The sequence below is a fragment of the Brachionichthys hirsutus genome, unplaced genomic scaffold (assembly GCF_040956055.1).
Source record: "Brachionichthys hirsutus isolate HB-005 unplaced genomic scaffold, CSIRO-AGI_Bhir_v1 contig_761, whole genome shotgun sequence".
NCBI classification, from domain to species: domain Eukaryota; kingdom Metazoa; phylum Chordata; class Actinopteri; order Lophiiformes; family Brachionichthyidae; genus Brachionichthys; species Brachionichthys hirsutus.
In genome coordinates, this window is record NW_027180361.1 from 258,496 (window position 1) to 328,447 (window position 69,952).

The 69,952-nt window shown below is 42.3% G+C and overlaps 6 protein-coding genes and 1 long non-coding RNA gene across 7 annotated transcripts in view; 6 read left to right on the forward strand and 1 right to left on the reverse strand.

Annotated features, from left to right (window-relative positions):
* Positions 1–2,144: 2,144 nt before the first annotated feature.
* Positions 2,145–8,260, forward strand: LOC137914050 (granulocyte colony-stimulating factor receptor-like). The gene is made up of 15 exons (XM_068757670.1): positions 2,145–2,208; positions 2,310–2,609; positions 3,138–3,270; positions 3,401–3,567; positions 4,000–4,169; positions 4,310–4,445; positions 4,731–4,813; positions 4,942–5,149; positions 5,247–5,435; positions 5,857–5,958; positions 6,193–6,339; positions 6,420–6,560; positions 6,664–6,760; positions 6,845–6,923; positions 7,574–8,260. Exons 1-15 carry the CDS (start codon positions 2,145–2,147, stop codon positions 8,039–8,041), a joined length of 2,484 nt encoding a protein of 827 aa, XP_068613771.1. The 3' UTR covers positions 8,042–8,260.
* Positions 8,261–8,650: 390 nt separating this feature from the next.
* LOC137914056 (small ribosomal subunit protein uS15m-like) lies at positions 8,651–11,247 on the forward strand. Its single transcript, XM_068757675.1, has 8 exons — positions 8,651–8,887; positions 9,416–9,487; positions 9,570–9,645; positions 9,765–9,813; positions 10,037–10,121; positions 10,215–10,273; positions 10,669–10,860; positions 11,040–11,247. The coding sequence occupies exons 1-8, from the start codon at positions 8,749–8,751 to the stop codon at positions 11,136–11,138; spliced, it is 771 nt and encodes a 256-aa protein (XP_068613776.1). The 5' UTR covers positions 8,651–8,748; the 3' UTR covers positions 11,139–11,247.
* A 1,837-nt stretch (positions 11,248–13,084) lies between these two features.
* On the forward strand, positions 13,085–13,682 carry LOC137914057 (uncharacterized). Its single transcript, XR_011106405.1, has 2 exons — positions 13,085–13,213; positions 13,335–13,682. It is a non-coding gene; the product is annotated as an uncharacterized lncRNA (long non-coding RNA).
* Positions 13,683–14,010: 328 nt separating this feature from the next.
* Positions 14,011–18,551, forward strand: LOC137914051 (protein OSCP1-like). The gene is made up of 11 exons (XM_068757671.1): positions 14,011–14,122; positions 14,435–14,464; positions 14,702–14,856; positions 15,370–15,537; positions 16,170–16,250; positions 16,343–16,446; positions 16,807–16,935; positions 17,304–17,373; positions 17,703–17,842; positions 17,954–18,017; positions 18,264–18,551. Exons 1-11 carry the CDS (start codon positions 14,011–14,013, stop codon positions 18,381–18,383), a joined length of 1,173 nt encoding a protein of 390 aa, XP_068613772.1. The 3' UTR covers positions 18,384–18,551.
* Positions 18,552–21,244: 2,693 nt separating this feature from the next.
* On the forward strand, positions 21,245–33,215 carry LOC137914055 (serine/threonine-protein kinase 40). Its single transcript, XM_068757674.1, has 11 exons — positions 21,245–21,379; positions 24,453–24,577; positions 25,080–25,165; positions 25,842–25,985; positions 27,335–27,559; positions 27,796–27,848; positions 30,618–30,733; positions 32,003–32,147; positions 32,530–32,649; positions 32,746–32,830; positions 32,997–33,215. The coding sequence occupies exons 2-11, from the start codon at positions 24,460–24,462 to the stop codon at positions 33,213–33,215; spliced, it is 1,311 nt and encodes a 436-aa protein (XP_068613775.1). The 5' UTR covers positions 21,245–21,379; positions 24,453–24,459.
* A 29,515-nt stretch (positions 33,216–62,730) lies between these two features.
* On the forward strand, positions 62,731–64,192 carry LOC137914053 (protein eva-1 homolog B-like). The gene is made up of 2 exons (XM_068757673.1): positions 62,731–62,800; positions 62,907–64,192. Exons 1-2 carry the CDS (start codon positions 62,734–62,736, stop codon positions 63,329–63,331), a joined length of 492 nt encoding a protein of 163 aa, XP_068613774.1. The 5' UTR covers positions 62,731–62,733; the 3' UTR covers positions 63,332–64,192.
* Positions 64,193–66,787: 2,595 nt separating this feature from the next.
* The window catches only part of LOC137914052 (SH3 domain-containing kinase-binding protein 1-like), a gene marked incomplete at its 5' end in the record, with an annotated part of 8,596 nt that continues 5,431 nt past the window's right edge, over positions 66,788–69,952 (reverse strand). The window contains 4 exons of the mRNA XM_068757672.1: positions 66,788–67,836; positions 67,935–67,998; positions 69,289–69,482; positions 69,574–69,654. Of these exons, the coding sequence (XP_068613773.1) occupies positions 67,804–67,836; positions 67,935–67,998; positions 69,289–69,482; positions 69,574–69,654 (372 nt within the window). The remainder of the gene's footprint in view (positions 67,837–67,934; positions 67,999–69,288; positions 69,483–69,573; positions 69,655–69,952) is intronic.

Here is a 69,952-nt window from a genome sequence, read left to right on the forward strand (position 1 = left end):
CACCGTGGGAGTAGCGTTAGCATCACCCATTTAAATAGAGGATGTGAAACAGATTGCTTTTCTCCTTTTTTTGCTTTATGGAGTTTTACAACTGCTGACACAGACAGTCGCTATGTCTGCCCCTTAAGGACTTGTTGACTTGAAAACACGACGACAGTTAAACACTTAGCGTGAGACATAGGATCAAAAAGGGGAAACGGTGGCAAGTTTACCATTGTACCCTGTGTTGAGGATATTGCCAAATCCTGAAAGTGGGCTTTCATAACCCACAACAGCAATGGACAAGGAAACACACGGCGGTAAAAGCTCACCCAGACACACAAATGACAGCAAATAACGTGTTTTCGCTGAAACATTCGGAACGTAATTGTCAGAACATACAGAACACAGTAGGTCTTATTTCCTTCGTAAATGAAATTCACATTTTAAGTTTAACAAATGTGTTCTTCGAACATATATATATATAAAAGAAAAACATTAATAGCATCAATCCTTCTCTTTCTGCTTTTGGCCAGATTCGTAGGCTTTTCAGTAGCGAGCAGACATTTTTGTAAAGAAAGCTGGAGGTAAAATTAAAGCCTTTATGTACACAGCTGATAAGAAATGGAGCAATTCCTCACACATAGCTTTAACAGAGACTTCGACATAAATTAGCTCATTGTCAGCAACCCGGCTGTGAGTCTGAGTGATAGTCACAAATTATTAACATTCCTCCTGTTATGAAGTTGCTTGAAAACAGTCCAGACATAAGATTCTTGTATTTAATTAAATTCATTTTTATTTCTATAGTGCCAGATCATAACAGAAAGTCATCTCAAGGCACTTTACAGGTGTAGCAGGGAAAGACCTGCAGGGAAAGATAGAACCCAACTTGACCCACAAGACCAAGCACTTTGGCGACAAGGGAAAAAACGTCCTATTAGCAGGCAGAAACCTTGGACAGAACCTAGGCGCTGATTATAAAAACATAGACAATTGCATCATGTTTTATATCCTTCAGTTTCTCAGCAAGCAGACCAAGACAGTGTTACAAGATGGATAATGTCTCAATGCTGTGGTCTCAGATACTGGTTCCATGTACGTATGTTGTACTTGTGCATATACGTCTTGGTGTCTTCACACGCACGTGTCCAAGGGAACTTGTCTGTGAAATTCCCTTCTTTTAACCAATAAGACAAACTAAAAGGGAACTGGTTAATGATCTTAAAAACAGAATGTCTGTAGACTGCATGTAATTCTAAAGGTGATACGAGCAGGACAGCTATTTAATGTCCATTATTAATGGAGCTAATGTTTCAGTAATGGATTTACAGTAGCAAATGCTTCATCTTTTCTTCCGTGCAGCACAGAGTGACAGAAATGCTATGAGAGCACACCTGAGCCTTCTTCCTGTTGCTTTGTGAGCCAGAAGATCCCTGGTTGAGTAACGGTGCGTATTTGCAAGCAATCATTAAAAATCATTTGCATAACAACTATGTTTGCTATTTGAGCCCCTAACTGAATTTAGGAATCAGTTTGTTGACTCAGTGTTAGAAGCCCAATATGCTGGAGAAGTGCTCCCATCTGCCCAGTTTACAAGCTCTTCTGCTCAATATACATGATCGATCAGCAGTGGAGTGCATGCCCGTCGACCTCCTAACAGCTGGCAATTACAGCCTTTCTGTCTGTTCGGAGAAGTTTCATCTTCCTAGTAGAAAAGGAGATTGAGCAGAGGATGTGTGCCGTCAGCATATACCTATTAATTTATACTATGGCGAACCCAGATTTCATTCTCCAGCAGCGTGCGAACCTTTAAGCGCCACATCACTTGTGTATTTACGCTGCACAAATGTTGACCCGACTGTCATGGATTTTGAAATTCTGCAGTGTGTCATGGTGTCAGGATGTTTGTCATGTGCTCTGCAAACACCTCACACAGACAGCAAGGAAGATCTTTCTCTCAGTGGATACACTCACACGCAATCAGTTGAAATTAAAATGTTGTGCATTGTAGAGATCACATCAGATCCGCCGCACCGCAACAGCGCTTGAAACGCGTGGTTCAGGAGGAAGAACGACCCACATGCTCTCTTGATGGACTGTGATTGCAATTGCAATTTAAGAACAATGTATTTCATTTTCCCATCTGACAGGTTTTTTGCATCATGAAGTCAACGTGGCTGTCAGTGATTGTTATGCTGGTGCCATTTTTGAATGGAGCCAGAAATGGTGAGTTCTGCCCTCCGGATGAAATTGCAAATCTAAATGTAAATGCGTTAACAGCATAGTAAGCCTTAGTAAGCCTTTATTACATTATCACTCATTTTCAGATAATTACATGCCGCCGTGCGCCAACATCCAAACGGCCAGATTGGTGGTGCCCATGGGATCGCCTGTGACAGCCACTTGTGTCATCAGCGACGACTGTCCCCTGGTCATTGAAGAGATTGTTCGTATCGAGTGGCATCTGGACAATAATTTGCTCCCCATCAGCAGCTACGTGGCCGGAGCGAGCAGCAGGGTTTCGGAGGTTGTTATACCCAGCTTCAATCACACCAGAGCATTCCTCGCCTGCTGCGTCCAGACCTCTCCTGCTCAAGTGGTCAAAGGAGTAGAGATCAGAGCTGGATGTGAGAAACATTTCAAACATTTCTTGCTTAATCAGCAAGTCAAAGTTATTCCAGACTGCAGTGGTTCGTCACCAAATCGTATTGACCTAACTGTAACCGGGGCCTTCTGTGTGGAGTTTAACTGTTCTCCTGACTGAATGAGTTTTAAATTTGAATGTGAAATTATTTAATAAAACTTACAGAGAAAACCAACAAGACAAATAAAACGGTTCATTTTTATTACATGTCCAGAATTGCTATTGTCCACCCATCTAAGAAATGTGCACGAATTAATGGATAAATGACTTTTAAAGCAGAAGCAGCAAAGATTTTATTAGAAGATGAAAAAAAAAATGCAAGGTTTTATTTTGGCACCCTCTCAAAAGGCCTTTGTCCAAATGTCATGTCACTATCGAGGATGCCACAATTCAAATGCAGATTTCAGCTATATGCCTATTCCTTAGTAAGACAGATCCCATTAAATGTGTGGATAAAGAGAGCTATCTTTAACTCAATAATAAAATGCCTTTTCACTTTTACGTCTGTTAGATCTGCCAGAAGCGCCACAAAACCTCAGCTGTCAGACAAACCTCACAAACCCCAACACCATGGCCTGTGTCTGGGACCCTGGGGAGCAGGAGACCTATCTGCTCACAAAGTACACGCTCCATACCAAGATATGGTAATCTTCTACTGTTAAATACCGTCATCCAGTGAAGCAGTCATTTGAAAGCAAATGTCATGTGTGGTGCCAGAAGTATCAATTCCAGTATATGCAACTGTTTTCAAATAGTACAATGACCTCATTTCAGGGAACTCCGTAAGAACCACACGTACGCAGTGCTACCAGGAGTCCACCGCTACACCATCCCACGCCCGGACTTTGTACTATTCTCCAAAATGGACATATATGTAAGGGCAGTGAATGAACTTGGAGAAGCAACTTCGGTTCCAATCATTGTGGAGCCCATCAGTAAAGGTTTGAAACAAACAAAACATGCATTTGTTGATGCTCTTTTCGATTTTAAGTTTGATAGATGAGCCTTGATGTCATCTTTACTTACAATTCAAATGATAATAATGAGTTAATGAAGATTATATTGACATACTTTGTTTGCCAGTTTGCAAGATGCAACTGTGATTTCTCGCTTTTGTGTGTTTTAGTATAACATGAATATGTACAAATACAGTATAACATATAATTAGTTATAAGCCATCATATTTGTTTGGATTAGACAATGGTGTTCCAACTTGAGAAAGTGGTTCACTATATTATTATTTTTTATTTTCTTTGTGAAATCCACCAGTAAACATTAGCGGCACAAACTGATATTAAATCTGATGCAGTTCTTTCAGTTTTCAAAAGCAAGTACCGGCATGTCAAATTAACGTCAGGGTCGTCTTTCCTCAGCTAAGTTTGACCCACCAATGATTCTGAAGGTCGAAGCCGCGCCTCGCCGGTTTGGCTGCCTGGAACTGAGCTGGAGCTTGCCTCAGCACCTGTTCTGGGTCAGTAACAGGTACCTGAATGCGGAAGCCCGCCAGAAAACACCCAACAGCAGCCAGTGGACGAAGCAACCAGTGAGTACAATTTATTGCAGTGTGAATTTTGTCTGAGTTGATTGGCTTTTGATTAGGCTAAAAAACCATCAAGAAATGTTGTGTGACAGGAGTCGTGTGTGTGTGTGTGTAATGTGTCTTTCCTCTGTTATGTATATTAGATCCTGCCAACCAAACCCGCGAACCTGTGTAACCTCCTCAATGGAACCCAATATGTCACCCAGATTAGAGTCAGATACAAGCAGAGCCCTTGGAGTGAATGGAGCAGCATCCAGTCTGGAGTCACCTTGGAGAGCGGTGGGACTTTGACCAATTCAGAGTGACGCAATCAGTCACCCTAACATTTTCCAGTCTATTGCCTTTTCTTCAATTTTCTGGTCTTTTCAATAAATACTGTCATGTTCTACGTCTCCCACTGCTTTGCACCAACAGCACAAGCTGAGTTGATGTATTGAGTTCTGCTGCACACTCTGGCAGCGAATCTAGAGACTTGTCTTGTGTGGAACATTTTTAGTATTTAAAGAGTGAGAAATGCAGAGTTTTGATGAGCTGCTAACCTGACAGCCATCACTTTCTTTTTAGCTCCCACTGGACGCCTAGACTGGTGGATGAAGGTATCGAGGGATCAAATGCACAAACAACACAGCATAAAATTGTTTTGGAAGGTACAAACATTACACACACACGACACACACGACACACCCATCAAAAACCCATGTATTTCCTGTCATGCTCCGGATGACTGTGTGAGGTTTGCTTTTAAATATTTTTTCTGCTTTTTTTTTCTTTGTAGCCATCAAAACGATTTTGTGCCAACGGCCAAAATGTGTCATACGTTGTATCGGATCAAAAAATGCTGGGTGGAAAGGCAAATTTGTGCTCTACAAAGGGGAATTGCTGTACTTTCCAGCTTCCCAGGAGCGTAAAGAAAGTGCATCTGAGGGCTGTAAATGCAGCGGGAAAATCCGCCCCCACTGAATGCCACATTTACCCACCAAAAGGTAAAATTGACAACCTTAGATCTGCTTAAACTGCCTCCAGAATAACTATGTTTAATGTGTGTGTGTGTGTGTGTGTGTGTGTGTGTTGTGTCTGTAGGCCGTTTAGTGCTTTCAGATGTCTCTGTCGATCCACAAGAGGACAGATCCCTACTGGTGCAGTGGAGAACGGTGCTTTCTTCTAGTCCCGTTGATTTTGTCGTGGACTGGAGACCCGTGTTGAATAAAGAACTGTCTCTTTCCCAGTTTGAAATAGTCAACAGGAACCAGACAAGTCTTGTTATAAAAGGTGCATATTATGTTTTTTGTCTTGCAGCTCAATTTCCTCATTTCGCTCATCTTATATTCTGGATGTCTTGTGAAGATTCTCAATCGTCCAGGTCACGGTAGATCTCTGTGTTGAATAAAGTCAAACTGGACTTGTGGGAAAAGGGATTCCATCTCTCATCCAAGAGGTTCTTCAGTTCTACTAAGGTTCTCCTGAAAAAGCTCTCGGATGAGAGGGGAAAGTCGCCAAGCTTTTCCTACAAGTGCAGTAGACTTTATTTGACATAGAGATCCACCTTTTATGCAGTTTTCCTCATCCGACTCTCATCCTCTACCTCCTATCTTATGCAAGTTCTTCTTTTTCTTACGGATGGCACGCCTCTCAACACCATTAAGAGCTTGGGGGTGCTGATACATTCTAACCTCTTCACTCTCATCAATAGGCAGCTTTGAGCCCTACGAGCCCTATGACATCTCTGTGTATCCGAGGTTTAAGGATGGGCTAGGCCATCATCAGACTGTTACTTCTTACTGGAGACAAAAGGGTAAGTCACCAAACGCACGGAGGGGATTACACAAAGAGCAGACATAAGTGTGGGAGTTGGGTTGCACAAATGGAAAAAGAGTTTGCCTTGAGTAATAAGGGAAATATTCTGCACAGATTGTCAGAAACAACTCATATATAGTGAAACAATGCCCTCTTGAGGATAAAAATGTGCAATTATTTTGATTGATTGACTTCAAATCATAACACGTAAATTGATATTTGCTTTTTAAAGCTCCATCCATTGTTCCAAAAATACAAATTAAGAAGACTTGGCAGTCACGTATTGAGCTTACCTGGGATGAAATCCCATTGAACCAAAGGAATGGAATCATCCAGGGCTATAAGATTTTCTACTGGAACCAGACTGGACCCGTTAAAGGTAGGGTAAAGACCATACTTTCACTACTTTTAAAGATGTGTCTGTTCTTGATCTAATCTGGTTTATGAATTCTCCCTCAGTTGAGAATGTTGACCCAGAAAACAGGAGGGTGGTACTCAAAGACCTCAAAAATGAGCCTCTGTATGAAGCTTTCATGATGGTTAGCACGTCTGGTGGAAGCCTGAATGGGTCGAGAATTCATTTTGAAATCCAGGCCTTTGGTTGGTATCATCGCTTGATTTTCTAAAGACGTGACAGGGATCACAAAGTTGGGTGAATGCACTGTAAATCTTTCATTCAAATTTGTGTTTCTCTCTCTCTCAGATGCTGTTACTGTTGTCATCATTGTGATTTCGTTTGGGGTTGGGCTGGCATTCTTACTCATCCTCATGGTCTTGATTTGTTTTTCCAACCACAGAAGGTGAGATCATTGCCACACCTTATTTTGTGAAGCTGTGATGATGTTTATCCTTAAACCTTTCTTTGCTGTGTTTTTTCTTTTCAGGTTTAAAGGCAACTTCTGGCCAGTTGTTCCAGATCCGGCGAATAGTAGCATCAAGAGTTGGACAACCGATTCAACACAGGTGCGAGAAATGTACCTGTGCAAATGGTTTTATATGATAATCTCCATTAGGTTAAAGCAGAAAAATCAACTGGCTATGTACAAAGAGATGTGAAACACAATCATTCACAATTATCAGCTCAAGTAGAATTTAAGCAAATGCTGCAGTTTATCTGGCACATTTTGTCGTTTTTCAGATTATTGTTTTGGCATCACTTTGGCTTTTCTCATGTGGCCTCTGTTCTCACCTCAAAATAACTGCAGTAGGCAGCTGTTTCCAGCAAAAGGGCTTTGGTAACGACCTTCCCTACCAAACAACAAAGATTGTTAAACACACAATGTACATTATTGTCTCTCTAAGTGTTCCTTTGTCATATATCGTATGTTTTTGGTCACCAGGTAGCTGCTTTTTTATATTTAACTCACCTTGGGAAACATGCAAAACTTTTTAAATTATGTATAATGTTATTCTATGTTTACAAGACTCATACAGGAGGAACATTTTAATATTACAAATGCTTATTTGAGATATCAGTGCCTTGTTTAGAGTTTGTTCTACTGCCCCCACATGGTCATAATATATATATATATTAATGGTGCTTTAACTGCCATACACTTTACAATAAATGTAAAAGCTTAAAAATGTAAAATGTATTTCTTTTTCTGTTGCAGGATAACTACCTTGCCTCAGACAGTAAGGAACCCAATCCTATTTACCTGTCTCACCTCAGCTTCTTGGATCTCCCTGTGAAAGCAAGTAAAAAGGAGGATGACTCATGGTTAAGCAGTGGGGAGGAAATGAATGACCTCGGAGAGTCCATTTGTGGCTCGCCATTCATCCCTGAATACTCTGGTTCAAACAGCGGCTCTGTTCCATACGCTACTGTGATCTTCTCTGATCCGCGCCACATAGTTAAAGCGCCTTGTGTCTACCTGCGCTCTGAGTCCAAACAGCCCCTCCTGGAGACCGAGGAATCTTTCAGTCCAAGGAGCTACCAAAATATGGAAACAGATAGGATGCCGGTGGAGCAATGTTTTTTTGGACCGTGCCACGATTGTGTATCTGAAGAGGCAGAAGACCCAGATATTCTGTGGAATGACTTTCCTTTTCTAAGAGCATTAGCCATGAATGATTTGTAAAATGAGTAAAATTTAACTGGTGATTACAAGCGTGATCACTTTATAAGGTGTTTATGTATCTGAGTTTGTATAATGAGTTGATGGACAAAAACTGATCCATCATATCACATAGCTGTAAATGTATGCTACATTAAATCCTAAAATCTCTTTGATATCTAATGATTATGATGTTCATATTTTGTTTGAATTACATTGTAAGTTTGTTACCTTAATCACAAAATAAACGTTTTGTTATTGAAAGAAACGTAAATGTCATTGATATGATGTTGTAAGTGAACTTCTCAAAAATAACGAAAAATTAAAAATAATGACAAGGGAACAAACCGTTTAAACAGTATTTTAATGAAAAAGAAACATTGCATTAATAACTATCAATTACCAACTCATTATTTATCCTATGCTTGACCTCGTGGTCAATTTTTATTTTTTTTTACAAATTCTTTAAAAATTATGATTCATCTATGATCTATGTAATAAATACGTTTTGTTTAAAAAGCAGCAATGGAAGGAATACTTTCTTTTTGCCCTTATCGATGTGTTCAGGGATCGTTAATACGAACTAGAAATTGTTTCTACCCATCTGCGCTCAGCTAGTGTGGTCTAGTCAAAATGGCGACCTTCGCCTAAGGGTCGTGTGTGGATTACCTGTCCACATTTCGTGATTTTGAAGTAATTTATGTTCTGCGTTGTTAGCTATTCTGACTACCATGTTCTCAAGAGTAGCTCTAGAAACGATTCTGAAATCGTCGGCCGGTGTTTTCCGAGAAAGCGGGACCCTGTGCTCGTTTCCGTTAGCGAAACCGTGGACATGCAGCTCTTTATTGTCAGCACCGACAGTCCGCTGTGGTGAGTGTTAGCGACTGGAACGACACGCGGATGTCTGGCAGACGAATGCTAAGAACATTTATGTATATTCTAATGCTACATAAACACAGCCATGTCACGTTGTCTTGGATGTTTATAGCACCGAGGCCTTGCCTGGCTGTTAGCATCTACCCATAACATTAGCCGTTCGCTAACACCAACGCCAGTGGGCACTGTTGATGTTCACGTTCTTCAACGCGCTGCAAGATTGATTATCCAGATCTGGGTCACGCAATTATTTATTTCGAGAGGGAAAATATAAGCCTAAATGCAAATTATAAAATCAGGAATATTTTTGGTGAAATTCACAACCCCTTCGGATTTTATTGACATATACTCATTCTGGTTGTAGCCTCATCCTCTCAGTCCCAATACTCTCCAACCTGAAGGGCTGGTACACCAGTGTGCTAGACAGATTATATGATTAGAGCTTTTTTTTGGCCCTTTGTTCTCGCCATCATTTAGTGCAATTGCTACACATTTATAAATGCTCTTTTTCTTTCTCCTCAGTTGCAGGGCGCTTCGCTCTTCCACCACCTGTGAGATATTATGCTCGGTCTGCAACCATCAAAAAGACAACGGGTATACTGTCAGACTAATCTGTCACCTAATCATGAGTTGTCATATTTTAAATTCAGCTTTTCATTGAAATACTTTCTTTCAGATCATGTGAGCCAGCTCAGTGACATTACTCCAACAATGCTGAAGTTTGATTACGCAGCTGTACCCCTTGCTGAAACGTAATTATGCACTATACACTGTATCTTGTATGACATGAGAGAAAAATGCTATTTATTTTCACAATTTATGACAAGTCTGGAACCAACTACTCGTATAATCGTCAGTTTTGTGTTCAAAGGACTGAGGATGTTGTCAGAAGACTTCTTTCTATGGAACTAGCGAATAATGTGAGTTCTTATAGTCCACCCAGAGATCGCCTTGCCACTTTTTACACTGCTTTTCCTCCTACACTATTTTTAATATACCCCTACCAAAGGGGCAATTTAAAGAGCTTTTTCACAATTCAGTGTTATTTCACAGATGCTTTGTGAGGACTTCTAATTGTATTTTTTGAAAGGAAGATGGATGTTCATATTCCTGCATCTTAATAATCTGCGTTCACATCTCCAGAGTGAAAAGCTACATCTGAAAAGGGAACAGCTGATTGCAAAAGTCCAGAAGACCAAAAATGACCGCAGCTCATTGGAAGTCCGGGGTAAGTCGCTTCAGCTATGCACATAGTGTTTTCACTCAAATTCAGTACAAGATAGGTGCTAACCTGCTTTAACTTTGTCTTTTTTTTTTACAGTGGCTATTTTGACGACAAAAATCCGAAACTACCAAGAGCACTTGCAAAAACATCACACGGTGAGCGAAGGGTGTGGAAATCTTTGATGGCTTGTTCTCTTGGTCATATAAAAAAAAAAGGTTCGCTATCTTGTTGAGGGTAGCTCCTTGCACTACTAGAAGCTTCACTCGTGAATGCATCTCTCCACATTTCCTCTTTGCCTTCCTCTGATGTGTAGCATGCCTTTGCTGCAGGATATCCTGTGTGCTCCCCCGCATGAAATAAGAACATGTGTAGTAACAGTTAATATAGGAAATTTCCATAATGCAAACTGCATTAAACATGTCTGTGAAAAACCGACACAGAACTGACCTGATCAGCGTGCACACTGGGTTTTAATTGTCCCAATTTATTTTTATTGGTGCCTGTTTGACTTTAATTTACAGTCCAGTTCTGTTATGCTATTCCATTCCAGGATAAATCAAACAAGAGGGGGATGCTCATGGCCATTGACCGAAGGAAAAAGCTTTTAAAGAGCCTTAGGTTGGTCGACTATGACGCCTTCGAGAAGGTGTGCGAGCAGCTGGGCATCACCTACACCTTCCCTCCTGAGTACCACAGAAGGGCAACTCGCCGGTGGCTGGCCAAGAAGGCTTTGTGCATTAAGGTATTAAAATGCATTCTGCATTTTTATTTTTTGATTTGTATGTTGATGTGCTAGAGATTTGTAACTAAGTATCTTAAAACATATATGACATTTTCAGTATGCGCTTGTAAACAAACTTTGCATGACCAATGCATAATAAGATGATGACTAATAATTTGACATGTGATGTCTCATTCCAGATATTCAAAGAAGTTCAGAAACAGAAAGCTGAGCAGAGGATGAAAGAAAGCTTAACCTTGAAAGATAAGGCAGCCTGTGCAGAAACTGAAAGTCAATAAACTACCGTACTCTATATAAGAAATATGGATATCTCAAGGGTTTTGTTTTCCCTCTTTCATGTGTTGCCATTATATAATTGGTGACAGAATAAAAATGATGGCAATAAAATATCTCAGAACGTTGTGATTTATTGTACTTTGTAAATTATTTGTACTGAGAGTACTGTAAAAAAGAAAAGCTAATTGCTTTAACTCCTGCAAAGTATTAACAGCAGTAGGGAACGTTTTGTAAAGTTTGGAGTTAGTGATTGTACTCATTTAAGTCTTGGGTGAATCTCTCAGTTCAAACTGCACTGATGATGCATTTTGGCTGATTAAATTGTTTTATCCGGATATGACATGATAAGGGACATCATGCATTTGCGTATGTTCTATAAAGGCACTGTAAGATTCTAACAACTTTGAATTCTCTAAATTAAGGTGATCGATGTAGAATTGGAAATGAATCATTTAAAACAAATCCACATTTCAGTAAATACAAAGTTGGTAAGGAAATGCAGCGCTGGACTCTTCAACAGATGCAGAAGAGGGATTCTGAAGAAGAGTCCCGAATGTTGTGCATGCGTGAATATTTCTACTCGGCATCGTTTGACGCTTTCTCATCTAGCACAGCTACAGAGTGACGTTGGTGACGGTTAGTTAATTGTGGGTTTGTTACAATGGTGACGACATCATTGACCTCAGAAACAGCAGTGTTGACAAACCAGACTTGTGCAGCACAAACTTGTCACAACTTCCTGTGTGGTGAGCGCTTGCGAGATTGATGTATTTTCACATTGACATTCTCTTTTGGTGAGTGTTGCACCTTTTTTTTAGCCATTACAGTCTAGCAAATAATCTCACTTTTAATTATATTTGCAGTCCCCTCCAGTTCATAATGACGTGATTGGAACACAGCGTGGTGCGTTCATGCACTGCCCACTATTCCCTGAGAAAGAATGTTTAGGGAAATTCAAACAGTTTATTTAAAATATGTGTCCATATCAATATCATTTCTCCTCCAATGGCTTTCTTTTTGGTTATTATACTTAATCACCAGAAAAACACAATTCATTTTCAATTGGTCTGTCAAATTTAAATGAAAAGACAAAAGCTTGACTGAAATTTGCCAAATTATGTTTTACTGTGCATGAGTCCATGCTGTATGCTTATTTAGGATTATTTTGGAATTTGTTGAGGTCAATGTTTGAACCAATCTGTCGTGCAAAACCATACAATGTGCGTAAAATATGCTTCAACACTAGGGGGCATGTACTTTCGAGCATCTCTTGCTGGTGATGTGAAAGTAGATACGCCTCCCTCATTTCCTGAAACGAGTCACACTGGTTGTGCTATATATATAACGTAAAGATTATCGGAACCCATCATACAGGGAGCGGTGGAGGACTGGCACGGGTAAGCTTTTAATGATTGAACACAAATATTGTGTGTGTGTGTGTTTCCAATTGTAAGTATTTCACATTTCACCTGGTAGATGAAGTCTACTAATACTAATAATAATGGCATAACAGTGAATTTAAGATGAGACTTTGGAGGCAGGATTTGGAGCCCTCCATCCAATCAGACGTTTTCTTGTCTAGTCTGTCAAAGCATCCCTGACAGAAAGCAAAGTATGAGCAGTACTATATTAAAAGTGATTTGTTAAGTTGCCATTTTATCACAGGGCGGTTAAATCTTGTAGCATGATCACTGATGGCTGAATGTCTTCTTAAGCAGGTAGCTGCTAAAACAACAACCAGAGCAAAGCAATCCAAAATGTCAGTGATCACCCATCAACCAGGCCCGAACAATTATGGAACAAATGTCCAAAGAGGAGAATGGAGCACTAACCTCTGTGCCTGCACCAAGGACATGTTTGTCTGTGAGTGTCATTCCAGATGAATACAATTACACAGACACACGGGCTTACTTTAATGTTTCTCTTTCACACATCCTCTGTTGTGTAGGTTGCCTTGGAATGTTCTGTCCGTGTGCACTCGCCTGCTACACGCCGAAGAAGTATGGAGAAAACTGCTGCTTGGGAATGCTTCCAGGAGGATTAACTGCCCTGAGGACTCATATGAGACTGACCTATGGTATAGATGTCAGTCAAATGTTTATCATTACATTTTCATGTCACATAAAACACGGACAAGCTGTAAGACAAATTTCATAATCATAATAGAACTGAACAACCTCCCTCTCTTTCTATCGCAGGGTACAGTGACAAACGATGCTGTGCTGATGCTATTCTGCGGCTATTGTGAGGCTTGCAGGATGGCCCGAGAAATCCGTATCAGAAATGGAATAGTTTCATCGTAACTAAAGGATTTGGACATTGATACCCAGCTTTTTTATGACGACTAATTGTCCGAGTGTCCGATTTAGTGTCTTAAAAGTAATTTTTTAATGGTAGCCTTGTACTTTATGTAGCAGAGTGGCGGAATATTATAGCCCACTGATCTACATGGCTCTAAATAGAATGCGTTGATCATTAATTCAGAACCATAATAACTAAATTTAAGAATTTAAGAACAATTTTCAATAAAGAAATTAACAATTTAATGTTGTTTTTGTTGTTTTTACTGTTCTTAAATGTCAGATAGTAGTAATTTAAAGCTCCAGTGTATACGCTTAAATGGCATCTGTCGGTAATGTTGCAGACAGCTTAACCGAATGACGTCGTACCTCACGTAAATTATGTTTACGTCAAACAAATGTCGTCACAGATAACCGGAGCTCTGATTGGCTGCTTAGTTCGTGGCCAGGCAACCAGAGGAGGCGTGACCAAACACAGCAACGTCGTCAATCGTCAAGCATTCGGGCTAGCAACATTTGCTAGCTAGCTACGTTTTGTTTTGTTGTTTTTAGATTTTACCGTCCAAATATCACAATGTCGTCAAGAACTCTGCCTTTGCTATTCATCAACCTCGGCGGAGAAATGCTCTACATCCTCGACCAGCGACTTCGAGCTCAGAATATCCCTGCTGACAAAGCTAAGAAAGGTAGCTTAGCAGCTATTCGGGTAAACAGCACCCATCACCCAGCTGTAAACATGAACGTAATACCGAGCGTTTCATTTTATGTAAGTGCGACACAGCTCTAAAAAGATCAGGAAATGATAACCAGAGTTCCAAGACTAATTTACAAAAAAGGGACGCTCAGTAGTTGTGAATGTATCCACATGTACTTACATGTGCAAATAGTCGCATGATATTTAGTTCACAGCTATTATACTGAATTTAGCATTCAGACACATAGCTCAAGTTTAGCAGAAATGGTTTTCCAACTCGTTATTTTGAACGTTTCTGCAGTAGCCTGCTGGAAAGACGTGGACAGAAGGAGAGGTATTGCTACAGCTTTATTAGAACTATGCACTGATTGATAAGTAGCTCTTGGCTCCTCCTTCCATCCATCCATCCATCCATCCATCCACTTTCTTGTGGATGAGACGATCCTTCTCGTCTCCAGCCGCTTTGCGGGTCAGATGTGTTGCTGGATCCTGTCCCAGCTTGCTATGGGCGAGAGGCGGGGGTAGATTCATTATTTTCTGACATTTCCTGTTGTACTGTTTTCTTGACCAGTTATGAATGACATCATCACCACTATGTTCAACAAAAAGTTCCTGGAAGAGCTTTTGAAGCCACAGGAACTTTATTCCAAAAAGGCCCTGCGGACTGTGTTCGACAGGCTCGCCCATGCTTCTATAATGAGACTCAACCAAGCGAGCATGGACAAGGCAAGTATGGCTGGATTATTATGTATTATGGCTGGATTATTTTAGAAATAATCATGCTTTAGACTTATTGATCAACCTGTATTTATACAACAATATGGTACAATTTATTTTATAGATCAGGGGTTCCCAAACTTTTCTATGCCTCGCACCCCAAGAAAACCTTTAATATGTTTTTGCACCTCCTACAAAAATAATATCTCACATGAAGATGAAGAATGCAATTTATTCTAATTTTGAGAATCAAAATTATTTAAGAGAACCCTTTAAATGTTTTAACACAAATAAATTACGTAATAAATGTAAATGTACGGTATTTATTTTTGCTAAATTGCCAAATCCAAGGTTCCGCACCCCCTAAAAGTTTATCTTGCACCTCTGGTGGGAAACCCTTGATGTAGATCATATTCATGGTTATTTTATTACTTTGCATTTTGTAGTACAGCAGTAATTCTGAGTGAATTTTACTATGGAACATGAGTTAATAAAGTCATGCATGCATGTTCCTCTTTACAGCTCTATGACTTGATGACCATGGCTTTTAAGTACCAGGTGCTTCTCTGTCCCCGACCTAAGGACATCCTCCTCATCTCCTTCAACCACATGGATGCAATCAAAGACTTTGTGAAAGACAGTCCCAGCATTCTCAGCCAAGTTGGCGAGACACACCAGCAGCTCATAGAGGTATTGCCCTGTTATTTTATTTTATATTTTTATGGAGAGGACGAGGTATTGGCAATGCTTTTTGGGGTTTGCTATCGTCTACTGCAAGAAGTAGAAATAGTTCAATTGAACATTCAGCTGTGGAATATAAAGCTCAGATTACAGTCTGAAAACTGGTGAGTCATACATAGCAAGTCATTGATTCGCAAACAGAATGGAAAAAAAAAAACATCCAATAAATGTTGTATCGCTAGCCAAGAGGAGGAAACCCTTGTCAGTAACCAAAGTCACCATGTTATGAACAAAAGTCTTCACATGTGACGAGACAAAGCAAGTCATTGAAGCCACTGAGAATACTATTTTTTTTCCTTTACATTTTATTTAACCTGGATTAAGGAATGACAGTACAAAAGACAATGGGAATATTGCCACAGCATTGTACAATATAGTTTACAAAATTATGACTCATCAGAACCAGTAGAGGGCAGCAATATATATTCATGGCATCCAGTCTACTTCTTTTAAACAGTTTCTTGCTTAAAAGATTATTACAAACGGTGTTTTATATTTGATATATTCTTGGCTTTGTGGTTATATTTCTCTAATGCAAGTTTAATCTGCTGTCATTTCATTGTATTCCCTGTTTTTTTTAGATGTATACACCCTTGTCTGGTGGAGATTTCCAGTTGATCAGACAAACTGTCCTTATTTTCTTCCAAGACATGCATATAAGAGTAAGTCAATTGTTTTACCACATTTATACCATGCCATTTTTCATTGTGTGTTTACTTACTCACATATCCGTCTGTGTTTTCCTCCAATGCAGGTGTCTATTTTCCTCAAGGACAAAGTGCAGAACTCAAACGGTCGCTTTGTGCTTCCCATCAGTGGTCCGGTGCCTCATGGAACACAAGTCCCTGGCTTGATAAAGTAATACGTCATGGCTCATTGCACAAACATCAAACAATCTTCACTCTGAAGAATGGTTTATATAAGTGAGGCTGAGATTATAAAACCAATTCAAATACGGTAGTAAAACCTTTTGCTCTTGGTCTGTCCGTTATCTTTAATGTTTACCTGCCTGTCTGCAGCTCATTGCATTGTATAATGTTGTTGCTTGAGGTTTTACATTCTAATTTTAGATCAAATTGCACAGTGAGGAAATGAGCTCTCATGAAGAACATCTGAGCTACAACCGTGTGTCCAAAGAAACAGAGATTACTTGGGTTTGTCCTTTCTTTGCATTCTTGTCTAAATATATTTTTTTGTTTTTGTATCTGCTAATTCCAGGATGTTTAGTTGTACTGGAGAAGAGGTGACCAGGCTGCAGTTCAATAACGGAGGAAACTACACGGCTGCTCTGCGGGAGGGGTCTTTTGAGACATTTGGAGACAGGATTACCAAACTGGGCACGAATATGTAAGATACTGCAAAATGCATATTATGGACAAGAACATAGTGGAACTATATTAATTCTAAGGCAAAGGCAACTCAGTATAATGACTTATAATGACTGTAAGCAATCTTACATTTATGTGGTGGGATATCACATGATTCCAGTTACATTTAAACAGCCCAGACAAGATTAAATGCCTTCGATTTTCCATCTGTTCTGATGAAGTATGGCATAAATTGGAAGAGTGAATCGGCCAATTAGCTTGCAAGGAGAGTGTGTTTTTCAGATACTTTTCAAATAACCATTTCCTGTGAATAAAACATTTGTGATCTGTAATATTTGATGGTCATAGGATGTAATTCTAATCTCTCTTTTCTATTTTGTGATTCAGGTATGGTGTAAGCCGCCCAGTGGAAACCCACATGTCAGGAGCATCGAAAAATTCTTCTCAGCACATGAAGGTGAGGGTCAGGGTTCCTAGTTTTCTCCCAGTGTTCCCACCATACTCATGCTGGGCTCATCAACAAATGGAAGATCCAAATCTCAAGAATGTGCTTGTGGTTGTGCAGTAACCTTTGGAAAGATGCAGATAATAGGGATAATAATACACATACCGGAAAAACAGGAAGAGGAAAAATTGCGGCTGAAGCAATGACCACTGTCATTAAAAACATCTCCCAGGACACATGTGTCAGTGTTTTAAGACACTCTATGTTGTCGGTGAAAAGACACTTGTCAAGAGACATTCTCTTGTTTCTAGTACAGCATCATGACTGCTGTGTCTCAACAGGTCAACGCTGCTCCCAACCCTCTGGCCAAAGAGGAGCTGAATCTGTTGGCGAAGTTAATGGGAGGGCTAAGAATTCCGAATCCAGCAAATGCTGAAAGCGGATTCCGAGTCAATCTCTTTGCCACAGATGAGGAAGAGGAGTGAGTCCCTTATTTATGTACTGTCAATGTGTGGAACTTGATCAAGTGGGGAAAAAAACAAACTATTCAACATCCTGAAAACTAACGTTGTGGCTCGTTTTTTCCCCGCAGAGATGCATCACTATCGAGACCAGATGATCTTTCATATGGCATTATAAAAATTCAAGCAACAAAGGTAAATCTGTCCTCATTTAATATTTGTTTCAGTCGAAAATAATTTAATTTATTAACCACATACAGTATTTAGTACCACTACCACGCTTAATTAATAATTAATAATCTAATCATCTTAATTAATATGCTTAGGGTTATGCAATCAATAGAGACACGATGCTTTGCCAATAGGATTTACTGTAATGAAGTGTAGATCCTTGTGATGACTAGTCTGCCACTATGATTAGCGTTTAACATTATCTTTCAGGATCAACAGGCCAATGCAGAGCTGGCCAAGATCATGGGTGAGTTTACAGAATCCGAAGAACAATCCCCCGGTGTCAGCAGCAAAGGAGATGACCTTCTAGCCATGATGGACGGCCTGTGACAGCATCAGTAACGTCAGGGTTGTCCTTGTGTTGTAGAGCAAAATGCCTCGTCAGTCTGTTGTAAAGTCTGTTATCTGTGCCTGCAATGTGGTAAGCCAAAGTTTAGCAGTAAAACACTGTATGGTGTTCTGACAACTGAAAGAAGTTTTGAAATATACAGTTGGCCTATGCCAGATTTGTACATGCCTGTGTGATGGAAGCACATGTATTTGTAATATAATGATGTTAATAATGCATCCCACTTGTAGGTAATTTTCAGACTCGTATATGACTGAAAAGTGAGTTTTGCAGGATAACCAAGTGCTCTTTCCAATGTGATTCAAATTCCCTTTTATCTGTGTTGAGGTTAAAAGGGTGTTATCATTCATGACACTCCACTACCTTAAATCCATATGAGGAGCAAACTGTAAGACACACTTTACTTTCCTGTGATGTCTTTAATTTGTAACAGAGGTATACTCACTAATGAGGATGTTGTGACATGGAGTAATGCAATGGAAGTATTTGTCTAAGAATTATGTAAATATGTTTATTTCATATTATATTTATTTCCATTTATCATCTGTGCATATATCTGAAGTATGATTTGTCAAACAGAGACACAGATATATACACAAGCAGACAGACACAGAGGTGTCGGCAACACTGATGAAGCAATCTTATTGCAATGTAATTGTGTTGTAATTTGCTGGAGTTGGACTGTTGCTTAGCAACAGAGCTGGACTGCTAGTTAGCCACAGAGTTGGAATGGTAGCTTGCTCACTGTTTGGAAGCTGAAATGGTAACGAGCAAGGCTAACTGAAAGGAACACCGCTATGCTGACAACTACAGCTCAACAATGTCACAGATCTTTGTTTTAGTCAGCTGTTCGGCACCGGAGAGTCCACCAGGCGGTCAAACATGTACCGGTCTTTGAGGACGAAGACATGCTGACCAATGAGATGATTTATGGAGGTTTTCTGCTTTTGAGCCTGCATTGTGAAGATTATTTCCATCAGTTTCAGGCCCTGCGTCTGGTTTAGGTTCGGGTTCTGATTCAGGTTCAGTCTCTTGACCAGGTTGTGACCAGGTAAACTCAAACTCTAACAGACAGTTGTCAATCTGCTGTGCCTGATGGACTCATCGGAAGTCATTAACATGTAACCAAAGACATTGTACACGATGTCTTGGTGGTTTCGGTCTTTTGTTGCGGACGTTTCCTGGATCATAGTTGAACTGAGAATAAAGTCTTTCAAAAAGAAACAAGTCTGTCACAGAATGGTCATTTTAGTATTTTATTTGAAGCTCCAAAGGTACAGAGTGCTATTATCTGAATGAGAGTAAGAAGAATAAGAGGGAATGCATATACACATATTACATACACATTTGAACAAAAGTGCATTTTTATGCATATTATTAGGTGTTTAATTAGTTCAATAACAGTTGCATTAGTGTCTTAATACCACTATGAATTTTGTAACAACATGTCGTAACCAGATATAACAGTAGGGGGTGCTCTTTGACCTTCGTAACATGCATGTTACGTGTTACCTGTTGTAACGGATGCCTAACAATGTGCATTTAGTGATACTGCAAATGATGATAGATTTGTTCACAAGGCATGATTTCATATCTTGTAATACATTCACTCAATTCACTCAGAAAAATTCACAGTCATAAAGGGGTCCGATATGCATGGATCTGATCCAGAATGAGGTCAGCAATAAATATTAAAGGGCTTTATGACTGCTATAGAAAGAAAAGTAACATATTCTTCCATTATTGCCCCTGGTAATTTTACAAAAATATGATTCAACAAACAGGACAGTCAACCTAAATTTCCCTGACACAAATTCAGCCTCTAGGAGGACAGGCAAAACATTGAGCAGAGAAATCCATTGTGACCTGGATGACTGAGAATCTTCACAGTTACTAAATCATGTCTCTCTCACAAACCACACAGCCTGAGTTATGATTCAGTTTCTTGTGGGTAGGAAATTGACAAGTGTTTCATGTGGCCGTGGGCATATGCACTGCTGAGTCAATGTAGGAGGACTACAGCATCTAAAATAAGCCTATGTCATTGAAGTCAGCCTCCCTGGGTCTATCATACCTGCCCACTGGTTTGAAACTCGTAGCTGTGGGTGGCAAGTAAGATTAATCACAGAGTCCAAGTTGGAAACAGAGGTGGGCTTTAATACATGTCAGTGCTATTCAAAACTATGCTTCCTGAGCAGATGGTTTACAGACCTGAATTTGTGATGTACAGTCTTATATGAAGCAATCATTTAGCTAAGTGTACCCGATTGCAATAATGTCATCTAGTCTAGTGCAAACTGCAAAATATGCACGTCTGTTTTATGATGGTTTTTTTACTATGATATACAGGACTAGAACATTAGTTCATTACATTTTGTATTGATGATTATATTGTAATTCATGGCCTAACTAAGACTTCATTCATTTTTTTTAAACATTCTTGTTGGATGACAATATTTTTCAGAGTCTAGCATTTGCAATTATGTTTTCGTATATATTTTTTTCTTAATTGTAGGCTTGTCATTTATGTCCAAAAAATATGCATAATTTATAATTTTGTGTTTTTTTTAATACGACTTAATTTTTACGTATCAAACTTTTCACTTCCAGACAAATATGACGTAATATGTGCCATTGTGCAACTATAATTATGCAAGGAATTTCATCCTCGACGCGTAACCATTTACTAGCAGAAAAACGGACGGCTCTTCCCATTGGTTGAGCGCAATTGACACTCAAACAAGCATGTGCGTCATTTCCGTTGTCAGGTGGCGCTGTCGCTGTGGAAAGATGCAATCAGCGAAGAGCGGAGGCTTTTCCTCAATTGCTCATTTCGGTAACAGAGGCTAAACAACTTGAAAACCGACGCCTCGGCGGGTTCTCTTGTTTAAAGAGATTATCCACAGCAATTACCCCCCCAAAAATGTCGACGTAGTAAGCAGACAACGAAGACTCTACCCGGCGGTTTCGGCTCGAGGTAAGCGAGTTAGCGACTACATTGCTATCTAGCTCTCTGGCTCCCTGGCAAGGCTAGCCAGCTGTAATATTACCTACTTTGTTTAAATGGCCTCCCGGCTGCCCTGTATCCTCTGGCTTGGCGTTAGCTAACTTGCCCGCTTGTCGCCCAGCAGCAATCATTCTGAACTACTCTCGGGGTAACATTAGCATTAAATGTGAACGGTGCCCGTGAGCCAGCCAGCAACTGCTATGTGCAGCATGCACTTAAAGCCGGACTGTTATGTTGTGTTACCCCCTTTGTGTAGCCGGCGTGTGCCTGAATCATTGTCTTTAGCAGGGATAAAAATCCATTCCGTTCTGTTGTATTGAGTTTGTATGCGATCTTTGATTTCTCGTAAAAAAATAATACGGTCCATCTGAATTGATGTAAATCATTGCCTCAGGCAGATGTGACTGTGACTGGAAACAGATCAAGGTGGTCAAATACCTGTTATTGTGGGATTATTTCACACCTGACGACTCGGGATTCGTCTGCGTGACGTAACGTCAGGGGTTTACTCTACAACTCAAGGTTGGCGCGATTCGTTCGTGTCGAGGCTCTGCGGCCGTGAAATGACGTCTAATGACAAATAAGCGAGCGATGTCTATCTGCAATCAGTGTCGTTTTATAATGAGTTACAAGTTGTATGCTGCTTGCATGAATCGACATGATTGATTGACAAATCCACACGATTTAAACATGTGACCTTCGATTAACGTTGTTCCTGGCCATCTTCTTCTGTGTGTGTTTCTTCAAGATCACTGCAGAATTTGTGATGTACTTCTACGTCAACTTCCTGCACAAGTGTCGTTATGTTAACTTCATCCTGCTATCTAACCTGCTTAATTTTGCAATTAGAATGTCTTTGCAAAGTAAAAAAACAAATGGTCATGGAGTCTCAGTGGGTGGATCTGAAGACACCTACGTGGTTGTTCTGATACTATTTAAGGAGCCCACATTTCTCCTGGGCTCCGGCATACATACACATACAGCCTCTGACGTGAATCAGAGGCTGTATCTGTTCCTGTCCTCTCTGTGGTACAGTCAGAGGTAGTCTTTCTTGCTAGATCACTGGCTGTGCAGTGAGGCGCAGCAGCGTCAGTAAAGGATATCAGCATGCTGTCATCGCACTGATGTCATTTAGGTCCGTGTGCATTAGTTGGTTGCAGTGACCTTTGCTTTTTCCGTGTGTCAGGAGCTGGCTCTGCAGCACTACAGCTGGTGTTTAGGAGGTAGATGAATAGCCTCGGGGTAGTTTGCTGTGTCTTGTATTGTAGCTTGTGTCGAAGAGTCAGTTTATATTGTTAGTTCACGATGCATGCGTGAGTACGGTGTGTTTTCTATTTATTTTATTAATGCCTCCACCAAAGAGGGCTTCTTGAACTGTACTTTGCAAGTGTTTTGGGACGTATGCTCAGTCCTCATCTCAAAGCCCACCCACCAGACGGTGTTCGGTAACATTTCACACATGCGTTGTAATTATCTCCAAGGTGTGCATCCCATAACTGTTTCTCACACATTTGATCTTGATTTATGGTTATGGATGGTCTGTCTACATTAACAGTAAGAATCGGTGTCCTTTGAGACAGCCATTTTATGTGTTTAACGATGTGGCTGTAGAGAAAAGCAATGCATAAAAGGCAAAATCATAGAAATCCCTCTTTAAAGTGTGTGGATTCAGCTCCAAATGAAAAGCCTGTTGGTTTTTTTACCGTCTGTTTAATGTATTCAGTCTAGCAGCATTGCTAGCACTTAGCCAACAACTTCAAATGTATTTATTATTCATTCACACCGAGAGCATCATTTACATTGTCGATACTGCCAGCCACTTAGGCCAATAGGTTATGCTTTTATGGCTTATGTCAGCAAGATTTGATGTCACTGGGATTGTGCCGGCACATCCTTTTTTTCTTAATAAAAATTTCTTCAGTTTCTTCCACAACCGCCTTATTCTAAGGTTTTGTTGTTGCTTGCCTCTCCATATAATTTTGCTAGTCTGAATCACCTCTTGTGTAGCTGGCTGAAGTATGCATTCCACTGCAATCAGTCACTGACATTTTTTTTAAATGCATCTTATTCCCTTGTCACTTTGCGCTGCTGTTGTTTTAGACCCTTTTACAGATGCGTTTTCTTGAGACTGAGCACATGTTAGAGGTTTGGGGTGCATTTCATTCTCTTATTGTTGTCATCACAGAGACTTAAGTATATTCTGTTCAATGGAAACTCAGGATGACAGCAGGGTGAGTCATCCCTCTCGATTCAAGGCACTACTTCCCTGTTACAGGAAACGGATGGGGTTTCATCACATTGGAACTCGGTATCAGTAAACAGAGCACACCTCTTACTCTATAAATTCTGGGGGGTAGATCTGCTGCAGAATTTGAAGTGGTTTTTGTAATGATGATGTGTCACACTGTGTCACTTGTTCTTCTTGTTGGTGTCTCCTTTTGTTTCCACTCTGTTTGAACACGCAGGTCCTTTCAGGGGAAGATTTCTGCAGATAAACTAGAGATTTTAAAGATAAAAGCAGATTAAGAATGGAAAGACTTTAATATCTACTGCTGCAAGAAGATGCATGTTTGGCAAAGTGCTGAGGCAAAAATAAAAGAACATCGTGTAATTGTTTTTTATTTACATTTAAGCGTTTCCATTTAAATTGATGTTTGTGGCACACATGCATGGCCAGAGATTGAATCTTGGGTGTCATCCTTGACGCCAGTAGTCGAGCTGTAATGGCCTCACATTTACACTGAGGTGTTGGTAAATGTGTGGGAGGGGAATTTAAAATAGACAGGGAGGAGCTGACCAGAAGTTTACCTCCTTCCACTGCTGTTCGCTAATCTGTATACTCCCAATCAGGTATCAGACGGCTAATTATTGAGCTATCGGTACGGTCTTCCTTCCTATCTATAAAACTGTTGTTCGGTTACAGATTCCCGATGCTATTTATGCCAATCCTTTAGTGTATTTGCTGTCACATGCATGACCACACTCTTGAACTTGGTTATCTTTATCCTGCACACTAATCGCATATTCTTTTCCTCCTGTAAAGCTCCAGTATGTCCAAGCGGCGCTCATCAGAGAGGGGGGCTGGAGAGACTTCAGGCAGGGCGAGCAAACTGCAGTGTCCTGGGATATCTGGCAATAACGCCAAGAGAGCCGGGCCCTTTATCCTCGGTAAGGAAGCTGGCGGCGTTTGCACAGGCTAACGAAGCAGGGAAAACAGTCACAGCGGAGAGATGCGTCTGACCAATATCGTGTCTAATGTGCAATTATTAGGAACATGTATGGCCTTGCGTGCGTATTGTGTGTGAAAACTGTTTGAATGGAAAGGTGAGAGCCTTTTTGTGCTTCTGTGTGTCGGCCTGTGAAAAGAATGTGAGGAATTTTGCTGATCCCCATGACACCGACAAGACAGGACTGCGTGCACCTTGGAGCAAGGCTATTTCCTACCCCCTGAAAAATGCACATGTCTCCCGTAGTCCCCAAACCCTTACGCTTTCTACCATACAACCCCTCTGCTGTTTGCAATGTAGGGCGCCAGAGAAAACATTACGCTAAGAGTGTAAAGGGGTTTAGTGCGCACACTGCCTTCGATGGGTTGTAGTGAGAGCACACACTCCGTAGGTATGCGGGCTGCCTTTTGGTCATGCAGCTGTTCCCTGTCTTATCCTTGCAGGGCCTCGCCTGGGCAACTCACCGGTACCCAGCATAGTGCAGTGTCTGGCCAGAAAGGACGGCACCGATGACTTCTATCAGCTCAAAGTAAGTGTGCTGAAGTATGGAATGTTTTTTTTTTCCTCTCTTTTTCATTCTTGCAAAGATTGTGAGTTGTGTACAGGATTCATTAAGAAGCTATGATGTCGCTGTAGACACCTGACCTTTTGGCCAACCCTTTTCGCCATTAATTTTATGGCACACCGTTTCATTTGAATGCAAACTAGGCTAGGCTGCCAAGAGGGCAGGTGACGGTCACAATCACTAAAGAAAAAAAAATAAAAAAAATAAAAAAAATAAAATGAATGCAAACGGCATCACCACAACATTGTGTTTATTGGGGCTATCCAGCGTCTGCTTTGTAAGGAGGCTGTGGAGCCAGGAGGGCGAGGGGTGAAGGAAGGGGGTGCTCCACCTGGAATGCAGACTTATAACCCCCAAGACCCTTTGCGTGACCTTCTCCTTACGACTGTAGCGCCTCGCTGTCTGCACGGCGTGTTTACTCCACATCAGTATTTGAGACGCTGTTAAAGCTGCAGCCCTGTTATATCACCGTCACTGAACACATGGTATTTCTGAACTGCTTACCAACCGTAACTTGGGAGTCCTCACTCATTCAAAGCGCTTAGTGTGGGGACTGCAGATTTACCGAACGGTTCATGCGTTCTCCTGCCGTCTGATCCTGTGTGAGCTATTGTGTGGTGACCTCTGATGTTGACGGCAGATCTTGACGCTCGAGGAGAAAGTGGATTCGACAGGGGAAACTCAGGAGCAGAGGCAGGGGAAGATGTTGCTGCACACGGAGTACTCCCTGCTTTCTCTGCTGCACAACCAGGATGGGGTGGTCCACCATCATGGCCTCTTTCAGGTAGACTGACATCTGATAATATTTGGCCATTAAATCATATTAAATGGCAGAACAGTTTATTTTTTTTAAAAGGTGCGGTGTTTTCTCGGCAAGTAACATTTGTCCATCAAGCGGTTTGTTTTTGCTCTGTCAAGGTCACTTTGAAAGAAGTCGGAGTACCGATATCATCTGCAGTCATTTTCCAGTCACGGCCGCATCCATTCACAAAGAGCCCCTCCCTCACTTGTCTTGTCTGCTTCCTCCTTTAACTTTATTATTGTTCCATATTCTTTCTCTCTCTCCGTCTTCTGTTTCTCTTTCGCATCCTCTCTTCATCGCTGCCGGCGTTCTCAGAATAGCAGCGGCGAGCCATGTGCTCCATTTTGTCTCGGCCCACGGTATTGATTAGATTATTATAGCGCATCTCCGCTGTGAGAGAATCGGTTGGTAATGTAAGCTTTCAGAGGTGCAGACTGCACCGGGAAAAAAATAAACTGAACTAAAATGACAACCTGATACAAAAATCAATAAGAAGTGTGACTATCCTAACTAGGACGGGAGCACGTTATTCATCCTCCATGATGCCGTGTGGAGGGAGTTGTGTCATTATTCACACTGGCTACATGCAGGACTGTGAGTGTTGTCCTCCACCCTACGTGAATCTACATCCTTCTAAGCTGAATGAATCCCAGTGATCAGCTTGTATGATGCAGGAATCCATTCACTTGGATGAATTAATGGATGATTACATTTCTAGCCATTAGATGCTGTGGAAAGTGCTTCTAAAATAGATCAACAACTCTAAACGGTGATCACCCTCTGGCGACATCGGCTCACCATAGGCGTCACAGTTATAACACGGAGGACAAGTCTATTCTTTGACGTTAATATTTTAGTGGAATAAATGTACGTCATTCACATCACCGTCCCCACAAATTGATTGAAATTTGAGACCTCAGTAATTCTTCACTATTGTAGTCGTCGGTAGAAGACGAATGCTAAGCAGAACTTTAAGTTACCCGCACTCCTTCTCCCCATTTTACTTAGTAATTTTGTAAATAAGATGGTCATTTAACAGAAATTGCATGAAGAGATCTGAACAAGCATCGAGTGGTTGCTAAAGATGGCTCTGAGTCAGTCATCCACTCATTTCTGTCCTTAATTTCTCTTTTATATCTTCAGATATGTGGTCTGTGGCAAACCACTTCCTATTGATTAAATACCCTTTTATTTTGCAGATGCAACTAGAGCCACTCCAAAGTATGAAACCACGAAGCTGGAAATAACTTTTTGAAATTCTTATTGTCAAACCCGCGTTTTTCAGAGCTTCCCCCCGTCTCTGCTTACGCCTCTCGTTTTGCATTCCCCAGGACCGAGCCTACGAGATAGTGGAGGACATGGAGGCAAATAAAATCCGCAAGATGAAGAAGCGGATCTGTCTCGTGCTGGACTGCCTGTGTGCTCATGATTTCAACGTCAAGACGGCAGATCTGATAAACCTCCAGCATTACGTCATAAAGGAGAAGCGACTGAGCGAGCGCGAAGCCATCGTCATCTTCTATGACGTAGTGCGTGTGGTGGAGGCCCTTCATAAGGTGAGTTCAGGCGGCGTTGTGTGGGCAACACCAAGAAACATTTATGAGCTTTATCCTCGCACAATTCTGTTTTTAATCAATAAAGATGGATGAAATAGTACAAAGCCTTTGGAGAAATATTCTCTGTTAAATAATTTAATCTCCCGCACTCTCAAAAACAAGCTGTTGGTTCTAATATCTGCGATTCCCTATGCAGAATGTAACCAATATTCTTTCTCTTTCTTTATTGCATACAGAAAAACATTGTACACAGAGACCTCAAGCTAGGAAACATGGTGCTGAACAAACGGTAAGAAGACTGTCAATATTTCTGTTGATCCGTTAGCAGGCCAGTAACCTGTAATGTTACTGGGACAGCCATTTTTAGCCCAATTCTGTCAGGTGACATGTCTGAGAGGCCCCAGCAGCCAGCATTTTATTTTTATTTTTTTATTTTTTGGGGGGGGCATATTCTTGATGCTGGGTCAGCCAGTGTCTGTGTGTTGAGTAAAGCACTTTTTAATACCAGTTTGTCCAAGTTTAGGTTATTCAGTGACATTTTGACATAATGATGGTAAAATGCACGCAGACTGTATTCCTGGAGACTCAGAGATCATCATTCCACAAAGCCAGTGTTTATTTGTAAGGACATGAGTAATACCGGTACACACACACGCTGTTCCTACGCTCGCTCGCATCCAAATATGGAGCATGCTAGCGTTTGGAGATGTCTCGCGCTGTAGCCAGTCACTTCTCGTGCCTAACATGCGACACGCATGAGTCGGTGCTTTGAGATGTCACGTTGCTGTCTTCAGAGCCCCCTGGCCTCTGGCGGTGGCGGTGATGATGAAACGGGAGAGTGTTTCAGCCAGGAAAGGAGGGTGGTGGGGTCAGGAGCAAGATGAGGGGAACAACGCGCTGTCCCAGCTGGAGACGAAGGAGAGATTGGCCAAAGGCTCTGTAGCTCAGAGCTGACTCACACCACTGACACACACACACACAGAGTCGTAGTCATCATTTATTTACCTGCCACTTTGTTTGTTCTCTTTTCCGCTTTCATTGTATGTTTTGTTCACGTCATCACATTCACCATTCTCTGCTGGCCTGAGTGTTTTCTCTGTCACTCCACCCCGATGAGTATCAATGTACAGTCAGTTTGGGCGGGGCACAACCCATTTAGTCGCAGAACAAACCCAGAACCTCCTCATCTCCTACTTCTTGTAGTGACTCTGGGAAATGCCCCGATGGCCTCGACAAGCGCAGCAGTTTATGCAATGAATGATGTGATTTCCTCTTGCAGAGCGGTTATGAAAGCAGGATGTCATAAATCAGCCTGCGGGGTCATTGATGAAGCGTGTCAGAGCGGCATCGACTGGGGTGCATTTTCATATTTTTATTTCAGTTTTATTTCTTCTGATGGACTCGTTTTCCTCACCGGTCACGCATGATGTGCTCTCCCTGGTGTTCGTCACCTTGTCTGACTGATTTAGGGGTTTGCAGTTTGATATTTTCTACTGTAATTAGACATGAAATATTTTTTTATAACGATGTTATTTTTGAAAGATGGAACTGTATTTGGCTCGATAACTTTGTTTGTTTGTTTCTCATCAACTCGTATATTTATGGCAAACTGCTGCAAGAAAGGAAGAGAAGTCAGAGGAGCTGTTTGGGCTACTGATTTCCTGAGATACCCAAGGGTCACATGACAAGGAAGCAGCGATGCGGTGGTCTCCCTTTGATTCTTTGGGACCCTTGCCTCATGAGGCAAATATGCAATTTCATTTATCTCAATGCACGCAGGCAAAAAAAACCAAACTCTTCTAGAACAGAAGCTTTTATGTCGAGAGTCCTCGATGCCTTGCTTCTCTGTTGCTCTCGCTCATCTTTGTGCCGACACCAGACCTTTTATATAAAGGTTGGGTCGCATGAATAGATTTGAGCGCTTGAACGCAAATCTATTTTTTCGACAGGAATTTAGCTTCAGACGGTGTGACGGGAGCAGTGATTGTGCGTGACTGAGCAGGGTGTGAAAGTGAGACCGAGAAGGGGAAGCTGTTGACCTCGGGCCTTTTTAGAAAGCGGATGTGGGCGAGGTGCGTGATCCAAAGAGGACTCGGGCCGCCGTTTGTCACCGTGGGTACTTGTGTGCGTGCCGTCTAAGTTGCACATTCGAGTTAATGTTTGAAATGCTCATGAGCTTCATATATTCATGTGGCAGCCCATCACTGTGCATGCTCAGGCTTTGTCATTGAGACAATTATCCTAAGCCACAGATCGACTCGTATGTTTGTCATATGTTTCACATTTCTTCCTCCTCTGTTATAAGAGCATGGATCATACAGAAGAGTCCCTCGGCTTAAATATGGCTCGTTTTCACTCAGATTTCAGCTTTATGACTCATTTCAATGGAATTCAATGACTTGAGATATTATAGTGGCCACGAAACCAAATGGCAGAAACGGTAGTGAACATTTCAGACTCTTTGGTGTTTCTGTATCTCGAGGTGTCTTCTTGATGTAGGTAGGTTGAAACTGACTTTCCATAGCGGAGTAGAGTTTACATAAATCTTACCCTGAAGGTACAAGTGCACAGGGAGGAGACTGAAGGAAACATGTCACCCAAAAGAGAATGATTTACAGTAGGCCTCCAATGCAGGGTGGTCCGTACCGCACTGCAGACGCCGTCATGACAAATAGGGCTCTGAAGTGCAGGAAGTAAGACGGGAAGATGCAAGCTTATCTTCTAGCAGGGCTGGATCGGCATCTGTTTGGCGTCTGGCCCTCTTCAGATGCTACTGTATTTGGAAGGCACACGAAGCATGCATTTAAAACAACAAGGCATCTTAGCAAGTTCTATCATCGTCAGCTGATGTTTACTTCATGCTTTAAGCGTAGTACATTCTGAATTTGTTATGAGTACGGAGTACGAACAATGTTTGACTATTAATTTGCTCGTCCATATTTGTCATGGATCAAGTTGCCCTGGAGAATACGTTAGTCCTTATTTCATTCTGAATTAATGGCTGATTCAAATCGATGTATTAACAAAAAAATGATCAGGTGTTTGTTCTTGCTTACAGAACTCACCGAATCACCATCACCAATTTCTGCCTCGGAAGACACCTGGTGAGCGAGGATGACCTACTGAAAGACCAGAGAGGAAGTCCGGCCTACATCAGCCCCGATGTTATAAGCGGTTAGTGTTTGTCTTTAAAGGTCAATGTGTGCAACAAACGAGACGCTGTGCAGACAGACTCAGTGGTGAAGCGCAATCCTCGGTTTGAATCTGAAGCTCCTGGACTCCTTATGTAAAGTCGGAAGATGATTCACCTTTAATCCAAGAGGCTTCTCCGTCTCTAAGTAGCTGGGGTGGAGCGAGAACACGTTGTTAAGCTGAAAAGCTCCTTTGTGACGGTCGTTAAGTTTATTTTTAATGGAAGTGACATAAACCGGGTGATTCTGAACCCTTTCAGCAGCCACGCTCGTGGTTGCATCGACTGATCGTGTCCACAGGTGTGAAGATGCCGCGTTGCTACTGTCTGCTTTAAGCTGTGCTGCACACAAAGTGAGCGAGTAACTTTCTGTTGATCAGATGGGATCCTGAGATTCTCTTAAACAGCGTTGCGTGACGTCGGTCGGCTTTGCATTTGATTTTCCGGTTGTTAGGCAACAGGAAAGACCTCGGACTGACAAAAAGCTTTTCTTTTCTGTCTTTGCTTTGCGTAGTCACGGTAATGTTGCATTTTCTCGTGACATGTCTGCAGAGGAAGCAGCTTTTCTCTTTGCGTGGCGCATTTCCTTTTTGTCTGGAGAGGAAAAAAATCAAAAGCAGCATCCTTCAAAATGCTCGGATGACAAAGCAAATGCAAAGAGTGCTGCGAACTGATCAAGTCGGAGCTCAAGCCCAAAGTCCCACCGGTTCTAACATTCAGAGCGCCATCCGGGGCATTCTTCATGCGGGGATAGTTCCTCTCGTTCCATTCGAACTGTAGATAAAACCCGGGCATGTATGTCAGCGTATCGTGACAGGCACACAATTAAACAGAGCTTCAGTGACTCACGCAGTGATGACTCACTACAGGGAAACTACTCCCATCTACCCCCGTCCTGTGCGAGTGTGTGTGTCTTTGTGTGAGTGTGTGTGTGTGTGTCACAGGCTTTAACATAATTGCCTGCTGCTACCGCCTGCCTGGCTGTAGCGTGTGGTCATACTCTGTGCCATCCTCACCGGCTCCAGCTTATTCAACGTACGATGAGTGTTTGCGTTTGCTCATCTTGTTAATCATTAGACCTGATGGCTCGATGCTGAGGGATTGATCACCGCCGAGTCACTCGAGGCAGAAACTGTCATTGCGCCACTTAATAAATGTTGATTTCAACCTTCATGGCTTGTTTGATTGAGTTCTGTTTTTTTTTTTTTAAGGGCACATTCATTGGTCTCACCGATCCTTTATCCTGTCCTCAGGTCGGCCGTACCGTGGTAAACCCAGTGACATGTGGGCTGTTGGCGTCGTCCTGTTCACCATGCTGTACGGCCAGTTCCCCTTTTACGACAGCATACCTCAAGAGCTCTTCCGCAAAATCAAGGCTGCCGAGTACTCCATCCCAGAGTGAGTGCTCTTCCCGGGGCATGTGACATTTAGAGGAGATGTATTCAAAGAAAGGGAATCTGGACTGATCCGGCATCAGTCGCAGCTCTGTTTGTTGTCTTTTTATTCTGTCGGGGAATCTTTCAACACGGCATTAAAGTTACTGATTATCTGGTTAATTTTCTTCACTTTAAAATAAACTTCTGACATTTTTTCACACTTCAGGCTGGATTTAGATTTTTTGATTGCATTTTCCATTTTCCATCCAAGCCTTAAGAAAATGTTGTGTCATGTTTCAATCGTGGCTTTATGTGTGCGTGACGTTGCCACGTCTTCCATGGGGTTAAAAAAAAAAAAAGAAAACAGCAACGATGCCTTTCGTTCCTCCTCCGTTTCCTCCCAGGGACGGTCGTGTGTCTGATAACACAGTGTGCCTTATCCGAAAGCTGCTGGTGTTGGACCCGCAGCAGAGGCTGACTGCAGGAGAAGTTCTGGAGTCCCTCAGCATCATCATTGCCTCATGGTAGTTGCTCCACCTGCTGGAGATTCTGCTGAATTACATGCAATAATTCCACAAAAGTTCAAAGATCAATATCGTGGTTGTTTTTCCCACTCGCAGGCAGTCCGTTTCATCGTTGAGTGGACCTCTACAGGTGGTACCGGATATTGATGATCAGGTCAATCACCCAGAACATCTACAAGAGGTAAATTATTAGAGAAATATGCACCCACCTGTCAGAATACGGAGTCGGATAAATCAAAACTACCTGAAATAAAGCTAAAAAACAATTTCTGACATGATTAACAATATATTTTTCGGTCAGCTCAAACAATGCACTGCGTTGAACAGAATACATTTTCCTCCGTTAGGCCAAGGTGATAGAAGAGTCCTCGCAGTATGAGTTTGAGAACTACATGCGCCAGCAGCTGCTGCTGGCCGAAGAGAAGAACACTATTCACGAGGCCAAGAGCTTTCTCACCAAGCGCCAGTTTGGCAGCATCCCACCTGTAAGACGTCTGGGCCACGACGCACAGCCTGTCAGTCCACTAGATGCTGCCATCCTGGTGCAACGTTTCCTCCGGAATTAGTCTCCGCCTCTCTGACCTCCCCGAGGGAGTACGGATTCCTGTGGAGTCCAAAGAGGACGGAGTAGGCTAAGCCCCAGAAATGGAACTCATACAGGATGCCAAGCCCAAAGTAGGGTAGAAACGGCCACCCCCCCCCCCCCCGATGATGGGCTTTGGGCAAGATGGGCAGAGCCGGTGCAAGGAAGGCACCAGAAAATGCAAACTTAAAATGTTGCTCTTAAGGCCTGGATCCTTCCTGTGAAAAATGGAAAGCCCCTGAGGAACATCTGAACCAAAGGTTCCTTGCCCTCAGGTCACCCAGTCTGATCTCACTGTGCAACCAACCTGTCGGCAAACACAAGGCTCGGCCTGAAGTTCAGAGGAGACGACTGACGCTCCTCCTCCTTGGAGATCTCCTTACTGTAACACTGTCCCCATCGCAACTCTGGATCCCCCCCACGAGCAACACAGGACCAGATTCATGTAGCAACACTCTCTCCTTCCTAGTGGTAATGTTATTGCCCCAAGTCAGATCATAGATGTCAGTTCTCTTTACCGCCATTCCACCTCCCTCCTTTCACTCTTTCCTTTTTCTCTGTTTTCCCGTGTCCAAAAACGATCCTGACTGGTCCTGTCCCCCCCTGACTTTAAATCAGATCTACCTCTCTGCCCCTCTTCTCTGTTGGTAAACCATGCCCACTGTTACGAGACAAGGGATTGTAACGATGGAGCCTTGTTGCCACCAGTGACATAAAGCATTAAAGTTTTTGAAACCTTTTCGGCGGTTTCAGGAAAATCCGAATAAGCTTTTTTTTTTTTTCTTATAAAAAAAACATGTAAACTCAAGTAGCATCTTCTCCCTACTTTTTGATTGAAGATACTGAATATCAAAAGATGTGCGCGTACATCCTTTGACATTTGGAGAATGCATTGTGTCCTATTTCTACTCATCCCTGTGGAAACCTGTTATCATCTAGGCAGCTAGTTTGAGGTACCTGGAAGTCACAACGCCAAGAACTAAGACCTGAATGGGGGGAAAAAAACCATGCCGCTGTAGTGAAGATCGAGCACTGTCACCGTTGTATTGCCAAAACCTTGTCTTAAAAATGACTCTTAGCCAAGGAAACTGGTACCACACAGCCTCATTCAGAATCAAATGGCCTCCAGGTATTCCTACTTCCCTGTTCCTTTTTACCGAGACAGATCACGGGACAAGTTTGTTTGTTTTTCTCAGTATGAATGTGAACTGTCGTCGTGTACTTCGATGTATCTGCAGTATCTCTGAGTGTGTATGTGTGTCAAGTCAGGCAAACACGAGTGTGCAAAACTGTCGAGCCGTTGGCCTCGGGCAGTCGCAGATTCTCTAAGCTATCCTCGTATCTGTGTATCTGATGTCTGGCCTGCCTCAGTGGCAGACACTGTGAAAAAGAGAGCAGGCGTTTCCAAGACAGGGCTTGACTGAATGTTTTAGTAATTGCCATGAATGCTTTTCTTAAAGAAAATATATGTATCGCCATTCTCCAGCTCGGCTTGTACGCATTTGTATTATCTCACGATGTCGGCTCTCTAGTCGACAGGTGTCAATGATGCTGTAATATTCCATAGAAAAATGAAAATACAGACTGCGATTTTATGTTTAGTTGTTTGGTCTTGGTTCTGGACACGTTATTCTCTTTTATCAGAGGTTTTCTTCAGACCAAGTCAAACCTAAATAACCAGAAACTGCAAGGCGTCTGTACTCCGCAGCCTGCCTTTGTGTATTGGTAACTGCTTCAAGCCATCTGGACATCTTATTTATATTTAAACTAATTGCATGGACATTGGTTCTGGAATATTTTCAAATGTACTTGTACGTGTAATTTCATGTTGATTTTATTTATACCCTTGTTTAAACCGCGCTTCTTTCAAACCACTGGGTCTTTTTTTCTTTTTTTTTTTTATCAGACACCCATCGTAGCCTGTCAAAAACATTCATTTACATGTAAATGTCTTTTGAGACGATGCACAGCATCTGCTTACTGAAAAGGCTCAAATCATCAATCATTCATCTCTTTTTGATCCTTTTTAAATGTGTTCATTAAAGTGTAGCGTTTGTGTATGTGCTTTCCTTTCCCTGAACTTTCTTGCTTTTCCTGCAAAGGTTTGTGATCAACTTAAGCTACACTAATAATGAGACTGACTTTTGTGCTATTTCTACTTTCCTTTTATCATCGATACCATTAACCTCCAAAAGTACCCACACGAGTGTCTGTGGTCGGTATGTAAATATGTAACGAGTCAGTCGTACTTGTATGTAGATCCACCCGAAGAAATACCAACTCTGTTTCAACATGTGCTGATTGACGGGCATTTATCGGCCACGTTGGCCGTCGACCACAACATCCGGAGGCTAAACCCATACGTTAAGAGGGCGGTCTGCTCTCTCCCACCTCAATGTGAATTCCATGGGTATACAGCAGTATTGTAGTCGTGATTGTTTATCAGAATAAGGTGTTTCATGAATGCCGTAGCCATTGCTGAATGCTGACATTTAGTGATCGTCTCTTGGAAAGTGTCTTAAATCATCTTCCATGATGCCCAGTTACAGATGAGTAAATTGTAGAGTAAAGTCCCCCCCCCCCATCCAAACAAGTGTTTCACTTAGTGGATTGTACCACATTCAACATCAGTTTTGCAGTTGTCTTGGAAAACCACGATGTGGACTGAAAAAGCATGGAAATAGTGTGAGGTTGAACTCCTTGTAAAACATGTCGTTGTTGCGTGATTGTAAACTTGCAAGGTGCGCCAACTGATTTGACGATCGCTCTTTGCCAATCCTGCAGGATTCAAGGTAGATAAATACCCAGTAATTGGCCAATTTTTTTATACAATTTTTGATGATTTTCACCCTCCTTCTAAAGTCCTCAGTCTTTGGTATGCAACCAGTATATTGTTGACCGCTTCAACTGGAAACTCTGTCTAGGATATGAAATGTGCTGAAGTTTAAACCCAATGGGATCGCGTGTTAGCTGCTTGGTCAGACATTGGCATCTAGATACAGTAAACTGTATAATTGTACAGATGAAAAACATGTTTGTATAGAAAAAAAAACAACATATTTTTCTACTTCATCAGATCTCTACATGCATGTTAGCAATAAACTTTGATATGGAAACATGCAAGTGTTGTGTCTTTGTATTTCCTTTCATTGCCAGTAGGTGGTGCACTTCTTTAATAAATGAATTGCTTTAGAAGAGGTGGCTTGAACTTGCGGATGATGCTGAATGTTCTTTGTTGGCTTCCATATCTGCTTGATGCATCTGCCTGCTAAAAACTACACATTATTTTTTCTCATCAAACACATTCCTGACATTTGATCAAATTGAAGGCATGTTGCATGAACGAACAATATACATTGTCGAGAACGAAACTGGGTGGGATCTCAACAAATCTTAAACCCACAATCGGCATTTGCCATGGAAGAAAAAAAGACCTCAAGGAGGTCGGTCTTCTCATGTGCCTGTCTCTAACAAAGAGATGACGTCAGATGTGTGCAATGCTCTTACATAATTACCTCAGAGAGCATTGCATCTTCTTTTTGACCAGGAAATAACCGTCATCAGCCAGCTGAAGATGGATTTGTGGTGTAATGATGCAAATACAACATATAAATGTCTGAAAGAGAAGCCGCAAGGGTCAGGACGTAAAGCTCTCCTGCATGATGGTCATAATGATTCTCCTAAACTTAATTTTTATTGATTAATCAAATCAGACCTCAACATGATCAACACAACAAACAAGGTCAAATGATTTAGGTCTGCTATTCGCCTCACTTTCTGGAGTTTGTTAATTCAGTAACAGACAGTCCCTTTAAATGTGGCTGTAAAACTGGTGGCAAAGGAGGCACAGACTTTGTTGTGGCTGCGTACAAGTGGCGAGAAACGTGTCAAATATTTGACTGGATGCCGTTTCAAAGGGCCCAGGCGACCCATTAGCCTCATCCAAAATCTCTTGCAGGATTCTTTCTCTGAAAGGTTTGTTTTCTACATTTGCAAATAGGATTTGATGCGATGCAGAAAAGGTCCAGCCCTTCGTATGTTGTGTTCTTTTTTTTTTTTTTTACACATGGCTTTAGTGTGTGTTGAAGATGCTGAGAAGATCAAGCTTATTTGATTGTCGAGTACGAAAAGTTTGCTCACACAGCTTTTTTAAATGCATTTCAAGAATTGTTTGCCTCTCATACGCTTTCTCAGCTATTTTCCTATATTGAAGAGACATCTGTCTGAATTCCTCCTCAACTCCTCCTTCAGGAGGTACCGGTAAGTGGGAAATTGAAAATGGTGCGTGGCGAGTGTGTCATTTTCAAACTGCCCGCTAATGCTAAACATCTGGTCCTGCTGGGAGGAGGGCGACCCTGTAAATGGACGCCCTTGTCTCCACTGTCAACACCATGAGAACAGCCACCACAAGGTGAACAAGGATGCGTGTGTGTGTAGGTGTGTGTGCGTGTGTGTGTGGAGCGATAGTGTTCATATTGGAATGATGTTTAACAGACACGGTGGACTACTGAGTTTTATTCTTCCAACCTGCCATTAAAATACGCAGCTCGGAGCAAATCGTCAGTGTTTCTTAACTTGACTATATGCAAGGACTTGTTAAAATGTATTTAAAAATGCTCTATTTGTAGGTGTACAGTAGTACCTCGATATAATGCGGTTCATCTTCCGCGACTTCGCTGCTTTCGCGGAGTTTTAATGCAATTTTTCAGATTTTATTTTTTGCACTTGAACGCGCCTTGAAACGGCGCAAAGACGAAGGCGCGGTCGGAGGAACTGTGAAATACGCGCGAGTTGCTATTAATAACTTCTTATGTGTTCAACCTCGTAGGTTGATCATTAAAATTAAATTAGTTATTTCTAAAAGCTATCATGTTTATTTGTTAAGCGTTTGTTTTATAGCGCTCTTATTCTCTGTGTAAAAAGAAGCTTTTATTTTGTAGGAGCATAAACGTCACGTCCCTTTTGAGTATCGTTTCTTCCTGTTTGCACTACAAGCGACTCTTTCCTCGACTTGCACGCCTTAACATTATTAATAGGAAAACGTTTAATGTACATACATACATATATTTTTATTTCTCCAACAAATGTTTAGTTCTGAAAAGGTTTTGATCTTTGGTTTCATTCTATAATACTGAAACAATCTATTTAGATTAATGCCTGACTGTTAAAAGTGTATAAAGTGTGTGGTGAGGGGTTTTATAGCCTTAAAACATATGTACATGTATAATAATTAAAAAAAATAAAGATCACTACATTGCGGATTTCACTTATTGCGGGTTGTTTTTGGAACGTAACCCCCCGGAAAATGAGGGACTACTGTACAGTATTGCCAAGATGTTGGAGATTCTCAAATGTCCATGAATGTGAAACATGGACATTTTGGATCCTAGCACTCACAAACAGGAGAAAAAAGTTTTATTTTTTTAGAACGTCATCTCTCAAATCCTGCGCAAAAACCATTCTGTGTTCATATTTTTAAGGGTCACATGGTGGGAGGGGGGGGGGGGGGGGCGCAGAGCTGCAGTTGGTGTTAGCATCAAAGAAATTAAAAACATCAAAGACAGGGTCTTTGATGTTTCGCTATGAAGTAATTTCTGCCTTGAGTATATGATGAGTGTGACGAGTATATGACGAGTGTGAAGACTGTCTTCTAGTACCAGCAACAAAGCAGGTGAAAATTACAGGGAACAGCTTTATTCATATAATGCAGGAGCATTATATGAACGAGCCGCAAGCTGAAAAAGGAAAAAGTGGTACACAATCACCACGTGAATTCCTGGATTGCTGGTGCAGCTGGATTGTGGGAGAAACTTTAGCAAATATTTTTTATGGTCAAGCCGTTTATGTAAAAACCATCGTGGACATCATCAACTCATTGGCAAAAATGCTTGCCACCAAAATCCGAGAATCAAGCATCTTTCTCAAGTTAAATGATTCCCAATTCCAGAACATTAACAAGGCTGTTTGCAAAGCCTTGTGCCAGCAGTTGGGCAGCAAAGAGACAGTGGGTCTTAACCTGATTACGCAGAAAACGTGGGTCTATGAAATTGTCATTGAGACTATACTCAGACATCTGAAGAAGAAGAGAAGCGTATTGTGTCAGTCCTTCAGATGTCTGGGCAGCATGTTTAGCAGGTCTAAAGGTAATAACTATCCCCTTGCTGCTGATCCTTATTTTTTCTCGCACAATGCAAGAATATGAATTGAAAGGAGAGGGCCTGGTGGCCGGGCCTTTACCCATGGGGCCCGGTTGGGTACAGCCCGAAGAGGTAACGTGGGGCTCCTTCACATGGGCTCACCACCCATAGGGACCAAAGGGGTCGGGTGCTTAGACTTTCAGTCTAAGTGCTTAGACAATGACATGCTACCACGGCCAATTGCTGCTTGCAAACCTGCAAAGGAAGACAGTTCTGCAACCAAGGGACCTGGATAACGTCGACTGCTCCAGATGCTACCACGGCCAATTGCTCTTCTCAAACTTGCAAAGGGAAGAGCTTCTGCAGCCAAGGACCTGGATAGGGCACAGGATAAAAGATGTCAGAGCAGTCACATCAACTCTGTTGAAGGTCAGCTCCATGACCTCCAGAGGAAATATGACCAGACTATTTCAAGCCTGAGCTGGTGGGCGAGGTTGAGAAGAGATCCTACCACAAGTGGAGGAGTTGAAGTACCCGGGGTCTTGTTCACAAGTGAGGGAAGGATGGAGCGGGAGATTGACAGACAGATTGGTGCAGCGTCTGCAGTGATGCGGACTCTGCACAGATCCGTCATGGTGAAGAGGGAGCTGAGCTTAAAGTCAAAGCTCTCGATTTACCGGTCGATCTTCGTTCCAACTTCCTACCCTCACCTGTGGCTCAGTTGGTAGAGTGGGATAGTCCAGTGATCAGAAAATCGGTGGTTTGAATCCCCAGCTCTGACTGTCCACATGTCGAAGTGTCCTTTGGCAACCCCAAATTGCTCCCAGTGGGGTCTGGCAGCACCTTGCATGGCAGCAGTCGCCCCCACTGGAGTGTGAATGTGTGTGTGAATGGTTGAATGTGAGGCCTCATGTAAAGCGCTTTGAGCACCGCTAAGGTGGAAAAAGCGCTATATGAGTGCAGTCCATTTACCATTTACCTATGGTCACGAGCGTTGGGTAGTGACTGAAAGAACAAGGTCATGGGTACAAGCGGCTGAAATGAGCTTCCTCTGTAGGGTGGCTGGGCTCTCCCTTAGAGATAGGGTGAGAAGCTCAGTCATCTGGGAGGAGCTCGGAGTAGAGCCGCTGCTCCTCCGCGTTGAGAGGAGCCAGATGAGGTGGCTCGGGCATCTATTCAGGATTCCTCCTGGACGCCTCCCTGGAGAAGTGTTCAGGGCACGTCCCACCGGAAGGAGACCACGGGGAAGACCCAGGGACACGATGGAGAGACTACGTCTCTCGGCTGGGCCGGGAACGCCTCGGGATCCCCCCGGAAGAGCTGGAAGAAGTGGCCGGGGGAGGGAAGTCTGGGCTTCCCTGCTTAGGCTGCTTCCCCCGTGCCCCGGATGAAGATGGATGGATGGATGTATATATATATTGATTTATTGTCTTAATTGTCTTTAATACTTGATTAAATCTTTAACAAAAAACAAAGTCTTGGGATCTTCCATTTCCTTGGTGGTTCTGTTGGACCCTGAAGGGCTACCACAATAAGAACCTGGGTGTTGTCTGTTTCTGACAGGTGACCCACCGGGTCCCAGTTGTTGTTATGTGCTCTGCACATTGCTCCGTACATGAACATTTTCTGGAGGCTCTTCATGAATTTTTTGTTTTGTGGGCATCCAACGACTGCAAAATATCCAAGATTCAAGTGATTGTCTTTTACACATCAAAATGGGAATCGAAATAAAACCCACAAGCAAGTGTGCTTGTGAAACCGCATGGCTTTATACTCATGAGTCAACTGTGGCAAACTTGCCAAAATGTTGATTAAAGTCTGATTCTGACATCCTCCTCTTATTCTACTCCATTCTGTGTCTGTTGGTGGCAGTCTTTGGATTTCCTCTCACTGCCCCTCACTGCAGCTTTGGTGTGGGCGGTTGAGACATGTCTGTTTCTGTCTCTTTTTCTGTGTGTGTGTGTGTGTGTGTCTGTGTGTGTGCTGTAAATATTTCCCCCAATCAAAGAGTCAAACATCAGAGCTACGTCTAATCTCTAAGCCTCATAAGCAAACCACACGAGTGGGAATGAATGGACTTGGGGCTGAAAGTCATATAAAAATTTGCCCCAAAAAAACATTTCAGAGAAAGATTACATTTTTTTTTTTACCATTTTCACCGTGTTTGTTGAAAGAAAAAACAAACATAATGTCAGACTTATTTTTCCTTTCCCAGATCATCCAGGCAAGGTTTTTTCTTTTTTATATATATAATATTATGGCAATTAGTTAGCAGGGAACGCATCCACATCTCTGCCATTAAGTGACAGCCTTTCATTGAACCCTTGCAAGTGTGTCAATCTGTCATTAAAGTCCTTACTTTATACTCTGTTGGGTATTCCTATTTTTATTTCGAGCTTTTGGACAACCGCTACAGCACTTTTGATGACTTTTGTTTCTTGAATTGGAAAACGAAGTGAGATTTTCAAGCAGAAAACAGAACCCCGCTTACAACACTCACGGAGATGTATTTTTACCTTCTGTTTCTGCCTCTCTCTGAGCCTTCGTTCTTCCCACGGAAAGCCAAATAGAGCTGGAAGTAGTCATTACAGGCTTCCCTGGGTACCGCTTGACTGCCTTGCTCATGTCTATTCTTGCTCAGTCAGGATGAAGTGGGTGCACGGTGGTTCTTACAGTGGATACTGGGTGACAAACATCCATGTAGGGTGCAATTCTTGCGGTGGTATCTTCAGCCCCAATGAGGCATGGGTGGAGTGGATTATTATTTTTTTGAAGCTCTATTGACTGCAATGTTAGCAAAACATTTCAAAGTGATCCAGAATCCAGGATGTCTTCTGGATCATCACCAATATGTAATCATCTGTTCCTAACATTTCATCAAGATCTGTCCATATCTTTTGGAGATAACGTGCTAACAGACAAACAAACCAACAGCGCAAATACATAACCTCCTGTAGTTTGGATCCATGGCAGGGGCAGGATTTCTGTCTGAGAGGTGTGATCGCTCTCCCCTTTTGCTTGTTCAGTCAGGATGGAAGGATGAGAGGCAAAGACTCATTGGCCTCCAGAAGACAGCCAACAGTTCTGCAGGGTTGGAAACCTTAATCTCTTTGTGTGTCTCATGAAAGCGTTTCATTGTTGATGGGTGCTGCGTAGAATAGATGAACTTTCCTTGTCTTGAAGAGAAAATCTGAAACCTGGACTCTGAAACCTGGAAAAAAGCAAAGTCTCTTGCATCTGTAGAAACACTTTGTACCGAAGCCCAGAAGTATTTTTCATGCAGCGCTCTCGATGTAATTGATCCCTTGTATTAGGCTCCTGTCAATCTCTCACCTCCACCATCGATGCACGCACGACACATGCAGGTTTTATTTCACACATCTGGCCCGTCACTGGGAGCAGCGGGGATTCGGACCGCAGACGGGATCTGGAGAGATTAACATCCAGGGAAAATTTAAACAGCTTTGGTTACAGAAAAAAAAAAAATAGTGCTGATGCTACGTCTATATATATATATATATATATATATTAATATTTTCACCTTAATAGTGCATTTCTTCTGCTTAACTCGGCGAGTGAAAAAGAAAGGCCTGTGCTCACCCACGCACTTGAATGTATAATTTATCTCTGTCTTTTGCACACAAGCATATAAACACACATACAAACTATACCTCACTGCATTCAGTGAATATTTTGTGAGCCTGTAATAGTTTATTTTCCCCACTCATATGTCCTGGGGTGAACTCAGCAGTCGAGCTCTCCAGATTCAACATCTGGCCTCAGTGAGGCTCCAGGCAAAACATTGCCCCCCCATACTGTACCGTCCAGCCAACCAGAGTGGTCGATTCTATTTCTGGGCGCCTGTATATGAGTCAAAGATGAGTCAGCTGCTGCTTATAATGCTGGAAATGCATACTTGTGTTTACAATCTGTGCATTTAAAGTTTAAAGAGCATGTTTGGAAGACTTACAGGCAAAAAAAAATCACTCTCTTGTTTAAAATCCATTGAGCTTTGAAGTCCGTATAGAGGAACGTTCACGGTTTACTCATTATTCTTGGATGCTGAAGGCACATTTAATCCCGTCTATTTAATTTCCCGTTTCAGCGCCATCCTCATCCTCTGTTATGTCTAATGCTGCAGCTTCTCACATTGGATCCAGCCGATGGATCCAGGACTACATGCTGAGAGGGAGTCGAACCATCTTAGGGGCGGGAGGGGGGATCATGCAGGCTCGCCCTGCTGCCTTTGTAGTCTAATGCCCCAGCTGCAACGCTGGATTGACTCCCTCCGGCGAGGTTTTTTTTTTTTTGCTTTTCAACTGTCGAATAAAGAATGAGAGTGAGGAGTGAGTTGACGTTAAACATTCCACATAATCGCTATCTTATATCTGTCCATCGACAAACATCCGGATGACATTGAGCAGCTTGTACATGTCGGCAGAGCATCTTTGGCAGTTTTGATGGATCACAGGTCATTCATTCCGCGGCGATAAGTATCGTTGCTGCTGTGGCCAAACTCTGGTGGGGGGTTTGAACGGGAAACTGATTTATGAAGTCTTGCCCGTTTGCTTTCTTCCAGGCGTATAGCCTCAGTGTAAACACCCTGACACTGCAAAAGCTGATTGGAAGTGAGGCAGATGGTTTCCACTCCAGGGGAGTCGTGTTTTTGCATTCCCCTGTCACGGAAGAGCTGAGAAATCCAATGCGGCTTGCTCATATTGTATATGTGTATGTATGTGCACACGTGTACTCACACATGCGCTTAGTACACTCCATGAACTCTCGGGTGTAGATATATTTGGTGTTAAACCTCCATCCAAAAACGACGTGGAAAGCTTTCGGTAGATTGTCGTCCTGCTGTAGCTGCGGAATCCCTTCCTAAATCCTGAGAGATTCCATAATTGTAGATTTTGCAAATTGCTGAGGTTCGATTTTGAGCCTCGAGCCTCTCCAGGATCTATCATCATGCTCTGACCTTTGTGTGCTGCAGACATGCTATTTAAAAGAAAATGCTTCATGAACTCAGTAGCGCCACAATTTTGAATGACGGTAATATATTCTGGTCTGTGCCTGGGGGGGTGGGGGTTATTTTACAGTACGAAAGTGCTTTAATGAGGGCTGACTGAGCCCAAAGAGCTCAGATTTGTCCTGAACATGTCGGCTCTTGCTCCGGCTCCTCAGATGGAGGAATAAATCATTAAGTGCTTTAGCTGCTAACTCAGCTGTGAAGGCACGCATTGGAGATCAAGATGCCGGCAGATGACATTTAAAGCGCTCCTTCATGTTCACATGCAGTCAAGCTTTACTGCTGTTGGTTGAGTTTGACTCCAAAAAAAAAAAAGAAGAATGTTCGCGCTCATCTGCAGGCCGAAGACGTTCTCTGAGAGGGATGTCTGCCCCTCGAGAGAACTGAAGACAGAATCATAAGCAGCTTTTTAACTTTTTGGCAGTATTTTGGGAGCGCCGACTGAGCGACGACGTCAAGGTGCTGGTTTTTCAATGAAAAGCAGATCTGTTTGTTATCGCAGGTTTCAGTGTGTGTTGGCTGCATCTGCAGGGGTCGGTTCCGGTGAAGAGTTAAATGACCAGCAGACCACAGCGGAGACCAGAGTCCAGATGGAAGCCTCCAACCTGAAACTGTTGTTTCAGTCAACCGTGAGTCAACAGTTGCCCCCGCATAGGGGGGGGGGGACAGTGGAGAGGAAGTGCGGCGGTGTTGAACAATTACATGGAGCTTAAGCTTCTGGGGCGGGTGCAAACAGGAAGCGGATGCCCGACTGATTCAGAGGCGAAGATCTAAGGTCAGCACTGCGGTTCTGGTTCGGATGGGTGCGAGAGGACGTGCACAATAGCCTGCTGGTCCTAATTTAAACATACGTTACCGCTGGACTGAAATCCTCAAAGCTTTTGTGCATGAAATGTATATTTAAATTCAATTGAATCCAAATCGATCAGCCTGCTTTTGTTTCCAGAACCAAGTTCTCTTGAGTTTGAAAATGGCAGAACACAACGGAACCTTTAAACAGATGGGATCAGACACAAAACGTGCTCTACTGCGGAAAAAAGGTGCATGACTCAAAGTCACGGGGAACTACCAACTCTTATATAACGACACAATCAGATTGTTGATTTAACGTTCTTAGGCGTTTTTCTTGCAGATTGGAACAACGACCGGACAATCTAAAAAAAAACGATTGAGGAATTCACAACTCAGAGGTTAATGCTGAAACAACTCAATAGTGAAACAACATTTGCAGTCCTCCCATAGCAACAGCTCAGAGACCTCCTGCTGCACAAAATGCTCAGTATGATCCAAATCAACCTTTTCATAGCTGATTCGCATTAGCTCCAACTGAGGGCATGGTTGAAGGGCGGATAAGCAGATTAAGCTGCAGGGGCTGTTTAGACACGCGCTTTTGCTGTGATTATTGGGATTCATCATAACCCTGCAAATTCCAGTCGATCCCAAACCCCTCTGCTCCAAATGGAAGCTCGTAAAATGGATCCTCCACCTTTCACGTCTGTCCTCTCTCCATCTCCCGTCTCCTCCTGGCCTGTCGGGTCCTGTCCTTAGAATGTGCTGTCGAGCCAACCTGCACTCCGTCGGCGGTGTTACCTTCCAGCCCGACCCGGCTATCCAGCTGTAACCGTGTCATTATCTCAATTACCCGGCTCCTCCTGCACACACACACACACACACACACCTCTGCTTTACATCTTAATGAGAAGGAGAAGCAGAGAAGGTTCCGCCCTGCATCGCTGGACACAAGTGCAGTTTCGTTTTAACAAACATCTCAGTGTGTGAGCTAACAAATAGAGAATCTAATGCACGCCGTGTCGTATATGAGGGTGTTGAGTGGGTGGGTGAGTTATGCTTCACCATTTTCACGGGGGGGCCTCTTACCCACTTTAACTCAAGATAACAAAATATCTGTCGTCCCCCCCAGTAGTTTGCAGATATATCAACTTTACGACACTTTTTTGGCAAAAACCATACAGTGTAAATGTCATTTGTATGGATTCAAAACTCTGGTGTGTCTAAATGGTTGTGGAATTGTGCAGGAATGACTGTAAAGTATCGACTTCTGTGGTTTCAAGGGCTCAAACTGCGCCGATATGTGACAATATTTGTCTCCAGCCATTTCAACAAACGGAGATTCTTTTTTTAACTTTTTTAACTGGCTGCACAAAATGACTTGATGTCTGAGACATTCTCAACCTCGTAAAACTTTAAATACACAATCTAGAAGATGTGTGGTTTTCTTTTTCTCAGTGTTGACAGTAATTGCCAACAGTCATTTTAATTGGTTTCTAATCAAAACAGGATTATTTGAAAACTCTAGTGCAAAAGTACGCCTTGCTGCAGTGCATCTCAAATTGACCTCCAGCTTCTCAGCTAATCTCTTTGTATATCCACTATGTATATCCACTATATCTTTGTATATCCACTATGCAAAGACAATAAAGGCTTTCTATTCTATTTCTATTCTATTCTATTTTTATTCTATGCAACGCTTCTATGTGACACGTAATTTTCATCTACCATCTCCCCCTAAAAGTCTCCATTTCCCCCCATAAAAGGGTAAAAATAGTGACTCACAGTGGATCTCCGCTGGTTGGATTATTTTCTACTTACTGCAGAGAACAATGCGCACACTGTGTGAGCTTTCTCCACGGCAGCCTCCGCTGCAGGAACAGAATGGAAACAGATTCTTTCTGACTTTCTGACCTGTTCTTAAGACCCGTTTCTCATCATCTGTAGGGTTTGAAAGTGCCGGGCTACCAAAGCTGCACGCTCGCTTATGATTTACAGCCACAGAGCCAAAGCTGCCTCCACAAATCTGCTCAACGCTTCGCTCAAATTGTTCTCAGCAGCTATGAATGCCAGCGAGGGCTTGTATTTTTAGTTCTGTGGGATGGTTCAAGCCTACTCCAAAAAAGTCTATCTATAACCTTGTTGTGCTACAAGTGGCTGTTTTGATAAAGGCCTGTGTGTAAAGGGCTGTGAGGCTGGGTGTCCTTTAAAAAACTTGAGGTTCCAGCATCTATATCATTGTGGCTCAGGTTCTGGTTCACATGGGGGATGGCTTATTTGGTACATGATTAGCATTTGGGCCCACAAGGGCGACCTTTGGCTCGAAAGAGACATGCAGGGTGAATAAAATAAAAATAAAAACTGTTATGTTTTTTCCATAGTCAGACATTCTATAATCATCCTTTCCCTTACTACCAGCTTGTTGCATAATGAACTGATTGACCCCGTTAGGCACACAGTCATGCGACAGAAAAAAGATTTTCTACAGGAAAATGGTCCTTAGAAAAGTGTTTGCACCTTGAGCTCTCCATCAGCAGGAGACATTTTCAGATTAAAGGATATCTTCCGGAGAGGATTGACGATGTGTTTTTCCTGACTTGAGGACACACCCGGAGGGACGTTTTTTTTTCACACAAACCAATGGCCAGTGAGTGGTTTTTTAGATCACATGCCGGAGTCACGCAGCTTCACGCTCGCCGTCTAGCGTGACTGTTGGCACATGCACATTGTTTACACAGCAGCACTGTGTAAACAATGATATCAGGGACCTTCTTTGTCGCATGGGAAGCAATATCGTCCATTGCAAGACTTTCATGACCTTGTGCTGATTCCCCAAGTTGAACAAAGGTGATTTTGTTCTTTGACAAATTGCTAATTGCTGCTATTTTTTTACTTAGAAGGTTTTTAGTTGCACATATTATACATGTTCAAAAGGTCACATGACCACCCAACAGAGGGGCTACGCCCTCTTTTGTGTGTGTGTGTGAAGAAGAGACGGGCAAACCAGCTCCAGCTTGCACGTCTGATGCCTTTATCAAGCCATAATAACTACTCTCTGTGTGTGTTTTTTTACTGTCAGTCCCAGATTTGATTCTGTGTAATTGTTGGTGGCCGTGGTTACGCCCCATAATATTCTCTGCTGTTCTGTAAAAAAAGAAAAACAGCTGTAATCTTCAAAACACGGCAGTTGCAATTTTCCTGCCTCCCGCTTCTTCTTTCGGCGACGTCCAGTTGGAGCTCACGTCATCAATGTCAAAGTTTCGGATCTTTCCATGCCATTCCCTCCGCTCATTTTCCAGCCCTTTATAAGGCGGACAGAAGTCTGTTCGGACCGCACCAAGTCTTTCGTCACTTAGCAACATTCTAGTTCATTGTTAGAAGATTTTCTTCTTCCAAATGGTTTTCATTCATGGCTGAAATAGAATTTGACCAGATTCAGTGATTTATTCATTTTTTTGCCGCCCTTCTCAAAATGGAAACGAATGTTTTATTGAATTTTCAAGACATAAGCACAGAGCAGCATTGTTCCTGTATATTTTGGGGTGTGCACTGAGAATCTTTCACATTTCCCTGCAAAAGAAGCCTCATCGTTATGCCTGTGTGCAAACCCATGGCACTGCTAACAGCAGTGCTGCTTCAGAGGTGGCCAGACATGGAAATAATGATCCATTATCTCAAACTGCAGCTGAACACTTTTCCCTCTGCGCTCTTGGAAGGTCGACAGCCAGTTATTGTGGCTGGTTGCTAATAAACCGGATGTTTGGGACCTCATCCGAGTTTGCAAATGAATCCGCAGTTTAAAAAAAAAAATACATCCAATGCATCAAGGATGCCAAAGGAAGTTGGTCAATCCAATAGATTCCTTGCGGTACATTCTTGCATGCAGACAAGGAGCTATTCTTAGAGATGCAAAAGATGACAGCTGTTTGAGTCGCGGCCTCCTGCACACTCTCGATAATGTCCCTCAGATGCGAACAAGCTTTGGCAAGAGAAACATCACTTTTAACCGACATGCCAGTGCTATTTGGATTAGCATTTCTGTCATGTGTTAAAGCTGCTTTTATGTTTCACTGCATTCTAGTAACAGACTGAGGTATTAAAAAAAGCTTTTCATGCTGAAAACAAAATGTAATTCTCACAGACAGGATTTTGCATCGTGTCATCACAGCAGAGCAAGAGCTTTATTCGACTAGCAAATCCTCCGCCAACACAGAGCATTCTTTCCAAAGGGTCATTCCTCCCACGAGTAGCATTCCTATTTGGATGCAATGCCTGGATTTAGACAAATTTACGATAAACTGTCAGGCTTAGATCCATCCAGAGATTTTGTCATAAGGAAAACATAAAGTTTGATCCCTGACTCCTATCACTGATTCAAGTTTCATGCCAATTTCCTGAGGGAAATGACTCACCTTGATATTATTGCACTATTAAATTAAGTGAGGATCCAACCCTTTATCCAGATCTGCTCCAAAATCTGATGTTCCCTTCCCGGTTTTAGCGGATCGGTCGTGGCTTGCGTTAACAACGGCCTCCGCCATTAGCTTTGTCAATCCACAGGACGCTGGTGGAAATTGGATTACTGTGGGTCGAAGACAGAGACGAAGCTGGTGTTGGTGAGGACGATGCAAAGGACAGGCTGAAGTGGAGAAGGTTGGTTTGCTGTGGTGACCCCTGACGGGAAGAGCCGAAAGCCCAGTAGCAGCAGATGCAAAGTGCCCAACCCTCCCACCAATGTTACACAACAATTTGGAGCAGACTAGTCAAAAAGATCACCATACCACAGTTGCTGAATTTCAATCTGGCTGGAAAAGAACAACAATTAAACATCCCTAAAGCTGGACCTCTAGTAGCTACAGATGATCTGACATCTGCAAACATAGCAAAGCCTCATATTTCCCACATTATCAGCCCCTTAAGTAAATTTGCTAGAGCATGAGAGCAAGATTACCGACGCGCTGTCTCTTATCTTTGAAGGAATGCTCATCAAATTTGAATAAGTGCAATCAAACATTTTTAATATCATCATTGTGGTAAGATGATCGGGAGGAATGTGAGCTGTCGAGCAGGGAGGTATGGAGAATGAAAAGTGTGAGGCAGAGAGCGCCGTGTCAAATGACTGAGGTGTCGGGATGTTTATGGAATCGCACCCCTGCTTAAAGTGTGCTCAATTCCTGCGATTCGTCCATTCCTCCTCCACCCGTTCAATGTTTGTGAACCCCTCTGTGTTGAGTGACGGAGAGTGGGTGGGGGTAAGGGTGAACACTAGGGCCTTATCCTAGCCGTCATGGTGGTCAGATCACTGCCCGCTCTGTGGATGGACTGTCTCTGGACTGTTTCCTGTCCCAGGCTTCCCGTCTAATGCCAAACAGACCTCTCTACTGAACACCCCCCGTCCCTCAGGTGAGTTATTTTAACCTTTTTGTAGACCCAAAGATTTTAATTTGTTGCCAAGTGACACATCTAATTTATAGTATTTGAACATGTCTACTGCAAAAAAAAAAAACTTAAAGGAACACATTTGAATGAAAAGTGTTGACCTTTATTTTGAAAGGATGCATCAACCAGCTTTGCAGTGCAATGCCTGGCGTGGCCGGTCTTTTATGAGGACAATGTTTCTGATTGAATTATCAACAACTGGAACAAGGATTAGTATGTGCAGGATGCATTATGTTGTATGTGTCTATGCATGTGCTGGTATGCTTGTGCGCATCTCCAAATGGACTTGTGAGTTATTTCTTATGTTTGCAGAAGGAGTGTAAAATCACAGGAGGAAGTAGATCAGACTTATGATCACAAAACAAGACCAGAGCGCAGGAGCTCGCTGCTCTGGGCTCCCATCAGACCCATAAAGAAGGAGCTCCTGGCAGATGCCTTCAGTGCACATTTTTAATGTGGGTGCACTGGGGGCTAAAAACAGAGGCATGTGTTTTTCATGCACTGGAAAGAAGGTGCGGAGAGTCTTTGGATTTAAAGCCCCAGACTCATTCATTCGGCCCATTTGTTGAGGATGATTTAATCAGCAGTTTGCCGGTGCCAACGTCGATCTTGTCGAGCTTGTTGACAACATTCATTAAGAAATGACAGAAGATGTTTTCCCTCCTCTTTTCTTTGGCTTCTATCTGTTTTCCAGTTTACTTTTTTTTTTTTTTTCTTCAGTATTGTCACTTGACTTATCCTGAGGAACATGTGTTTGCAGTTTGATACGTCAGCATGCTTATTTGATCTAGGAAAAATTGTGTCAATTCTCTCAGGACATCCTCAGAGGATATTTGTTTCAGTGCACAGCGGACAGATGACTCATACATGGGTGGTGCGTTTTTTTTTTCTCGAAGCTGTAGAAGATAAAGCTCTAATTATTGTTTCCAAGTCAATTATTAGATCATCGGCTTTCTTGAGAAGCTGGTGTCGGTTCAGTTTGTGTTTGCGCTGTGACAAATTTCCCATGGTCTAAAGTAAAGTCACACAAGAGTTTAGTCATTTTTTGGATCAAATTCAGTCTCCGGTCAGAGGTTTCTATGCATCAGTCATTCACAGCCGACCCACAATCCTCGATCGCCAACAAAAGGCTCTCCGGCAACCTTTGGAAAATGAGTTGGGTGCGGTGGCTCTCATGAAAAACACTGCAAATATGAATCTAGGTTAAGGTTGGACTGCATTTTTCTTTTGTTCCTATGTGTTTGCAGTGTGTCTCGTCGCAGCCTCCCACCAGCGAACTTCATTATTGATTTCATCTGTCGCCGACAGACCCTTCCTGGTCTGAAGACATCATTGTCCACCCCCGCTTCCACCTCCTCAACCGATGATCATGATATAGATTCCGTTTACAATGAAAGCCATGTCGCCATGGCTCCTCCAGGCAAAGTCTCCCTTGAAGTCTGCAGGTTCCCTGTAATTAGTATCTGCTTAGACCTCATGATCACCTCCTCGCTCCTGTTGGTACGCTCCTTCTTCTTCTCCCACTATGCATTGCACTTCCCCTCGCATGTCCAGAGACCAACCAAGTGCTGGAACAAAGGTATTCAATTGAAACGGCAAAGACGTACAGTACATCAGTTAATAACATGGTTCACAACAGGACTAAGTACGCCTCCCCTGCTGTGCCAAAAGGCTTTACGCTCTGAATGGAAGCCTATTGCAGCCTGCATTTGGCCCATGGACCCCCGACCCTGTGCTCGAGGACAAATCAGCTCCAGGGACAGGTGGATACCTGCCAACCATGAGGAGATCCAGGCAGGAATTTGATCACCGATGCAGCTTAGAGAAGCATTTGAACCCTGGCACCAAGCGGACTCTGCCTTTCCAGAAAACCCTTTTCCAGCCCCTGCATTTTTTTTCTCTTTTGCATCCAAGAGATAGACGGAAAGGACGTTTGATTTAGAGCGATAACCCAGAAAGCCATAACGGTGCAAGATGCATCGAAATTTCAACACAAGTGTGACTAATCATGAGATTCTCCCGATGCTCACGTGCAACCCAACCGGGATAATGAGTGAAATCAAGATGTTCTTTTCAGCCCCAGCGTGACGTAGCTCACAAACAGCACTGCTGTATCACTGGCACCTTCTTGCCTCACAGCAAGAAGGTGCCGGGTTTGAATCCTATCTGTGCAGAGTTTGTATGTTCTATGTATGTTGTATTTGGGTTTTCTCTCGGTTCTCCGGTTTCCTCCCACTTCCAAAAGCATTGATTACTCCAAATTGTCCGTGGTGTGTGCGTGAATGGTTGTCTGTCTGTGTGTGGCCCCACGATGCGCTGACGACGCATTTGGGGTGTCCGCCTCTATCAAGCTGGGATAGGCTCCAGCCTCCCCTGTGACCCGCAAAGAGGAAAAGCGGAAGAAAATGGAGGGATAACTCTGGAAATAGTCACTTTCGTTTTTTTTAATTTAACACAATGATGTGAGTGATGCAGTTTGATCCATCTTCTCACTGATTCTAGAAGTGTATCTCCAAAAGTCAAGTGCGAGTCCTTTAAGATAGCATACACACACACACACACACACACACACACACATGCTGCTCCACATCAGCTGCACATTCACAATGCTGTCTTTGTTGTTGTTTGCAGTCGCACCGGACTGCGTATGGAAAAAGTTGAGCCCATTTGCCTGGAGTTGCTTTCTGCTTGTTTCCTTAACAACAGAGGGAACCCCCCCCCAATGCACCCACCAACCAAGACACCACATCACACACACACACTCTACCTCTGCTTTCCTCCCGCCCCTCTCCTCCACGCTTGCCCTTTTTAGGCTGTTCCTTTTTTTTTCCATCTCTAAAGGGGGGGGTGTAGTATGACAGCTTTTTCCTGCTTCTTGTGGATTGTAGCCGGGAGAGAGAAAACTCTGTGACTCACTTCGCTTCCAAACTTTGAGAGGAAGTTACCACCTCTTCCCCAGACTGGGTCCACACACACACACACACACTCTACATGACAGCAAAACAGTCAGACTTGCTTGTAATGCTGTTGTTTTTGGGGTTTATTATTTGGAGAGAAAGTAAACAGAAATTTTCCTGAAGCTTTCTGTATTGGCTGCGCCGTTCCAGAGGGACTTTTCCTGTCATCACTGACCGGTGAGTGTGTTTCAGCTTTTCCAGAGTACCATAGGAACCCCGGTGAGGTGCAGCTCTTTTCTCACTGAGCTTTTACAACATCAAAAGATGTTCTGCTGTGGAAACAGTTTAAATCCTTTGCAGCCCTTTTGAATGAATCGGTAGCTCGGAAGCCTTGTTGAGAAGTAAGTGTGTTTTGGAAATCTTCCATTTGCTGTAGGGTTTAGTATTTCGTTTCCAGCACGCCAGCATTGCTCAAACATTGTGCTGCAATAGAATAGTAAATGTGTGCCAATAAATGACTTTAAAACTTTGATCAAACCATTTCAGGCATGATCATTTCGCTACTTTACATTGCATAGTTGCATTTTCAGCGTGCATGTAGCACGACAGCCTGTTTGCAGCTTTCCTGTGCAGCTGCACAATATTGTCGGACCTTGTGTTGATTAATTAGTTGTCACCTCGCAACGATCAAAACAAACATCACTTTTTCTATTCCTTTTCTGTGAGTCCAGAAAGTACTGATGCCACACAATCACAGAGAAGTGATGTGAGGCTTCTCATAAATGAAACATGAAAGCACACAGTGCATGCACATGGCTGTGTTTCTTTGTCATATATCCACATATGCCTATATTTCAGCTGTCATCCATTTATTCATAATCGGGTAGACGCATTCATGCAGAGCAGCAGTTGACCATATGCTTCAGCTTCCAAAGCGCTGCCTCTGCTGGATGTTTGCAGTCTGCACCTCTTATCAGGCGGTGATGGGTGGTGGATGGCAGATAGAACCGTAAAAGTAAATGCAAAGCAAGCAACAGGGACCTCTGCTAATAATAGATTTGGTTGTTTTTTTAACTTCCAGCAACAGGAGTGATAGACGATCACAGAATTTTGTACTTTCCTCTAGAGACGAATGTGAACCTGGTGTATTGGGACAACTCTTGGTGATGATTGGATGGAAGGGGTAGAATTAAGGGGCACAAATAAATCCATTGCACTTTCTTCTCAGAACACTGTGTATTTGTCACTTTTTGTTTGTTCATGTTGTATGTTCACTGCGGTGTGCACAGCCCTCTACGGTGGTAAGCAGGTAATAAAATCAATATAATAGGAATAGGCTAGGCTGCCAAGAGGGCAGGTGACGGTCACAATCACTATAAGAATAAAAATTGCATAGAACTCCAGCAGTGACTGACGTTATGTCCGTCACTGTGGAGCACGAATGCAGACAAGGTAAAAAAAGAAAAAAAAAAAAAAAAAGGAGTGATAGACGATCACAGAATTTTCCCAGCGGATGTTCTCCCAGTCACGTGCATGGAGCAGCATCTCATTTAGTGCATGGCCGAAGGAGAAATCTATTATGTTACACATCGCTATTTAACAGAAATGTTTTACAGCAAGAGCAATTTAACAGTGGACTGTTGGTTTCTGACTATTTAGTTAGCCTCACCCCAGTCAGTTGATCATCAGCTGATGCGATCATAACCCAAGGTTTGGCTTGTCATGTGTCATTATTCCTGTGTTGTGTGTTGCTGCCAAGATTTTTTTTGTTTGATTATTTGCTTGCTTTCTTCGCAGCCAATGCCAAACTGATGATACGACCTCATGCCTTTTTTTTAAATCAGCCGTTAGTTTCATTCTTCTTCCACCGCTTCTTCCTCGTCTTGATTTCAGAAGAGTCTTTTGTCTTTGTTCCATCAGGCAGCAGCTGCGTTGTTGTTCTTTTTTCAATACCCTCATAAATCTGAAATATTACGGTCCTCACATGGGAGGGATGAGGAGGGTCTGCTCGGAACAGCTGTCCTGCCTGATGACGTGGTTCTGTTCATACCCGTTGTTGACTGGTGGGTTTATGAATTGACCTGCAGCAAGATATGAATGGCATTACAACAGCAGTCATTCATTTTCACAAGATTAAAGCAACCAAGAGACTATGTTAGAGTAAAGAAAAAAGGAGTTGGTTGAATGGTGGTTCCACTGATCTATCACAGGGCTTGGCTCTTACTGCGTTGTGGTGGCAGGTTCTCTGGTGGAGATGCTCCCGTGTTTCAGGCAGATATTTGCCATGCTATGTCCGGCGGGTTCATCCAGGCTAACACTCCGATGTTGGATGAAATCAAGGACGCATAAATAAAAAGGTTGGACGTGCAGGAGCAAACGAAAGTTAAAAAAATTAGAACATCAGAGTCAAAAGACAGTATTAAATATAAATAAATAAATACATTTGGCCTTCCTGAAAGATCTGGTCCAATGAGAGAACAGCACTTGACCCTTCAATTTTCCAATCCCACAAGATTACAATCCTAATTTATGATTTACCCCAAAATCTGAAAATCCACTCATTAACCTCTACATCCTCCTCCTACGTGTTAAAGATGACAACGTTGATGTTTTTGCGTTTCCCACTGGCCGCTAATTAAGTTCAGGCTTCTCTGAGGCAGCTAAAAGCAGGCACCAACCTCCACTTTTACTACACGACAACAGTTCGGAACCTCCTAAATCTTATGGAGCCGAGCCACGTTAATGAGCAGCACAGAGTTAATGCTGCGGGCCCAATCATGCGAAGGGTGAACACGTATTTTGTGTCACCGAGTAATCCGTAGGGTCCGTGTAATTGATACGGTGTGTTGGCGAAGCTCCTGGACGGTGGCCCATAATCAATGGGAAGGGTGAAGAAGTCATGGCTCTATTTATGGAGCTCAGGGTTTGGGTTAACTGAACTTTAGGGGATGATGGAAGAAAGTTTAATCACTTTAAACATACAAGAACAGAAACACAAACATTTACTATCAACTCACAGATGTACTACCGTATACTCACAAATACAAACACACAGTTGCGGTTCCAACGTGGGTTCTCACTGCCAAACGTGCTGCTTGATCGGCTCCATGATAACAGCAGTATGAAGATGGAACACGGGATAGCTCGTCTTGATTTACATCGTAAAGAATTCAGAATTTGCCTCACATCAGGGGCACATCTGGGTGTCATTAACCAATTACCCTAACCCCCCAGCTCAGTCCCATATCTCCATTTACCCTCCCACTACCTGCCATAGCTCAAAAATGTGCCTATCACAGGACAGGCACGGCACTGCGGTTAGTTTTTGTGATGCGAAGGTATACAGGTCAAGGGTCAAGTTGAATTCCTGACCTTCCATTGTTGAAAACTGCAGAATCTGAAGAGGAATATAAGCATTGGCCAATAATGCCTGACTTGATTGGTTCTGTGTTTATTCCTGGAATCGTTTTTGGTCCTTGGGAGAAAAGCTGTTTTTCATTGAGTGGATGTCAAATACAATAAAGTACATGCCCATAGGCGAATGAAACAGCGCATGAAAACAGAACGCGTTCTTTCAGCACTGAAGCAAATGCTTAACCGTATTGAAGACATTTGGAGAAGATCCTTCAGTGGAACAAACCCTGAAAGTTGCACAAGCAGCACAGGTTCAGACCCAATTTCCCCACACAAAAGAAACGTTTTTTTTACATTCATCTAAACTGCCTGTGTAGTTGGCAGAAGTTTGCAGTTCATACCAGGGTCACATATCATTTCAAATAGGCTTCTTTTTTTACTTTCCAGCTGTCTTAAATGAATGGGGCTTTTCACTAAAGTCATATTCTCCTAAAATAAAACGAGTTGACTTTGTTTTTTAGCTGCCGTTTCCCAACTTCCCCCCTAGCATTTAAAGAGGCTGGTTCACCAAATCTTTGTGACCTTTAGGGGAAATGGACTCAAATGAAATGTGTCAAAAGCTCATTAACTGAAGCAGCTTAGCAGCGTGGACACCAAGACCACCGACTGTGATGCTGCTGGTAATCCTGACACGTCTGAAAGTGCAATATTTTATTTTCTGTTGCCTGTAAAACTCTTTATAATGTCCTTCTCGCCTGCAGACATTTAGCATCTGGTCCTTTGGGTGCTCTAATTCTAACTTGTCTGAGGCTCCATCACGCTCCTTCCTCATAAGCGCTCCAGCCGAGTCTCTGCACCATGTCTTCTGAGGCTAACTTCACGCAGCCCTTCACCTTTGTTCTGATGATAACAACATGCCTGCACTAGCTTCCAGTTCGTCTTTCAGTCAGATGCTTTGACGGGCCTTGGCAGGAACGATGCATCACAAACAGTTCAGAGACTTTGATCCCTAAGACGTTCACATCGAGAGGATCGGAGAAGCCTCCAGTTGCGTCCCCTGCAATCTCTTTGGATTCTAGGAAAGCTCGTTTTGGCTTCCTTTGAGGAATTACCTTCACCTTGAGTGATTTGACAGACACAGACAGTTACCGTTTATCGCATGGAAAGCGATCGCCTGTACATCTGCCGTTTTGAGAAGAACTTGGGGTTCTGTGATTCTTTGGACAAAATTTCCTGGCTTGATTTCAGGTGGTTGATGAATCGCTCGTAGAGACATTCAGAAGACACTTTTGTGATGCAGTTTCAGAGTCTGTGGCAGTTTGAAAGATTGTGTTCCAGCATTTCATTAGGTACTGAAATAAATTCCTGCGTGAGAAATTGTATATTTATTCAAGAGGCACATGCAGAATTGCTGTGCAAGCTGACAATGGGGAAGAAATTGCCCAAATGTCATGCATCTGAATCAAATCAAATGAACGTCATCGAGAAATAAGATGCTATAAAATCTAATGCCAGTTTTTTTTGTGATCTCCAAACTAGAGAGCACCTGCAATTTAACTTCAGTCTAAAAATAATGAAGTATTATTGGAAAATCTTCAGCTTAGAAGACAAACAGTTGCCAGGAATTGTTGCGGCTGCACATAGATTTGACATTCTAAATCGTTGAGTGTGTCTTTGACGTGTCATTATAGTGAGTTTTATCTTCTTCTTTTTTTTAACCTTTTTATCTTTTGTGAACGTGTCGCATGCGGCTTGCCTCCCTGCTTACATTCCACTGAACAATCATAAATTAGACATACATTTTTACTCTAGAATTGTGGTTGAATTTGTAACTTTTGCTTTGCTTTTAAGCCGAGCCCTAATAAATTTCCCACTTGGCATGAGCGTACAGTAGACAGCTCAGTCATACCATACTTATCTCAAACAAAAGCGGTGATGCAGAAGGAAGACTGTGGGTGGACGTTGTCCCTGCGGAAAGAGACAAACCTTGCGGGAAGGAAGGGCCATTGTGGTCGTCTCCGAGTGGATGGTAACAAAAATATCACTCGTGATAGTTTGCAGTTTTTTCTTCTTCCCGGCTCCGCCATACCAAAACAAACAATACTCAATCAGAAATAGTGCTTGGTCTCTTCTCAGGCCACGATTCTCCGCTGTTCTGTGTTTATGCTGGCTTCATTTAGGCTGCATTTCCTTCTGTGACCTTACAGAAATAGCTCATTGCTGAGAGACGGGGCTTGGGAAGAATTAGCCGAGCTCGTCTTTATAATAAGTCACTGTGATTAGAGTTTGACTTTGTTTGGATTTCATGTGAGATAAAGACACACAGAAATTCATTTCCCACGCAGTTAAAGCTGAATGGGGATGATCCGGGTGATTATTTAACAGCCAGCAGTGTGCAAAGGACACAGGAAAAGGATGCCCGGGTGTTTAACCTCCGGATATGAAGCCGGGAAAGAGCTAACGATAAACTAGAATGAAAAAAAGCCAGTCCTAGACATTAACGTCATAGGGCCTCAGATGTGTCACGAGGAAATGATTCATTTCTTATAGCAAGAAAATGAGGGGCACAGGAAACCTTCATAAATAGTGAGCACATTTGATATTATTTTCTGTATCTGGCTCTCTACAGGTTTACAAGCTTTGTTTGCTTGTGTATTTGACTTTTGCTGAAGGGAACAGCAAAGTGAGTCCATAAAAAGTGACGTATTCACCAAATGTTAATTACATTTCAAGCATTAATTAATATCTACAACTACTTTAGCTTTCATGTGTTGGAATCCATAATGAGTGAAGAGTATAAGTTTATCATCAATGTTTACAGCGGGAGCCATAAATGAGGAATCTGAATTCATTATTTTTTTTATCTATAAAGTTTCCAGCCCCATTGGGGCAATAAATACAATATATCACAAATATCTCACTTAATTGTAATACTAAAGGTGCTATTTTCAAGGCTGTAGGCTAAACACAGCATAGCAAATTAACTCGCATGAAGAAAATTGCTGAAAGTTGAGTCATGCGACTGTGTGTAGCTGGGAGGGAGAAGGTCTGGTAATAATTTCTGTCTTGGGGTAAAACTACAACACAACAGAAACAGGAGGGCCGGATAATGAATGTGTTTAGAGGCTTTAAGCAGGCCTCCAGTTGTTAGACGTTCCGGTAACAGATTCCTGACTCCTCTGGAATCAGACTTGCTGCTCCGGTGTGAGCAAAGATAATGATCTTTAACTTTGGTCTTTGTCTGTAGCTGTCCGCACTTTTTTACTACCCTTAGACAAAAAAGTAAAATGTCCTATTGAAAGTACACGTTACTCTGCTTGGAATAAGATGAAGCGATCCTATTAGCAGGGAAGTGAGCAGGCTCTGCGGGAGGGGAGGAGATGAACTCATTCATAATTGAAAAGGAAGGAAGCTCGACAGGAAGACGGCGTGTATGTCCAGCCCTAGCGTGCTCAGACGGGGCCGTTTGGGAGCCTGTTTCCATAGCGGCTGTTATGTCACCTATCCCCCCACCCTCCAGGTTGACTGTCCCAGTCAGGCGCTCTGTAGTGTACATAGATTCTGCTAAGAGTCAGCAAGATCAAAATCTGCCCTGAACAGCACAGAGGCTCTACTAAACCAACTACAGCTGGCAGCCGAGTTCTCCCTCCCTCCCCCCAACGTAGAAAACCCCACAGTGCAACATTTTTCAGAGCTGTACTTGAACAAACCAAAGTGGTTCTGGGGCTCTTTGAGATCGGTTTCAGGATGTGTCTCCAGGTAACTAACCGATCGCAGCACAGACTAAAAGGCAAACACATTGGTCTGCTGCCTTCTGGTAAGTTATTCAACAAACCATCGCTCCTGCTATAATTCATCCCGGCCACGCTGAAAGTGCACCAACACAATTACAGAAATCACACACACGTCTTAGCTTTGATGAGACTGATCTTACCGAGAATTTACACGATGACATGCATCTACTGGTTTCTAAGAGGAATTACGTTTTAGCTGCACTTGGGTTTTGTTTGCCTTGCTTTTTTTTTCTACATATATGTGATGCATATTTCTGCATATTTGCAGTTTCAACGTGTTACTGTGTGCAGCTTTCTCAACGCCGCGGCACTGAGTCCACTGACTTGTGTATCCTGCAACAGGACTGTCGTTGTTTGCATTTCAGACGCCTCGGTGAGCTCTTGGATCTAATGACGCTTGATATCTGTGTGTGTGTGTGTGTGTGTGTGTGTGTGTGTGTGTTTGCTCTTGTCTGTTTAGCCTGAGGACCAAAGATCACAGGCCTTGATTCAACAGCGAGGGAAAGAAAGAGCTGAACGCGATCATTTCGCATCCATTCTCCATCTTCTCATTTACACGATGAGCTGGGACTGAGGCCGAAATCCAACGTTTCATTTTGTGGTGAGTTTTAAGCCTTATCTCTTCTCCGCTTCTCTCGTTTTTCTTCTGCATTTACTGCGTTTTATAGTTTAACAGCGGGCCGCGTTACATGTGCTTCACACATGTGTTTTTTTATGTTGTTGGGGGTATATTTTTTTATGTTTTACAAGTTTTACCGAATGCTAGTTCATAGTTCATAGGAGTAAATGCTGCATAAATCACTGAAGAATTCACATCATGCTTTAAAATAAAGCCATGGGGTTATCAGTGAGTACAATTTGGAGGTAAATGCAAAGACAAACATGCGGTATGTCCAATTTGAAGACATCCATATGATGTGTCGGTCTGCTGACATGTGGTTCGACTTAGAGACCAGCGCGCTCAGGTTAGGTTAGAGTCTGAGGGGGTGGGGGGGGGGGGGGCTCTCCCCACAGCCAGCCACAACACGTAGCACGTGTTAAATGTACAGTATGGAATTTCTGCCGCTAACGTTCTCTCAGTCAAAACAAGGACAACAAAGGATGTGGGATCAGGGGAGTTGTAGTCTTCATTATTAAGCGTCTGCTATTACAGCGTGAGGAATGCTCGTGGATAAGTAAGATATGTGTCGGCATCATTCATGCGTCTCACGGCGCAAAGCCATGATGTCACCGAACCAGCAAAGAGGAAATGGTTAACAAATTGGAGGAGAAAAGCCTTAATCAGCGAGAAAAGACATCAGGGTAGAGAAGGAGGGGTGCTGGGGAATGCTACAGGTGGAAATGCAGAAACAATCCTGCACATTCAATCCTTTATTTTGTTCAAATGCGAAACAGGTTTGTTTCTCCTAAAGACAAATGTGTCCAAGTAGGAGATAGTTTAAAAGTAACACAGCGGAGTGGATAGATAAGAGGTCATTGCTGAGGGGCGAAAAGGGGAGAACGGACACAGGACGTTCTCGTTTCTCATCTGACTTTAAGAACAACTTCCTTGGAAGCGTTATGAATCGAGAAGGTGAGCTGGAAGGAAAAAACAGCAGATTTAATCAGAACAACAGGAAACAAGAAATTACTGTAATGAGTTTAAATGGCATGATGTTCAAGTGATGCAAAATAAGTTAGCAGCTTTTAAGGTCAGCTCTACAAATTGATCTGAGACTCCCGTCAGGCACGAAGGAATCCTTCGTGGCTACTTGCAAAATTTGCGTGCCATGTGGCAAATGAATTATGATGATCCCAGCTGCAGGTACTTTTGTCAGATGCAGAGGAGCTTTTGTTTGACACCTTGGAGGCCCCATACCACCCACCCAAGGGTTATATCAGTGGGTTTGACACCCAGGCGAACTTGGCACTCAGATCAATTGACACTAGCAAGGCGTTTCGGAAATCCAGAACAGATACAGATACGTATATGTACAGCTAAAATATGGTGTCTAAGTTGCATTAGTCAGATTTAATGTGATGTGTCACATATTGGATTTTCAGGTGTGAAGGACGCAAAGTCACAATGGATGTGAAGAAAAAAGAAATGGACCTCCTGAGTAACAGTATAGCCGCATATGCACACATTAAAGGTGAGTCACAACACAGGCCATGCAGTGAAAAACGTAATATTTGTGTCAGGAATAAAAACTAACGAAGAAAGAACATTTTGCTCAATCATTTGGGTTAATTCCTCAGCAAACCCAGAGAGCTTCGGCCTGTACTTTGTCCTTGGGGTGTGCTTCGGACTGGTGCTGACGCTCTGCCTCCTGGTCATCCGTATCTCCTGCAAGCCGCGGACAAACATCCCTCCTTCCACGCCTGAGAAAAAACACCTTAAGGACATCAGCGTGGAGGACGAGGAGAGCGAGGACGAGGAAGATGACGACGGAGAGGATGTAGATGCAACAGTTCCGTTGCCCAGCACTGAAATCCCTGTTGGTAATCATACCAACCAATCAGACGGGACGCTGAGTGTGAATGTATTTACTTCCGCTGAGGAACTGCAGAGAGCGCAGCGATTGGAGGAGAGAGAACGAATCATACGGGAGATCTGGAGAAATGGACAACCTGATATCCTTGGTACGGGAACGGGGACTCTAGGAAGAGTGCATTACTACTAAGATAAATGAGGCTTAAAGGGGGGCGCTGACTTCTATGGAGGACTGACATAGACCTCTCATTGGTCCCTGAAGCCTATGACACTTGAGATCCCGCGTTCAATACAGGACAACAGGACAGTAGTGATGTAACACATGTGATAGACATGAACTGTATGACATTGCACTTCCAGGTAGCAGTATTATTTTCAACTGACTACACAAGATTAAAACAAGAGGTTTCTAAAGACTCAATAATGCATATCAAAAGGTATGAAAGTGGGAGCCGAATTCCATGAAAATATATGACATTTGATGCCAAAGAAATGCACACAGCAGCTAGGATGATGGAGGTAGCAGCATATTCAAGGACAAAATAAGGAATCTACTGTTTTTATCCAACAAAGATGATATATTTGCAGGGAGGACAATCTCCTTCTTGACTTTTGGAGGGAAACCTGTCTTGAAATGTAATTGAGGAAACATTCTCATCAGTACTGTTGCTTGGATGAGCTTGGGCAATCATTTCAAGGGAGACATTAAACACTCAGTATAATGTAAAGATGAGCTTATCAGTGTCTGTGTTATCAAACATAATTCCACCAAAGGAAATAACAGAATTAAAGTATTATGGCAAAATAATTTACTCTTGTTTCTCTTGATAATGTTGAGATGTAATGCAAATATGCGGCAGAGCTCATTCTCCGCATACCTTTTGGGCAAGGACTGTGTAACCGAGACAAGAGGAAAAAAGAGAGCATGCATTTTTTAATAAGAATAATTTTTTTTTTACTTGTTATTTTTGCACAACGTCTTCTGTAACTTGTCTTAAAAGGTTAGAAATACAGTTTTCTAATAATAAACGTGTCTGAATAAACAGTTTCCTTGGACAGTGAATGTTTTCACAAGGCTTGGGCGGAGTCCGACAATAACACGACAAAAAAATACGTTGTTATCATAAATGTAACGCGATACCTTGGAATTAAATTAATTTCCTGTCAGTTTACAGAAGGACAAAACTTCCAAATGGAGCCAGGACTGAAAGCTACCAGTATTAGGAAGACAACTCAGCTGTACCGTACCACGAATCAAACGTACCTTTTGTGTAAGGGCGGCGCTTTTAATCTCCACACCTGCTCACGGTACGTTTGGTAGTTGTCATTTTATTCATAAAAAATTGACATTTTCTCTTTCCTTTATCTTCTGTTGAGACCCTGAAATTTCTGGTTTTGGTACGTATATGTTTTTCAGTCCTATAAACAAAAAATTACTTTGAACAAAAAAACATTTTAGATTCAAAAACAGAAATGAAATATGCTATATGGTGACATCATTGCTTTAGTCACATGATGCAGGTGAGGAAAGCAAAGATGAAATATGCGGCCATCCTGTGCTGCTGCTGGGCGTGCCAATTGTTTCAAGTCATCTCATCTTAAATTCCTCAAGATGTGAAAAACCGTGATGACAGATTTGACTTCAACCGAAAATATTGGATTGCAAAAAAGCCTCCAGGCTTTCAGGCGCAAGGACGTAGAAAAGAAGGAAACGCTGGCAGGTTTCGACCCATGTCGACCTTTCACTTTGTTTACTTAAGCTACCTAACGTTCAAAATAAAAGAGACCGCTCTGGAAAATCGAATTTAAAACAACTTCACTCGGCCTTCTGTGTTTGGGTTCAACATTAAAGATAACAGCTAACGAAATCAGCTTGGTTTCTACATTTAAAACTGAAAAAGTTCAGAGCTTGTCTTTATTTTGACACTGCTGTCTTATTTGCATGTCTTTGATTTATTTTATTTTATCGCTGATAGTTTCTGCTCTTATGCCGCTGGTTCTTGTTGGTTTCTATCTTGCTCTTCATGTTTCAATGCAGCCATTTTTTTTTTTATTTTGCTTTCGTGCTGATTAATGACTAGTGCGTTATGATGCTTTGATGGAGTTAATTTTCATCTTCCCTTCTATGTTAATGACATATATCATTCTAAACTCTTGTCTTTAGTGTCTTGGGGAGTGCTGGGCCACACATGCTGGAGTTCACATAATAGCTGGCGTGACGTCAGGCTCTCTATTTAATGTGGTTTTGGTGGGAGAGCAATACTGTCGCTCCCAAAACTCTGCTTTTATGACTTGAATGCATGCTTACTGGCAGTGAGAAGCTTCGATGGCCAATATAAACTCTGTACTCGCACAATAAATCTGTTTGCGCATGAGTTGACGGACTGAAATATTGCCTGGCTGCCAGTGAAGACTTACAGGACATTGATGAATTACCCACACATGAGGAATATTTATGCTGGACGTTAGCAGGAGGCCGTCTTCTGCGGTTTTCATAATCTACCAGTTAGGTTTATGAATTCTTGGCGAAGCGGGAAACTATACAGAATCTTTTATGCATTCTGTATGTTAACATTCTTTCTAGTCATCCATCTGAAATGCAAAATTTAAGACCTATACTTCCATGTGTTTTAAGGCTGGTTTATTTGAAGGGAGTCTGCAGTTGGAGATTGAGGTAGGCCAAGGACTTCCAAAGACTTCCACTGGAGTCATCCCAATGGAATAAAGTGTGCTGGGAAAAGAACACGGAGCTAAAGGTTTTCATTGAGATACGTTCTGTTTCTCACCGACATTTTCGCTGTTGAGGTCTTTGGAAAAGCCACTCATGTGGTCACCGGCTTCCGCAACTCAGTGATGTTGATGGTGCAGACTCTTTGAAGTAGTTTTGCTATAAACCTTCTGAATGGGTGATGGCGTCTTCTTCATTATCGGGAAACCCGTGACTTAACTTTTGAATGGCGTCATTTTCATTTGACAGGAAGCAGTCGAGACTACCATGAAGCAATCCGGGTCAACCTCCTAAGTCGATACAGTTGTGGAACAATACATCGGGAAAAAAACTAAAGGGATTCCAGTTTGGGAAAACCATGAACTGAAATGGCAATGTGGCCCACAGCAAATCTGTACAAAGTCCAAAACTGTATTGACTGTCTTTTGTGGTGTGTTTACTGTAGAAGACAGTCTGTACATATCACAAACGCTGTACATTCATGCCGTTTAAATGCATTTTAAAATAGTAAATGCTTTACTTTTTATTCTAAGCGTCTCAAATTTCACGAACACTATAAATCTAAGGGTATAAACAGTGCAGAGGCGCTGGGGGAATTTTAATACAGCATTTTTAATCTTTAGGAGATTTATTGCCATTTCTCATGAGGTCATGTTTATTTCTGTCCAGCTCCTTTCTGTGACAGAGCCAAAGTTCTGTTCTTCGTTAAAGTTGTCTTCCACGTTTTCTAATTTTAACTCTGAGGGTGTTTTCTTTGTTTTGTTTTTTTAACGATGAGTGTGTCCTCCCATCAGCTCTGCTTAAATCACTTCCAAATATACACTCAAGCTGTATGTTATCGTCACTGCAGTAAGGATTTTTTTTTTAGCAATAAAAAAATAATTGGGAATGATGCCAACATCAACTGATTTAGTTTTATTCATTTCACCCTTTAGCTGCAGGTGAATGTGCCTTAACTTACATATTTGACACAGCATTTTAAAATAGTATGTTCCCATGGGTGTTTCAGCTCCAGATGTCTTCCAGATGTTCTACAGTGTGCAATAGTCATCGTCCTAGAGAGTCACCTTCACTACCATTTGGAAGAAGGAAAAAAAAACATAACCCAGTCCAAATATGGAGAGGTTTCTTTTTCTCTATGCAAGGAATTTCTTTTTCTCTAAATCCATTGCAATGAGTCACGGCTATGTTGTAGTTTCAGTGAGTCACGTTTTCTGAGTGATGTTCCACAAGTCCTGAAGTCTTCCAACAGCAGCCTTATTCCATGAAGGCACCGTTCATTTTCATCAGCCGTCACGTTCTCTCTTCTGAATGGAGCATTCTCTGTTTCTAATGTGAGATCTCAAGTGACAGATCAAGTCCAGCAGTCCACCATTCCCTGAGGCTCACCTTTGTTCATGTTGAATTATCCAACACCGCCCCCTATTGACATTAGGTCAGCATTACATGGGAACCCATGTCGTTTGCCATCGTGCTTTAACAATAAGTTATTCATTTAAGATGGCTTAAAGGTATATTTTAGGCCTTGAGTAAAACACATCACAGCATTTCTTTATATTTACAGAGTGCTGAGTTGATGTGAAACTGTTTAAAAGTACAGTAATAAAAGTGACAGTTGGAATAGCAAAGTGTACAACAATAAGAAACAATCTTGAAATAACAAAACAACATTTGTTATTTTCAGAAATGAACATGCAAAAACATTTAACAGTGCGCCAGATGTAGGTCACGAAGGATCAAGTTTGTCAGGGCCAGTGCAGCATTACCTTGATCCAATGTCCATATATTTTTGTCATTGAGCCCTTGCTCATATATTTGGCTGTTCTCCTTGTCCAAAAATTGTTCGTATTGTTTGCGTTTTCAGTGTGACGGCCTCTGTAGAGCAGTGCAGACAGTCGGCCTCCTCGAACAAGCCCAGTCAGTCCGTGTTGGAATTAATGCCTCATCTTCAAGCTTTGCATGTCCTCCTTAATAGGTAAGATATATTTAAACGGTCAGTAACAATGAATTTAGTATTCTTTCTTGAGTCGATACACACAGATGAACACGAGACTGTCTCACTGACCTGAAGTGAGAGCCGCTTGTTTTTCTCCTCCCTCAATTCCTCTTTTATTTCTTGCATGTCTCGCCTGATCACAAGTGACGGGAACGAAAAGAGGAGTTAGCAGACATCTAGTACATCTAAATAGGTCATAGTGACAAAAGAATAAATGAAGGTCAATGGAATCGTAATAAAGCTTTTGAAGTGGAACAAATTAAATGAAACGGAAATTACTTTCATCTTGATTCATTCCAATAAAGCTCCACTTGTGAAAAAAATGCATCGTGTAAATGTCTTTTTTGGATTGTAGATTTTCAAATTGGCATGTCTTTAAAGCGATTAAGCGATTTCTTTAATCACAATTAATCTCAAGAAGACTAAGAGAGCCTAGGGATTATATTGACTCATGCAATCTTTTTAAGGCATTACAAAAAATGTAATGATTGGTCTTTATTTCATGAGTGTAATCTGTTGGACTTCGTATCAGGTCAAAGATGGGCAGAACCTTCTGTTTTTGCAGCAATCATTGCAGGTTAAGTTGCAACATGCCAATAGCTGCAGCAAAAGCAAGAGAAATGTCAAGTCTAACAAGCAAAGGGAAATTACCTGTAAGGGTGGATCAAGGCTGCGTGCTTTACAATGAGTCATATTTTTACGTAACATGTTCTGAATTGCCAAAAGTTCTTAAGTAAATATGGAAAGTAGTTCCACCCCGGAAAAAACCCCACAGCTAAAGCTGTAAAGGGCATTCACCAAGCAGGCCTCCGAACGGGAAGTAAAAGATCCAGCATTCTTCAATTCATTTTCTCTCTTGACAGACTCGTTATGATTAATACACGGCTCGCATTGTTCTCTTTTGATTACCGGTAGTTCCCTCCTGTGTGTGCAAACAGTATAACAACTGAATTTGGACTGTGCCCTATTTATTTGTTGTTATTGTTTCTTTAACCCTTTATTTTACCAGGAAAAACCAAGTAAAATTTCATTTTTATTCTCATTTCGGAATGTGGGTGAACAGCACAATAGCTTGCATTCCCTTTGCAGGAATCTGAGATAAACAGAATTAGTCACTCGTTATGAGCTTGAACAAAAACAGGAGAGCACATTCTTCTCTGCCAAGGTCAAGCACTCCCACTTACTGTCAAACAATGAAGCCGAAATTATAAATCACAAATTATGATGACTGGTACCAGTACCAGTCAAAGTTTTATATTTATTAGAACTGGCAATTTGGTTGGATCTGCACCAAATTGCATGAATTCACAGACGGCATCCCCCTAAACCTATTTCACATTAAAATCCGAGACGAAAATATTGAGAAACGTAATAAACAAGCTTGAAAATATAACCTCCTGGGCGTAGGTGATGGATTACTCACTCATGTTGTGTTTGTAACAGCTCCAGAGCCATCTTCAGCTCTTTCATTTCAGCCTGCAGGCTTTCCATAGTTGGTTCTTCTGTATGGGACACGGTTCTTCCATCCACAATGACTTTGGGTGGTGCGGGTCGAATCGGAGGCGGCGTCTTGGGTCGATCAGGCTTTGCAATTGGTGGCACAAGATTTTCTGTACCCTGTAATAATTGAAGTGACATTGTGACAGGAAATGTACAAGCTTTTTGAACATTGATTCCTTGTGGAACTACAACAGTCAATGCCACAAACCTTTTGCAAGGCAGGTAGCTTCTCAGTTTGGAGCTTTTTTGGCGCTAATTCTGGTTCTGCCTGGTCAGTGAGACTCTGGGCCTGTAAAGACACATAACAGAACTCATCCATGTCATTCAGTCCACATAATCTACCTGGAAAACATTTCAGTAAACTCATTAGATGAAACCTTTCTGCCGGAGGTTCTTCCGGGAACCCACAGCAGAGATTAAGATTTAACCCTGAATGGTCTCTCGAGTTAAAGAATGAACAGCAGGGTGGTTCCATTGCAGCTTACCTTTTTTTATCAATATGCGCACAATACAATGCAAAGTCCAATACACCCATAAAAAAAAGATAAAAAGGCTTGCAGCTCTCAACCCGCCATCATATCTCAAGT

Excerpts from the sequence above, each read along its gene's own strand:
- LOC137914053 (XM_068757673.1), top strand. The coding sequence starts at position 62,734 with ATGGATGTGAAGAAAAAAGAAATGGACCTCCTGAGTAACAGTATAGCC. Across the intron at positions 62,801-62,906 it reads CGCATATGCACACATTAAAG|CAAACCCAGAGAGCTTCGGC; the intron begins GTGAGTCACAAC and ends TTAATTCCTCAG.
- LOC137914055 (XM_068757674.1), top strand. The coding sequence starts at position 24,460 with ATGTCCAAGCGGCGCTCATCAGAGAGGGGGGCTGGAGAGACTTCAGGC. Across the intron at positions 30,734-32,002 it reads CAGCCCCGATGTTATAAGCG|GTCGGCCGTACCGTGGTAAA; the intron begins GTTAGTGTTTGT and ends TCCTGTCCTCAG. Across the intron at positions 32,650-32,745 it reads AGCATCATCATTGCCTCATG|GCAGTCCGTTTCATCGTTGA; the intron begins GTAGTTGCTCCA and ends TCCCACTCGCAG.
- LOC137914051 (XM_068757671.1), top strand. The coding sequence starts at position 14,011 with ATGTCGTCAAGAACTCTGCCTTTGCTATTCATCAACCTCGGCGGAGAA. Across the intron at positions 16,447-16,806 it reads CAAGTCCCTGGCTTGATAAA|GATGTTTAGTTGTACTGGAG; the intron begins GTAATACGTCAT and ends TGCTAATTCCAG. Across the intron at positions 16,936-17,303 it reads ACCAAACTGGGCACGAATAT|GTATGGTGTAAGCCGCCCAG; the intron begins GTAAGATACTGC and ends TTTGTGATTCAG.
- LOC137914050 (XM_068757670.1), top strand. The coding sequence starts at position 2,145 with ATGAAGTCAACGTGGCTGTCAGTGATTGTTATGCTGGTGCCATTTTTG. Across the intron at positions 6,340-6,419 it reads CCAGACTGGACCCGTTAAAG|TTGAGAATGTTGACCCAGAA; the intron begins GTAGGGTAAAGA and ends ATTCTCCCTCAG. Across the intron at positions 6,924-7,573 it reads GGACAACCGATTCAACACAG|GATAACTACCTTGCCTCAGA; the intron begins GTGCGAGAAATG and ends TTTCTGTTGCAG.
- LOC137914056 (XM_068757675.1), top strand. The coding sequence starts at position 8,749 with ATGTTCTCAAGAGTAGCTCTAGAAACGATTCTGAAATCGTCGGCCGGT. Across the intron at positions 9,646-9,764 it reads GCTGTACCCCTTGCTGAAAC|GACTGAGGATGTTGTCAGAA; the intron begins GTAATTATGCAC and ends TTGTGTTCAAAG. Across the intron at positions 10,861-11,039 it reads AGAAGGCTTTGTGCATTAAG|ATATTCAAAGAAGTTCAGAA; the intron begins GTATTAAAATGC and ends GTCTCATTCCAG.